The following is a 72,089-nucleotide window of genomic DNA, read 5'->3' on the forward strand; positions in this document are numbered from 1 at the left end:
AATTACTGTGATTTCATTTCTGTGTAATGTACCAAACAGTGGTTTAGAATTTTGTTGCTGAAAGTCAGTATTAAACTTTTTTTTTCCTCATCCACTTTGATGTTAATCAGTTCAGTGTCATGGAACACTGTCTAGATATATGATATGTGTTTACAGTCAGTTAAACTTTGGCCTGCAAAAACAGGGCATGAAGGCATAGCCACAACCAGACAGGTTTTGCTGCATTGTTCTACTACTTTGCTTTAAGGTTTCTTTTTTGTAAACCTATATATATATATATATATATACACACACTCTATGTGCCCTCATACCCACATGACATCTTCTCAGTGGCCAGAGCAGCAAACGGAGGAGCAACGATCACCTTAAAGAAAGAGGACAGCTGCATGGTTACCAAAGATGGTAGCAGGTTTGATATTCATGAAAGTGGAAACTTAATTATGCTGCTATAGGCTTAGGCTGCTGGGGGGGGGGTTCCCATAATGCACTGTTCCGCATTTACTCTCTTTATACTTTACTCTGTATTTAATCATTAATTATTATTAATGGGGCAGCATGGTGGTGCGGTGGTTAGCACTGCTGCCTCACAGTTAGAATGGCATCTGGAAGGCCTGGGTTCAATTGCACCTTCGCCCGGCCCCTTCCTCTCTCTCTCTCTCTCTCTCTCTCTGTGTTGAGTTTCCATTTTCAAAGACATGCACTTAATGGGGTTAGGTTAATTGGAAACTTTAAATTGCCCATAGGTGTGAATCAGTGTTGCCAGATTGTACAACAGAACAAGCAATTAGCTCTATGAAAACAAACCCAAAAGAAGCCCAACTGGCAACCCACAACATTGTGTAAAACTGAGGCTGCTTTTAAACAGTATAGCCCTGTAGTAGTCTAGCTCACTTCTTTGTTTTGTCTCATTGTGTTTTGGAGCAGTAAAACCCATGGTTCTTAGCCTCATAGAAGAGAAGGGTGCACAGTTTTTTGTGTGTGTGTGTGTGTGCTTCTCTGTATTTGCATGTTGAACTAAATCAGCATGGTGAGCACACTTTCACACTTGCACACATTTCACACTTGCAAAGTCTGGGGAATGCCTTTGGTACGTCTCCCATTAGGACCGCAGCTACGTTCAGAGGTGTGTGCGGACACAATTTTTTTTTTTTTTCTGGGGGGCAGGAGGAGTGGAGGTGAAGGAGCACAGGGGTGCCTAATCAGCCCCGGTCCTCTGTTACTGATCATTTCATATGCACAGCTGTTCAATACAGAAAATGCCGACTAGAGAAATAATTTCGTCGCATCGTTTTTGTGGCTCTCTCTTGTGCGGCGCCCCTATGCATTGCATATATTACATACCCACTTTTAGCGCCACTGTCTCCCATCTGAGCTTGGATCCATTCTGTAAGTGTGCTCTCTTTCTCCCAGTCTTTATTATATTTTTTTTCTATATTTTCCCCACTTACTGGAGCTCATTATGAGTGTTTGTTTGGGTATACGGTCAACTTGGGCAGGAGCGATAAACAGGACACGGGGGCTTGGAATGGACAAACTACCTACTACTCATCTTTTGCTTTATTATAGGGCGCCGAGAGATATTCAAGGAGTTTCACTCGGAAAGAAATTCAAGCCCAAATAAGGAACCCCACTTTCAAAAACAAGCACAAAAAAACGCAACCCGCAACTCACGAGATTTGCAAGTGACTTTAGAAAAAAACAAGCCCCCATTTACAGCCTATGTCATCAAAAGATGCGCACGCATTTTGGCAACAGAAGTGAACTGCAACCCCATTCAAATCAATGAGAACAAGGAGACTGCGCAGCATTTAAACGTGATTTAAAAGCGATATCAGCATCAAAATGTCTGCTGTTGCGTGTTTGGCTGTCAGAATTTCTACTCTACCAAAAGTGGACTGAAGTTGTACCGAATCCCACGGGATCATGGCCGTTTAAGAGAAACTGGAGGCATCTGTGGTTGCAAGCCATCAAATGTATTGATAAAAATTGGACTGAGGACACGATCAGGACGAGGAGAGGATCAGAAATGCTCACGTTTGAAGCGCCAATTTTATATCAGGTAAAGTTATTTATCTTCCGTTGTTTATACCAGGATGTCAGAGTATCTAACGTAAACAGTATTAGCTGGTAGGCTATTTGGCTTTTAAACTGTAGTGTGGCTGGCTATTTACAGGTGGGGCATCACCGGACTCAGGGAGTCCTGATTTTTAAATTAATATTTAATCGCACTATAGATTACAAAATGCAGTGCCAGTCAAAAGTCTGAGTAGACTCACATATGAATGGTTGTGCGAGTCTCACAGTGTGACTGGAACAGTATATATTTTTTTCATTGTAAATCAGTAATATCTGCAGCCGGAAAACTCTTAACAAGCTAGAAAAGCAATGTGACAAAGTACTCACACCATGCAGATACAATCCGCTGTGAGGACATAGTTCTCTGACTTGTTTACAATGACCCGAGCCTCATACACAGCGCTCCTGTTTCCTTGTCTTTGACTTGGAAGAACTTCTGCCTTCAAAACACAAAACTCAGAGTCTGTGTCATATTTGATGTTCGGTACATGGCCGCAAACATAATTGTAAGCATCCAGTGACATATGCGCTGCAGCTTCTCTCCGGTGTGTACGTTGGGTTTCTCCACCAAATACACGTATATATCCGCCCACTGGGCTACTTGCTAACATACCACAGGGATCGGAGTTGGTTGCTGGTGGTCAAAATTAATTTTTGCAGGTAGTTTTCACGATCTTTCGTTGATAATCCCTTCTCGTTCATTGAAACGCTATTGAACTCCGCCGTACTTCCATTTCCAAAATGCGCGCGCATTACTACCTACGTCATCATTGTTTACATGGTGGGTCTATAAGCGGACTTGGCAACACTGGTGTGAATGTGAGTGTGGATGTTGTCTGTCTCTCTGTGTTGGCCCGGCAACAGGCTCCCGCGACCCTGAACAGGATAAATGGGGTATATAGAGTCCACCTGTGTGTAATCTAATCTCAGTACAAATACAGCTGCTCCGTGATAGCCTCAGAGGTTGGTTAAGAGAATATTGGGGAGTAAACAGCATCATGAAGTCCAAAGAACACACCAGACAGGTCAGGAATAAGGTTGTGGAGAAGTTTAGAGCAGGCTTAGGCTATAAAAAGGTTTCCCAAGCTTTGAACATGTCACAGAGATTCAATCCATTATCCGGAAATGGAGAGAGTATGACACAACTGTAAACCTACCAAGACAAGGCCATCCACCTAAACTTACAGGCCAAACAAGGAGAGCACTGATCAGAGATGCAGCCAAGAGGCCCATGGTGACTCTGGACGAAATGCAGAGATCCACATCTCAGGTGGGGGAATGTGTCCACAGGACAACTATTAGTCGTGCACTGCACAAATGTGGTCTTTATAGAAGAGTGGCAAGAAGAAAGCCATTGTTAAAAGAAAACCATAAAAAGTCCTGTTTGCAGTTTGCCAGAAGCCATGTTGGGGACACAGCAAACATGTGGAACAAGGTGCTTTGGTCAGATGAGACCAAAATTGAACTTTTGGGCCAAAACGCAAATGCTATGTGTGGCGAAGAATTAACACTGCATATCACTGAACACACCATCCCCACTGTCAAATATGGTGGTGGCAGCATCATGCTCTGGGGCTGCTTCTCTTCAGCAGGGACAGGGAAGTTGGTCAGAGTTGATGGGAAGATGGATGGAGCCAAATACAGGGCAATCTTGGAAGAAAACCTGTTGGAGTCTGGAAAAGACTTGAGACTGGGGCGGAGGTTCACCTTCCAGCAGGACAACGACCCTAAACATAAAGCCAGGGCTACAATGAAATGGTTCAAAACAAAACATATTCATGTGTTAGAATGGCCCAGTCAAAGTCCAGACCTAAACCCAATCGAGAATTTGTGGCAAGATCTTAAAACAGCTGTTCACAAATGCTCTCCATCTAATCTGACTGAGCTTGAGCTGTTTTGCAAAGAAGAATGGGCAAAAATTTCAGTCACTAGATGTGCAAAGCTGGTGGAGAAATACCCTAAAAGACTTGCAGCTGTAACTGCAGCAAAAGGTGGTTCCACAAAGTATCGACTCAGGGGGGCTGAATACTTTTGCACACTGCACTTTGCAGTTTTTTATTTGTAAAAAATGTTTTGAATCATGTATAATTTTCGTTCCACTTCACAATTGTATACCACTTTGTGTTGGTCTTTCACATTAAATACCAGTGAAATATGTTTTGTGGCTGTAATGTGACAATATGGAAAAGTTCAAGGGGTATGAATACTTTTGCAAGCCACTGTAGGTTTTCTCGGTGGTATGGGGTGTGTGACGGTGCAAGATATTGGTTTAAAATTCACCTTTCTTGGGTGGTGTTGTTTTTTTTTGTTTTTTTTTTTAGAGAAACTGCACAAACTTTGGGGGAGTCCCCAGACAGCGGAGAAAGAAAAACATCATATCCAGACATCACGAGATGCGGTGTCCTTTTTTTTTTTTTTTTTTTTTTTTTTTAGCGTTTATTGTATAGTGAGTGTACACAAGTTGCCAGTCCTTCTTGCGGTGTCCCAGCACACTCTTGACATGCGCAAACAGGTCTATCCAAGATGGCGCCGCGAATGGGTGCCCTGGTACTTCGGTGCGCTTTGTTTTGTTTGTTTTTGTGCGTTATTTCTGTGTCTGGACACTCTTCTGGGTATTCTTACACCAGAGAAGAGCTTTTAAACATTAGGTCCACAACACCTTTGGATTTATTCTCTGTTTTTGTCGCATCTGCGGCGGATTTATTACACACTCTGGCCCAGAAAGTGAGACGCCGAAAGAGAGGGAAACGCGCTGGCGTGCTTGTGAGACTAAGGAGACGTGGATTACGCACAGCCTTACCTGGGATTTTCCTCTCCAACGTGCGTACACTTGGGAACAAAATGGACGAACTGACACTGATGAGGAGCATGAATAGAGACTTTTCCATATCCTGTGTGTTATACTTCACGGAGTCATGGCTGTGTGAGGAGATACCGGACTGTGCGCTCCAGTTGGAGGGATTTCATCTCCTCCGCGCAGACCGGCAAGCTGCACTTTCCGGCAAGGCTACAGGTGGAGGAGTCTGCTTCTACATCAACAGTGGCTGGTGTACGGATGTGACAGTGATTGCTAAGCACTGCTCTCCCTCGCTGGAATATCTTTTCATTCACTGTAAACCGTTCTACTCTCCGCGGGAGTTTGCTTCATTCATACTGGCTGCTGTTTACATCCCGCCAGATGCGGACATGCACGAGGCCCAGTGCGCACTCACTGAGCAGATTCTGTGCATGGAGCGGACATACCCGGACTCTCTTATCATCGTACTTGGGGACTTTAATAAAGCCAGCCTGAGTCAGGAACTTCAAAAATATAAACAATATATCACATGTCCGACGAGAGAGGAGAAGACACTAGACCACTGCTACAGCACGATAAGTGGGGCTTATCACGCAGTGCCCCGTGCTGCACTCGGCCTCTCTGACCACGACATGATCCACCTGATCCCCGCGTACAGACAGAGGCTGAAGCTCTCAAAACCTGTGGTGAGGACAACAAAGCAGTGGACCCGTGAGGCTGTGGAGGAGCTCCGCACATGCTTCGAAACTACAGACTGGGACTCAATGAGGGCTGCCTGTGACAGTCTGGATGACTACACGGACACTGTAACCTCGTATATCTACTTCTGCGAGGACAGCATTGTGCCATCACGCACCAGGGTGAGTTATAACAGTGACAAACCCTGGTTTACTCCCAAACTGAAGCGGCTGTGGATAGAGAAGAGGGAGGCTTTTAAAAGTGGGGACAAAGACTGCTACAAAAAGGCCAAGTACAGGTTTAGCAAGGAAGTGGCCACTGCTAGATCACATCACTCTGAGAATATACAGCAGCAGATCTCAGAGAACGACGCGGCCTCTGTATGGAAAAGTTTTAGGCAGATTACCAACTACAAGCCTAAAACCCCCCACTCCACAGACGACCTACAAACTGCAAATAGACTGAACGAGTTCTATTGTCGTTTTGATGGTCAGTTCAGCAGCCTTCACACCTCCACCAGTTCCAACTACAATACAGCCAGCACAAATATTCACCCCCCAACCTCCCCCACTCCCCACACCTCAGAGAAGCCCACATCATCAAGGACTTCTACCCCAAAGTCCCCCTCCTCCCCCACCCCACAGTCTTTTGTATTCAGGAAGACCAGGTGCTAAAGCAGTTCAGGAGTGTCAAAGCTCGCAAAGCTCCAGGGCCAGATGGTGTCTCACCTGCCACACTGAGACACTGTGCTAACGAGCTTGCCCCATTGTTCACGAACATCTTCAACTCCTCACTGGAGGCTTGCCACGTGCCTGTCTGCTTTAAAACCGCTACCATTGTTCCTGTCCCCAAGAAGCCAAGGATCACTGGACTTAATGACTACAGACCTGTGGCACTGGTGCTGCCCCACCTCAAGTCCCTCACAGCCCCCCTTCTGGACCCCCTGCAGTTTGCCTACAGAGCCAACAGGTCTGTGGATGACGCCATGAACCTGGCTCTGCACTTCATTCTACAGCATCTGGACTCCCAGGGAACCTACGCCAGGATCCTGTTTGTGGACTTCAGCTCTGCCTTCAAGACCATCATCCCTGATCTCCTCCAAGACAAGCTGTCCCAGATGAACGTGCCTGATCCCGTCTGCAGGTGGATCACTGACTTCCTGATGAACAGGAAGCAGCATGTGAGGCTGGGGAAGAATGTCTCGGACTCCCGGACCATCAGCACCGGCACTCCTCAGGGCTGTGTCCTCTCTCCTCTGCTCTTCTCCCTGTACACCAACTGCTGCACCTCTGACCACCAGTCTCTCAAGCTTATTAAGTTTGCAGATGACACGACTCTCATCGGACTCATCTCAGACGGGGACGAGTCGGCCTACAGGATGGAGGTCAAACGTCTGATGTCCTGGTGCAGCCACAATAACCTGGTGCTGAACGCCCAGAAGACAGTGGAGATTATGGTGGACTTTAGGAAGCACACAGCCCCTCTACCCTCCATCATCCTGACTGGCACCCCCATCACCACAGTGGACTCATTTCGCTTCCTGGGGACTACCATCACCCAGGACCTCAAGTGGGAGCCCACCATCACCTTTGGCGTCAAAAAGGCCCAGCAAAGGATGTACTTCCTGCGGCAGTTGAAGAAATTCAACTTGCCAGCAAGGACCATGGTGCAGTTCTATACTGCCATCATCGAGTCCATCCTTACCTCCTCCATCACTGTGTGGTATGTCTCTAACTAACAGATTATCCATAACAGACGCAAGTATTCTGTCTTGGCAGCCCCCTGATGGAGACTACATAAATGATAGAAATGGAGACTTTGAGGTCATCTGAATACCCAGCTGGTGAAATTCTGTTTTCCACATATTGTTTTGTATATGATGTAACCAAGACTGACAAGCTGCGACTATATGAAACTGTAAGCTGAACTTCATGCCATCCCACACGGGGATGAGATGCAGTCCTGACTCGGATTAATCTGTAAAACTGTTTGAAATGGCTTTATTAAATTTAATAATTGGACTCTTTATTCCGCTGTTTTGGTGTCATTCCTGTTCGATAAACAAACACGCAGAAACCTAAAAGGCTCAAGCATCAGCACATATTTTTTAAATTTCTCTAAATCCGAAACAGAAAGTTGCAGTCAACATAACTGATTAAAAACTGGAGTGGGCCCGTAGTTCCATTATAAACAACAGCAAATAAAATGAGCAGTAGTCACTACAGTTACTAAAATCAAGTTCTTTGAACCTGGCATCTCTGCTGTGATTGTGTTTAACTTCATCCACATATGTTATGCTTATGCATTGAAAGTGGAAATGTTTTCTACCGGGGACTTCACTGTCAAGGGGATGCGAGAATACCCACCCCAACTCGCCACCTCTCACCGAGGGCAACTCCAGACTGGAACAGAGTCCAGCCCTTCTCCGGGAGACTGGTTCCAGAGCCCAGGCCAGGTGTTGAGATGAGCCCGACTATATCGAGCTGGTATCTCTCAACCTCACACACTACCTCAGGCTCCTTCCCCACCGGAGAGATGACATTTCATGTCCCGGTAGTTAGTCATAATAGTCCTGCAGACACTGTCTGGACTCCTCTGTCCAGTTTTTAATGTCCTTTATACACATCAGGACTGATCTATATGAGGGTAGAAGCTATACACAGTTGTGGTCTCCATTTCCTAGAGGGGGTAGAGAAAAAGATTTTTATGCCTCCTTCATTCACCCATAACAGGTTGAGAATCTTATCCTGCCTGGTGGGACATCTTACATCTTGTGCAAAGTTGGGAAATGTCTTTTCAAAGGAAACATGGTTAAAATCAGTACAAAGTTTGGAGCATCAGGCGGGATAGACTGAAGCTTCTGCACAGAGATAGTCTTAACGGCAGAAGATGCACCGGCCTTTGGGTGAATATACACAACTGTGATAAAAAGCCATACATCGTGTACCCTGCCTTTTGGACTATAACTGCGTGTTTCCTTAAAAAACAATTTCTTAAATATTGTTATTGTCTGAATCTAATTCTTTGTATCATCTGTATCCTTAATTGATTTACTTAATCGGTCACCCTTTTGGTAAAGCCTTAAACAATTTTCACCTAGTTGGACGCAATTTGCAAGTATCATTTAACCTTCTTACAAAAATCTCAAGGCATTCTCACTAAACTGCCATTTGCACATTAGACACAACTACTGAACACATGCTGCTTTTGCTTCTAAGCAAAGTACCAAATTAAACACAGAACATTAGGACCCTGTTATGCAGATGATACTCAGCTTTATCTATCCATGAAGCCAGATGACACACATCAATTAGTTAAACTGCAGGAATGTCTTAAAGACATTAAGACCTGGATGACCTCTAATTTCCTGCTTCTAAATTCAGATAAAACTGGAGTTCTTGTGCTCAGCCCCAAAATCAGACTAGGGTTTCACTCCAGCAAATCTGGGGACAAGGTGTTAATACAATTTAATGGTAAAACAAAGGAAAAACTGTGATTTGATTCTATGGGTTTGAAATATGTTTTTATATATTTATTGAGATTTGGTATTTAATTTTTTTTAATTAATCTGATCCATTACAAATTTTATATTGAGGTGAAAACAATGAAGCCACAGACCCAGGCCCAGCTGTCCACACACACACACACACCAATGCTCAAACCCACGCATCTCTATTGTGTTGTTGTTATATTGAAATAGTATAAAGTATAAATAATAGTAGTAAATATAATAGTATAAAGAATAAACCGACATCAGCCATGGATCCTCTTCAGTCCCTCATTTTACTTCTCTCTGTTCACTCCTTCATTCCCCAACATACAGCATCTTTCACCATACACAGTTAGAGCTCCCTCTTGTGTGCTTTTCATGAAATAGTGCAATGTAAAATTTTCCCTTTTCCTGAAGCAAGTACTTATATTTCACATTTTCACTGCATAACTCACTGCAGAAAGCTAAGTATGTAAAAATTACCATTTCAGTGAACCAACAGTAATATGAAAAATTTACAAATCATATTAGCTACAGCAGCAACGGTCCATTAAATGAATGACAGCAGTATAATAAAAATAACTGCAGTTTAACTGTCAACCTTAATCATCATAGTATGAACCATTAAATTTGTAATTTCAATTTAAACCTGTAAGTTTTCTTGTATCATACCTTAGCAGAATAGTAGTACATCTTTACTGGTCTTAAAGAACACTTGTACCAGTCTGAACAGCAGAGATTTACATTTAGTTTTTACTTTATCTTGCAAAACCTGTTAACCATCTTGGTACAAGTACAACAGCAGACTCATTAGAGTTTCCAGGAAGTGCAAAGGCATCCAATACAGTGTCATTGTCTTTTTCTGAAACAGTTATGGCTTGTTTTGGAAAGTGTGCAAGTTTTGACGCATTCCACTTGTGTCTGTCATTTACTAAGTATGTGTTTTGTCCAACTTTCTTCATGACAGTCTGTGATTCCGTAAATCTTGAAGATCCTTTGAAAACATGCTCAGGTCTGCGAACAGTGTCACCCACTTTGACTGTATGTGGTTTAGCTCGCATTTTCTTGTCTGTATATTCCTTTATTTTAGTTTGCTTTTGTTTCACTCTTGTTTTGATTTGGGCATGTGTTTTGCTTTTCAGTGCTACTGGGAGTTTGTTTAACTTGGTCTGCATTTTTCGGTTTCTCAGTAGCTCAAATGGGGTTGCTCCAGTAGGTGCACGGGGAGTACCATGTGTTTTTTCCAACTTTCTTCATGACAGTCTGTGGTTCCGTAAATCTTGAAGATCCTTCGGGAACGTGCTCAGGTCTGTGAACCCAAACATTGTCATTCACTTTGACTGTTGATGGTTTAGCTCACATTTTCTTGTCTGTATATCCTTCATATTAGTTTGCTTTTGTTTCACCCTCGTTTTGATTTGGGCATGTGTTTTGCTTTTCAGTGTTTCTCGGGGTTATAATAGTTTTGGATTTTCCATTATAGCTTATTTTAGTTCATTTTAACTTTTTTTTTTTCTAATTCAGTTATTTTTCAGAGCGGTTTTGCTCATTTTTATTAGTTTTTATTTTTGGTTTAATGCTTAGTTTTTGTTTAGTTTTCATTAGTTTTAGTATTTTCATACTTTGTCAGGTGCAAGATTCAAGGTGCAAGAGTGACTATTGTGTTATAAAAACTCGACAAAAGACACAGTTTAAAGTAGTAATGGCACGATACCACTTTTTTATGTCCGATACCTATACCAACATTTTACATTTGGATATCTGCTGATACCGATACAAATCTGATCTTTTATAAGGCTAAGGACCAGGGAGGGGCAGAGCTTTTCAGGCAGTGGTGCCAATGTTCTGGAACTGTTTACTACTCCATCTCCGTTTAGCTGACTCTGTGATGGCTTTTAAAAAATAGGTAAACTTTTCTGTTTAACCAGGCTTTCTGTTGACTTTAGTTTTATTCACACACACACACACACACCGCAATGCGGTGTGTGTGTGTGTGTGTGTGTATGGTCGCCAGCTTCACCACTAAGCCACCCAGGCGCCCACAATCCACAAGACTTTTAAATAAAATGACAAACACAAATTATCTGTAATTTCAGTTAGTTTTAGTTAGTTTTGTAAACTCACAATGAAGTTTTAGTTAGTTATCATTTTTTCCTTTTAATTTAAGTTTTTAATTTATTTCATCAATGAAAAATGCTTTTCCAATTTCATTTTTCATTATTTTGTTCATTTTTGTTAACTATAATAACCCTGGTGCTACTGGGAGTATGTTTAAATTGGTGTAACTGGAACAGTCATGGCTACCTTATCACTGAACTGGCAGTTAACACAAGAAGCAATGACAGAGTGTACAAGTTTGTCCAGTTGTGGCCACCAGAACAGTTTACACAGTCTCTGCTTGGTACGGACTATGCCTTGGTGTGCCTCATGTCCTAAGTCAACAACTCTGACATGTAGTGAAACAGGAACAACTAGTCTATTTGTCCCTCTCATTATCAGTGAATCTTGCACTGACAGCTCGTGTCACACCTATGGTGGAAGGTTCTTGGGCAGGCCCTGTTTGCATTTTGGCCAACCTTTCTGAATCTGGTTGCGCAGCAGTGACAGTTCTGGGCAGATTTCACTGGCAGAAGTGAACTCTGAAAGAGAAATGGCACACAGTAACTCTTTAAAAACAGTTGCAATCATGTCAGGTTCCTCTGTGGTCTCATTTGCAGCAGTTAGTGGCAGCCTGGAAAGGTAGTCAGCAGTGATGTTTTGGCATAGGCGTAGGAACTGGGGGGCCTGGCCCCCCCTATATTGGAGACAGGCACATTTGTCCTACCCAAAATTTACACCACGGAGAAGAAAAATACTTGATTTTGAAATCTTTAACTCGCGTGCTTTTATTTTCAAGGCACAACATAGCGTCAAGTCACTGCGCTCCCCCCTGCCCCCTTCTGAACAGCTCTGAGTGTTTGGGAGGCAGGAAACAGTGGCAGGACCGAGAAACTCTTTAATAGGTTAAAATGGTCTGTCGGGAATGTTGCCATGAATATGGCTTGTTTATAATGTCTTGTCAGTTTACTTTCATATATACAAACCAAATCTTTTTCAGTCATCTTAATCCTGGGATGGTCACTTGTTGGATATTTAACTGCTAACTTTGCCTAGAAGTTAGCTAAACTAGCCAAGTTGTTTTGTTATCTCATTTCAGCACAATGAAAAGGCTGAACCAGGAGCAGGACTCACTTTAAAAAAAAAACAAACAAAAAAAACAGTTACATCAGTGTGAGTAACAGTCACACAACACAAGGGCAACACCTGATCATAATTTATCAACATATATGACAGTATATTAGATATGTGTAATAATATCTTATCAGGAGAATGGTAGTATATAGAGTAATGATTCAGTTGAAGCAATGAAAGGTGGAGAGGCTGAAGAAGCTCTGACAAGGTCTTAAATTAGTTTGGTGAAATATGTATTAGCCTGTTATTACTTTTTAAATATAAACCTAAACAATTTTATCATGAGAAGAACTGGTTCAGGGAAGAGATAGGAGATCCAGGTGGAGTTTCAGGGTGTGAAGTCAACTTTAAAAACCATATTAATTATAATAGATCCAGAAAGAACAGGTGAGGACTGATGTCAGGTTGTTTTCTTTTTTTCCAAGATAAATTTTCAATAATTTTTTTCATTATTTTAACAGCACTTATAAGAGTATGGGTTAGGTTATGTTTAGGTTGCCAGGTGCAGTACAACACCCCACTAGAGTTGGTGAAATGCTTCTCCACAGTGACCAATAAGTGGATTTTTTTTTCTCGTTTAGTATAAAATGAGGCACCTTAAGGCTCAGGAGCTGTGCCTCATCTTTGAAACCATTTTGTATGTTTAGGAGCAGCAATGCAGGGGCAGCACAAAGGAGACAGGAAAAGGAGAGGGTGGTGCAGGGTTTGACGTGAGGTCTTAAAATAAATGAGTGAAAACTTTTACTGTAAGGGTTAGGTGATGCTGTAAACAGAGATGACAGCATATGAGGTGTAATGTATACATCTTAGGCCTGGGCAATAAATCAATAACAATATGTATCGTGATAGACACATGATCAATATAGCATTTTTTATGCTTTGCTCAGTGTATTTTTGGATCTGTCAGATTTCCGATGTGTGTCCCCCCCAGTAGTAAACTCATTCCTACGTCCTTGTGTTTTGGTGTCCTTGGCAGTAAGTGTCGTCATATGTGAAGTAAAGCAGTCGAGCTGACCATCTGGTGATTCTCAGTCCAGCACTGCCAGACCCATTGGAGATGAGTAAGGTCATAATTGCCTGATGAGCTATACGACGGACAAAGCGACAACCCCAAAGATAGGTTCTCCACCTTTCCACAGCCCATACACAGGCAAGAGCTTCACGTTCGACTGCATGCAAAAACGACAACTCTCTCACTTTCATCTGAATGAAGTTGTGTCAACACTGCACCCAGTCCATCGGAAGCATCAGTAGTAACATAGGTTGACAACTCAGGGTCGTATAGAGCTAAGGCAGGACTTTTGACTATCAGGTCTTTACATGCAGTAAAGCTAGATACTGCTTCCACTGTCTACTTGAAGTTTAAATCCGTGGAGTCTCTGAGTACTGCACGTAGTGGTTCAATAACAGTCGCAAAATCTGTAATGAATTTACTGTACCAGGACACAAGACCAAGGAAAGATCTCAGAAAAGTTGTGTTGTGCGGAGCTGGAGCATGTATCACAGCAATAACTCTGTCCTGGTCCAGTTGAAGACCGTCTTTTGAAATGGTGTGACCCAGGTAGTTGAGTGAAGGTTGATTAAACTGGTATTTGTCCATGTTCAGTTTGAGCCCAGCCTCATCCAGGGCTTGGAGCACCCTCCGCGGGTTTTCATCATGTTCTCTATATGTAGAGCCTGTTGTAGTTTTAATTAATCTCTGATGCCTGTGTGTGTTCTTTTAAACGAAAAGGATTCAGATGACAACGGAATAAAAATCAATAACTTGAATTTAATCAGCCAAGAATCACACAAGTTACAGACCGGTCTGGGTGAGACTTTTAACCTATCTGAGCTAATACAAATCAGCTGGTTCAGCTGGCCTGTCCTTGCTACCGAACAAAAACAAAATTTACTTCTTCTCTGGTTATTAGCAACACTTTCTTCATTTCTCTCTTCTAAGACAGTTTAACACATTTAAATCAGCAAAGGCAGAAATACATCAAATGATTATATTTGTGATTTTCATAAAATTACTTCCTTCAAGCCGTAGCTGATGATGTCATCCAGGTATGCTTGTGTGCCTGGCAAACCTGCGAGGATGATTGACATCATTTTTTGAAAGGCAGACAGGGCAGAAGCTAAGCCAAATGGAACTCTGCAGAAACAAAAAAGTCCATCATAAGTGATAAATGCAGTAATATCATGGATTTCAGGATGCAGAGGCATTTGGTGGTAGGCAGAGGGTGAGGGTCCAGACAAAGAGCGGTTCAGAAGACCCCTATGTCTTGACAGGTAATGGGTTTGTTTGTGAAGGAAGACACCTGGAACACTTTAATTAAAAAAGTAAGACATTTAATATATTAAAGAATCAGAAGAAATCACGCATGCATGTGGGGACTCAGAGGAAGAGACAGGCCTGTGTGTGTGCTCTCTCTCTCCCTACTGAGACTGTGTTCCTGTGTAACCATAACATCTTTATACTGCCATTATCTAATCATAAACAAATTCTAGGGCCTTTGTCATTTGGTCTTGTCCAAGCTGGTTTTTCATGACCCAGATTTCTCTCATCAGCAGATATAGCTTCTTCCTGATGTTTTAATTTGTCATACAAAGCCATCTTGTCCAGATTAATAACAGAACATGGTGACACTGGTGATGTTTTAATTGTACATACTGTGGCTGAACCTCCAAGATAAGATGAACTGAGACAGAGAAGTTAATCAGCATTTTCTGTCTGTTGTTCTCTGTCTAATGCCCGGGTCAGTAAACTGCGGCTCCGGAGCCGCATGCGGCTCTTTTATCCTTATGCTGCGGCTTGGGGCAGTAAATTATAAGTAACCAATTGAAGTGCATTTTATTTTTGTTAGTTTGTTTTGTTGTAGTTCTAAATTGGAACTTTGTGATCTTGAAATATTAAAATAAAATTATTTTATTATTTTTTCATCTCTCAATATACACTGTGTAACAGTCGTAATTGTGATGTCTCTTTACAACAGTCTGGTCTTTTTATGTTGATGATGTCACCAGTGTGCGCCCACCGCTCCTCAGTAGAGAGCGCGGGAGATGTGTTTTGCAGACGGACATTTTGGCTTGAGGCGAACCCTTTCCTTTCCTTATTTTTTGTACCGTCATAGGTTGTATGAACACTGCTCGTTTTCATGTGTGTTGATGTAGCAGCCGTTCAACCGGGCTTCTTAAGTTTGTGAAGATTACGTTTATTAAAAGGGCAACACTGAAATTCCCAGTGCCAGTGTGGTTGTGCGTTTTTGGCTGCCTGATAAGAACGCCCGCCACCTCCTCTTCACCACCGAACACAACCCAGACGTTACAACTGCTCAAAAAAATAAAGGGAACATTCAAATAACACATCCTAGATCTGAATGAATGAAATATTCTCATTGAATACTTTGTTCTGTACAAAGTTGAATGTGCTGACAACAAAATCACACAAAAATCATCAATGGAAATCAAATTTATTAACCAATGGAGGCCTAGATTTGAGTCACACACAAAATTAAAGTGGAAAAACACACTACAGGCTGATCCAACTTTGATGTAATGTCCTTAAAACAAGTCAAAATGAGGCTCAGTATTGTGTGTGGCCTCCACGTGCCTGTATGACCTCCCTACAATGCCTGGGCATGCTCCTGATGAGGTGGCGGATGGTCTCCTGAGGGATCTCCTCCCAGACCTGGATTAAAGCATCCACCAACTCCTGGACAGTCTGTGGTGCAAGGTGACGTTGGTGGATGGAGCGAGACATGATGTCCCAGATGTGTTCAATCGGATTCAGGTCTGGGGAACGGGTGGGCCAGTCCATAGCTTCAATGCCTTCATCTTGCAGGAACTGCTGACACACTCCAGCCACACGAGGTCTAGCATTGTCCTGCATTAGGAGGAACCCAGGGCCAACCGCACCAGCATATGGTCTCACAAGGGGTCTGAGGATCTCATCTCGGTACCTAATGGCAGTCATGCTACCTCTGGCGAGCACATGGAGGGCTGTGCGGCCCTCCAAAGAAATGCCACCCCACACCATTACTAACCCACTGCCAAACCGGTCATGCTGAAGGATGTTACAGGTAGCAGATCACTCTCCCCGGCGTCTCCAGACTCTGTCACGTCTGTTACATGTGCTCAGTGTGAACCTGCTTTCATCTGTGAAGAGCAGAGGGCGCCAGTGGTGAATTTGCCAATTCTGGTGTTCTCTGGCAAATGCCAAGCGTCCTGCACGGTGTTGGGCTGTGAGCACAACCCCCATCTGTGGCCCTCATACCATCCTCATGGAGTCAGTTTCTAACCGTTTGTGCAGACACATGCACATATGTGGCCTGCTGGAGGTCATTTAGCAGGGCTCTGGCAGTGCTCTGTCAGTGCTCCTCCTGTTCCTCCTTGCACAAAGGCAGAGGTAGCGGTCCTACTGCTGGGTTGTTGTCCTACCACGGCCTCCTCCACGTCTTCTGGTGTACTGGCCTGTCTCCTGGTAGTGCCTCCAGCCTCTGGACACTACGCTGACAGACACAGCAAACCTTCTTTCCACAGCTCACATTGATGTGCCATCCTGGATGAGCTGCACTACCTGAGCCACTTGTGTGGGTTGTAGAGTCATCTCATGCTACCACGAGTGTGAAAGCACCACCAACATTCAAAAGTGACCAAAACATCAGCCAGAAAGCATAGGTACTGAGAAGTGGTCTGTGGTCCCCACCTGCAGAACCACTCCTTTATTGAGTGTGTCTTACTAATTGCCAATAATTTCCACCTGTTGTCTATTCCATTTGCACAACAGCATGTGAAATTGATTGTCAATCAGTGCTGCTTCCTAAGTGGACAGTTTGATTTCACAGAAGTTTGATTTACTTGGAGTTATATTGTGTTGTTTATGTGTTCCCTTTATTTTTTTGAGCAGTGTATTAAAATTATATTAAAATACGGGAAATTTACAGGAAAATAATAATACAGGAGGACGGCGGGTCAGAGGGGTAAAATACGGGAATTTCCCGGCCAAAATGGGAGACTTGACAGGTATACCTCTAAGTCTATGGCCATGGACCTTAGCAAGAAAAGGGCTGAGTGCCATCTCCAGCTCAGGGATCAGTAGTTATTGCTCTAGGTGGACAAGTTTAAGTATCTCGCGGTCTTGTTCACGAGTGACGGAAGAGCAGAATGGGAGATCGGCAGATGGCTCAGGGCCATGTCTGCAGTGATGCAGATACTTCACCGATCTGTCATGGTGAAAAGGGAGATGAGCGTAAAAGCGAAGCTGTCGATTTACCGGTCAGTCTACATCCCTACCCTAACATATTTCTGCTGCGAGTACAATGAGAAATGAGCTTCCTCCAAAGGGTGGCTGGCCTCTCCCCTAGAGATAAGGTGAGGAGTACGGCTTTTTGGGAGGGGCTCAGAGTAGAGCCGCTGCTCCTCCACATTGAGAGGAGCCAGTTGAGGTGGCTCGGGCATCTGATTAGGATAAGCGGAAGAAAATGGATGGATGGATATCAGCTCAATCTGGAGAAATCCGTGTGCGCAATAGCAAAGGGTGAAAATCAGTATTGCATGTCTGTGATCTGTTGGCCTTCAACCAGCTCTGCATTGAAAAAACACCTTTTTGGCAAAGCTACTTTTGCCAAAATCCTTTTGATTAAATCTGAAAAATATCCATCCATTCATCAATCTTTAGGGTCATGACCCAATTTAGGGTCATGGGGGTGCTAGAGCCCTCACCACCCACCCTAAGGTGAGAGGCAGTGTATATCCTGATGATGCGTTCATGCCAACAGATGACAATAAAGCTCAGTGTTCTAGCTAGCGGTTGAACACAAGGAGCTGCGCCGGGCTGAGACGCCCTGGTGCCAGGCTGAGACGCCCTGGCCTCGGGCTGAGGATTTCACCATTTCACTTTCAGAGCTCTGCTTTCACTGCATTTAGCAAACACGAGCCTGCCCCACGGACTCTGCCTAGGTTAGATCGCTGCTTGCGCAATTTACAATCTACCACAGAGCACGGACAATTCGCAATGTGCACGTTTGATCTCCCTAAGGTCGTGCGCGCTTGATTAAGCGGCTACAGAAATCTAAATGACAAGGGGCATGAACGCGAGGAGAAGTAAGAGGAAAAACGAAGATCAAATGAAAATTTCAGGCATGACTTCACACACCGGAGTCACGCCATCCGCGCTTGAAAAAAACTTGCGCATTTACATCAGTACATACGGTTCAACCCGTGGTGCCTTTAGGTGCACCTCGTAAATTTAGCTATCTATACTTTAACAGACTTAAATAATATAATTTAGTGCATTTTTGTAATAGTTTGCATATTCTATACAAACTAAAGTGATACACAACATAAACAACCCTATACAGGCATATTTGCATATCTCCAAGAATATCATAATCAGGTTGTTACAACCATATAGCACCATGTTCATACTCATACTTTATTTGTGAAAAGGCAAGTTCCAAATGGTTAATGCAACATTTGGCTACTATTAGATAGTTATCACATAAGTCAAATACATTATGATATCTAGATTCAATAACATAGGTACATGGTTGTAACTGTGTGAAAAAGATCTAATCAAACTGTTATCAACAATTAACCTAAAATTCCTGTTCACCCAATCCTCAAGTACATCCTTAGTCAATCTCAAGTGAAATGGCTGTAGACATTTAAAAATGTTGCAGCATAGAAATAGAAATATGGACACAATCACTGCTGCATCAGCAGATATTCAAAAATACATAAAAAGTTCAAGTTGTTTGACTGCAGTATTTTGAAGTTATTACTTTCCAAAGTCACCACATTATACCACCCACTTCTGTATAAGAAGCTATTTAAAAATCCATGAAAAATATAAATCAGCGTGTTTCTTTACAAACTCCCGAGTATTCTTGTTCAGGATGTCACTGGGTACTCTTTTTGATGAACTTACATCTTTTCTAACAGCTGTATCAAGGGGCTTAATAATAATAATAATAATAATAATAATAATAATAATAATAATAATAATAATAATACATCCATTCTATGATCCTTCTACTACTGCTAATCATAATAATAGTAATGATAACACAAACTTCTCCTTTCTCATCATCATAATCATCATAATGTGTTTTTCAGTAATGATATAAAATTTGGAGCTTCAATTCCAAGGAGTTCTGTGTTCCATTTATTAAAGATTAAAGAGGCTAAAATATCAAATATTGCATAGATCTTTTATTATCATTTTATTATTGTCATATTAGCTGCAGAAGTCAGTAGAAATGGCAAATTCTAAAACTTGGAACAATATGAGAACACATTGTTGACAAACCTGACACCCAAAAAGAGACTTATTGGTAGTATTAAGGGTGAGCTGGCAGGAAGGCTGATGACACTGATGGGACAAATAGAGAGAGAGAGACCTTTGACCTTTAACCTGCCCCTTGATACAGCTGTTAGAAAAGATATACGTTCATCAAAAAGAGTACCCAGTGACATCCTGAACAAGAATACTCGGGAGTTTGTGGTTGTTGAAGTTTTGTATTGGTGAACAGAGCCAGAATGCATGGAGGTGGTCATCAGTTGTGTTAAGTGTGCATTGTGTGCAAACATCTCAGTTCCTTAACAACCAAAATATATTCCACATTGTCAACTGATTCTAATGTCTGCCTTATCCAGGCAGGATATATATATATATATATAGGAACCCCAAGGTACCCACAACCCTGCAGAGCACAGGAGCAACCAGTGAGGAGCAGTAGGGAGGCAAGGCAACGCAAGGCCCAGACCCAGGTCCAGCCCTATACACAAACATGCATGGACGCGCACACACCCACATATGGCTAAAGTGCAAGTAAAATTATTGTTCTTGATTTTTTTTTTTTTAATAATTATTTTTGGCTGCAAAAATACATTTCACTGTTCATTTTACTGTGTCTAACTGTGCATGTGACATTATCTAATCTTGTTTTATATAATAACCTGACAGTCGTGCTTGCTTAACATGTTACTCATCTGGCTAAGTGATCATCTCAAGCCGTTAAAAAACGATCCACCGTCATCAAATCTCATCTCTTTCACATTTATACCTTTCGCTCTGTATGTGTGTGTGTGTGTGTCTCTCTCTCTCTCTCTGTCTGCTTGTGTGTGTCTCTCTCTCTCTCTCTCTCTGTTTTTTCTCCAAGAATAAAAAGCTCATACATCTCTTGTCTTTAGGTTATCACAGACATACTATTCTTCGTCTTAGTGTGGCTTAGTGGTTCCTTGTCGGGCATTTGTACTCACATAGTTGAGGTAGATTTGGGCGCACTTTGAAATGAGGTAAGGCATTAAAAAAATAAGCTTACTGATTAACTATATATATCCTTCATTTTTAAACAGTTTCATTTTTTTTTAATTGAAATGTTACCAACCAACAAGTTCATTCTCCTAGACAGATTTTGGAAATTGTTAGCAAAAATTATAAAAACGATGCCTTCTCGTGCCAGGTGATGTTTCTTTGTGATGAATGTACTTTTTGAATTTCATGGCATCCCATTTCTGACCTCAGATATAATTCTATACGTTTATCAGATGCTACAGTTTTATTTCATCATAAAAATTTCACATGAAATTAAAGTCTTGTGGGTGATGGCGAAATGTGCGGAACACTTCTCAAGGGGAAAACTCCACCAACCCCAAAGTTCGCATGAGCGGCTACCGAAACGGCTCCGATCCAATGCTACAACGTAACCTAAAGTGCAATACACACCGGGTGCAATTAGTGACATGGTGTCGTGAACACGGCTGGAAGGTGTATGCCCATTGAAGTAGGCTGTCTAGGTTTTGCGGGGCACTCACTGCACAGAGCGCTCAGGACACAGGGCATTACAGCGGGAGGAGCAGAGTCATCAAGAACACCACCGAAGCCGCTGAGAAAGCCTTTAAATGCTCTGGCTACGAAGAAATGGTCTATGGGACAAGCGGTTGCTGTCTGGTCCGTGTATTTGTTTGGTCATTCATTCTTTCCGTTTCGAAAACAGATTAAAAAAACGAAAAACGTTTTTTTTTTTGTGTTTTTTTTTTCATTTTCATTTTAAACTACAAATCCATACAGTGTAAAACTAATTAGATTTCTTTTATTCCATTTGAAACCAATACATAAATTCGCAAAGAATATGAAACGGGAAAACGGCCGTCATTTTTCTCAAACTGGAAATATGTGTTTTGTGGCATCAGAGAAACTATCCCATAGATAACTGAAGTTACTGCAAGATCGAGCAGTACGTTGCTGAACAGCAAACGCTTGTCTCTTAGACTTTTGGCACCTCTGACTTGCAGATGTGCATCAGAATCCAGAGGTTGGTGCTCCCTGATGTGTGCTATCTCCCTGATTACCTCGTGTTTATCGTCTGTGTCGACCTGTTCTTCACTTAGGACCTGTGCTTCCTGGTTCAGAGTAGCCCTTATTATTTCTAATTGCTGACTTATTTGCTCCAGTTGGGTTTTCTAGTTCCCTTGTACTTGATGTGCATCCAGAAATAAAGTTGTGTATTTTTGAGTTCACATTTTCCATACCGAGTCCTGTGTTTGGGTCCTTATCCTGCCTGCCACACTGCAAAATTATGACTCATATATCTCAGGGTTATTTACTAGTCTGTAATCAGGTGCGTAGTCATTCAAAACTAAACATCTTTTGGATGAAAACAGAATGTTCAATATGTCCAAGAGCAGATCAAACACCCTAAATCACATATTTTCTAAAAAGTCTATGCCCTTTAGATTGGATATGGCATGTATAGATACTTGTCCAAATCTCCTCACTGTCATGGACATGACATAGCTTTACCATGTGTATCATATTGAAATATATTGTTTTTCAGTGGGCTTATGCACATCAGTCTGAAACAGTAATTCATCCCCAAAAAATTAATATTCAACTTTAACCTTCCAGCATTAATAACAGTTAGGCTGGACAATGAAGTGACATAAGTCAGCTCCAAATCAAATTTTGCTTAGGGCCCCTTAAAGGCTGGGGCTGGCTCTGATGAGACACATTCACTTATAGAGCTTTGCAGAAGGCGATTTATGAAGTTCAGTCCATTTATTTGCGTTAGTTTACAGCACAGATCTGCCACACCCAATATGATGGACACGTTGACATATTGCAGCAACAGGCCACACCGTCTATGTATGTAAATCTATCTGTTCTGTGGTGTCCATGCAGCCCAGAACGATTGTGATTGGCCTGTTCAACATTGCCTCCTGGGAATTTTGAGCTACTTTTTTGCTGCAGTTTGTCAGTTTATCAGTGAGAGAATAAAAATCAAGAATAAAAAGCAAAGTATCCAAATGAGGACTCACAAATTCCTGAAACGAAATTGCTGAAACCATCAGAATCGATGGAATAAACAAAGTGAAAAAAAGGGGGGTTTTGTTGGCTGGCACTGCAGTTAAAACACTGGGACACATGGCCACGTAGCAAGGTCACAAACATATAGGATTGTTTTCATTAGCATCGGGCAGTTCTCTGGGACTTTCTTGCTTAAGCTGCCAGACAAGACAGGTTAAAGAACAAACAAACACACAAACAAGACCCCCCCCCCCCCCCCCAAAAAAAAAAAAAAAAAAAAGAAAACATTGGTGGTAAATAATGGTATATGGTAGGACTGCTGTTTAAACTGAGACCAAACTTTTGGTCCTTTTTAAAAAAAATTGATGTCAGGTTTTAATTGAAAATAATCTCCTAGGGTACACACACACACACACACACACACACACACACACACACACACACACACACACACACAAAACAGTTAAATTTACAGTAAAATACTGGCAGCTGTGATTGCTAGGACTTCACTGTAAAATATATGGTGAATATGTATCAGACATTATTTTAGGCTTATTTGTAGATAACACAGTTTACAAATGTTCTTTTCATGGTAAACAATTATAAATACAAAAGATTTTAAACCTAAATTAGATAAACCTAATTACATTCCTTGATACAACTGTATGATACATTACAGTACTTTATTGTAAAAATCAACAGGGCAGCTGTAGTTGCCAGAATTTCACTGCAAAAAATATGGAACACTGGCAAGAATTTACATTCAAAAACTGCTTATGGTTAATTACATATAAAGCCCATTTCAAACAAAGACACAAAAGGCCTTTTTTATTTAGACATTTGCTGTGAAAAAGATTTAAATGTATTGTCACCAGTTTTGCTTGCGGGCCCCCATTAGTCATCAAATGTTTGCTGTGGACTGGCATGATTGTCTCTGCAGCAAGAATAATAAAATAAAGCATAATAATAATAATAAAACTCTTACAGAACTGCAAAGTGCATTTTACAGCAAAGAAAAAACAAACAAAAAATAGTAAATGAGAAAAATACAAAACATTAAAAGAGTTACAAGTGAAAAAATAAGTGAGCAAAGAGAAGGTTAAATGAATGATAATTAGAAGTATGGCTCAACAGCTCAACAATCATAGATTATTACAAATAATTAAGAAGCAGTTCCCATATAAATCTTATGCAGGTTTGTTCTGTTTTCTGCATCCTGAAACAGATAAGTATGTAGTGTTTTCAATAAGGATGCTGGTGACACCGAACTGAAATGACAGAAAATACACTTAGTCTCAACACGGAGACAGGATTACACAAATAAAGTGCATCAAGCTCACTAAAATAACATTTCTGCAAAATAAGCAGTAATATCTAAAGCATAACTGTCAAGTTTTGTATTTAAAAATACGGGAAATTTTCCGCCGCTGAAAATAGAAGTAACATCATTGCCTAATTTGCATAATTGGTCATTTGCATGTAGTTGCAATCGAGGATGTAGGAGAGATATTATCTTTGGAGAGACAAGAAGTGTATAAAAAACACCCTAAATATGTTTAGAACTACAAATGCACTTTATGAAATAACTTAATAACTTTAATGCTTTGCATAGACCCACATTACATAGATCAATTTTGTCCTGTATTGTTTAACGTTAGAATATCAAATTTAACGAAAACACTGTGGGGTGCGACTGCTGCCTATATTCAACCCTCCTCTTTTATCTGGGCCACTGTTGCCAACTTGTGTAAGAAAACTCGCTGTCGGCTGTCTCAGACCCTTACAAAAATCCACTATGGTTAACTATGGTTTTACCATGGTAAAACCATCTTCTTCTTCTTCCTGGCATTATTTCCGCTAAGTCGCAGGGTCCGCGTGTTTGCACGCTCGTCTCCACTTGGCGCGATCTAGGGTGACTACGGGGGCGACGCCAACGTGCTTCATATGTTCTTTGATCTGGTCGAGCCACCACTTCTTTGGCCATCCTTGGGGCCTCTTCCCGCACGGGCTGAGGCGCATCGCGGTCTTGGCCACCGAGCTGTCATCGCTTCAGACGACGTGTCCGTACCATCGAAGGCGTGCTACTCGCATCTTGTCGGTGATCGGGGCCACACCCATCCATCTTCGGACATCCTCGTTCATCGCGTGGTCATGCAGTGTCAAGCCCAGGCTCCAGCGGAGAATCCTCATCTCCATTGTGCTGTTGCAGGCCAGCACTCGCAACCGTAGAGGGCGATGGGGCGTACGATGGTCTTGTAGATCTTGCTCTTGAGACGCTCGGGCATCTTGCGGTTGCAGAGTACGCCTGTCACTTGGTGCCACTTGGCCCAGGCCGCGCTGACTTGGGCGTGGACATCCGGGAGTGTGCTGCCATCACTGCTGAAGATGGATCCAAGGTACTTGAACTCCGTGGTCTTCTTCAGGGGCACGCCATTGACACTGATGGTCCCATCGGTCTGCTCGCCAAACTCCATGTACTCGGTCTTCACGATGTTCAGACGCATCCCATTCTCACTCAGCCGTGCGTCCCACTGCTGCGCTTGGGCCTCCAGTTGTCATCGGGCTTCGTCAGCTAAGTCCATGTCATCTGCATACAGTAGCGTCCATGGGTGGGGGTGTTGGAGATTGGCGGTCGCTGTGTCCATACACAGGATGAACAGGAGCAGGGACAGGGCCGACCCCTGGTGTACTCCCACCGTGATTGGGAATGGTGGTCAGGTTCCCGCTGGACATCGGAGGGTGCTGCTGACGTCTCGGTAGAGCAGCAGGATCCACTGGACATAGGCCTCGGGCACTCCGTGGGAGCGCAGGGCGTGCCAAATTAGGTCGTGGGGCACTCGGTCGAAGGCTTTCTCCAGGTCCAGAAACACCATGTGGATAGGCAGGTTCTTTTCCTGGTGGCACTCGACGAGTATCCTGGCCATGTGGATGGCGTCTGTTGTTCCATGGCCTTTGACGAAACTGCATTGATTGGGTGTGGTCTTGATGATCTTGCGAAGGTGGGCATTGATGACTCGTTCGAAGATCTTCATGGCGTGGCAAAGGAGGCGGATGGGTCGATAATTGGAGCATTCCAGGACGTCGCCCTTGCCCTTCCAGATGGGCACTGTGGTGCTGGTCAGCCAGGCTTTGGGGGCGACTCCGTCTTTGGCGATAAGGTTGAAAAGGCTGGTGAGGAATGCATCACCCTGGTGTCCCATCAGCTTTCATACCTCCGCGGGAATGTCGTCAGGTCCTGGCGCTTTACCATTTTTCATCTTCTTTGTGGCAGCTTCGACTTCGGCTGTGCTGATCGCCGGGATGGGACCAGGGACGGGATCGGCGGAAACGATTGAAGGGTGGGGAAATTCCTCATTGGAGATCTTGGCGAAGTAGGTGTTCCAATGCTGCAGGATTTCGCATGGCTCCCAGAGTGTTCGATGTTGCTCGTCCTTGACGTTTTTGACTTGGCCAATGTCCAGCGTGGCCTGATGGTGGGAGTTAGCCAGTCGGTAGATCTTGTTCACCCCTTCCAGAGTATTCAACTCATTGTAGAGGCGCTGGTAGTGGGTGGCTTTGGCCGCCGCGACTGCTCGCTTCGCCACCAACTTGAGGTCCCGATATCGCTGGCGATCGGCAGGGTCCTGGGTAGCGAACCATGCTTTCTTGGCCACTTGTTGCACTTCTTCGTTCCACCACCAAATTTGCTTGTTGATAAATTTCCTGCCCGGTTTCGTTCGTCCCATAAGTTCCTCCGCCGCACCGTAGATCCGCACTGCCATGTCTGACCACATGGCATCCACCGCCTGGTCGAAGTCCACTACAAAGTTGCCAACGGTGTTGGCGAGTTGTTGTTTGCATTCCGGTAAATGCCACCACTTGATTCTCGATCCCAAGGTCATGCAGGGCTTGTGGTGTTGCCCGAGGTCAAGGCGCACGTACAAGACGAGGAGGCAATGTTGTGGTCCGATTGATTCCAAAGGAATCACTTTCGCATTTATGGCGAGTTTGAGATCCTGACGCCGGACGAGTAGGTAATTGATCTGGGTTGACCTTCCTCCGCTGCTGTACGTGATCAGGTGCGACGCTCTTTTCCTGAAGAAAGTGTTGACAATAGCAAGATTGTGCACTTCGGCACACTCCAGGATGCGCTGACCATCGTCATTGCGGGCACCGTAGCCTTGGCCTCCATGGCACTGATGAAAGCCTTCCCTCGTGGAGCCGACGTGGCCTTTGAGGTCTCCACCTATCACCAGGTGTTCTTCAGGTCCGATCGATTGTATCAGAGCATCCAGCTCCTCCCAGAATTCGTCCTTCTCCTCGTCAGTGCAGTTGGTCTGCGGGGCGTAGCAGGAGATTGCTCACAAGACCACTTCGCCCGAGTCAATCTTGATTGACACGAGCCGGTCCAACACTCGGCACACTTCGACCACACTGTCCTTGAGCTTCTCACTGACGATGATTCCCATGCCGTTCCGAGCCGAGTTGGCACCATTGTAGAAGAGCTTGAAGCCTTCACTGGTGTCCCGGGCCTTCGCTCCTTTCCACTTTGTCTTTTGCATGCACGTGATGTCGATGCGGCGGTTCTTGAGCGATGCGGCCAGTTCGTGGCTTCTTCCGGTCATTGTACCGATGTTGATGGTACTAATTTGAAGTTGGGCTGACTTCTTTAGTCAGCGGAGCCCTTGCTGACTTGTCACGGCGTTCAGGCAAGGCGACGCGTGTCGCCTCCGGGGGAAGCCCTAGCTGTTCTCGCCGAAGCTTGAATGGACATATCCATGATGTGACTGCGAATACTTCAACCGATGCGTCGCTCCACCTGGTGTTGAAGACCTTCACCGTTGGTTGGACTCCAGCCGGCACCGCGAGGAGGTGGTGATAGGGTTTTACCAGCCACCATAGTAAAACCATGATTACTGCATAAAAACCATAGTTAACCATAGTGAATTTTCGTAAGGGAAGGTTGATAAAGGCTGAAGCAAGGGGTGGGAGCAGGGGAAGCAGGTAGGCAGGAGGCAGGTTCAGTGTTTAGGTGAAGGTTCGGGGGTTGGAGGGTGGAGTCAAAGTGAGGGAGGGCTGGCCGATGCCAAAAGGACGCAGTAAGAAGGCTTTATGTACACAAAACACAGCGAGAACATGGTGGCTATTCGCTCTTTGGAAAAAAAAAAGCCGCTAAGTTGGTAACACTGAGCCCTACCGAGGTCCAGTTGTTTTCCCAAATCCCAAAGCTGTTCAATAATTGCAACTTACAGCATTCCTGCCTGATAATTCAGTGTGGATGGCATCCAATCCCATTTCCATACTGCCTATTGCATGTGGATCTTTTGCTGACAAGCAAAAACTACAAGTGCAGGGCTGGAACCGGAAGTAGAATTTACAGATAACATTTTCTAACAAAAACTTACATAAAGCATAAATTGTTCATCTAAATGCCTTGTAATCATTCTCAATAACAGAAATATTTTTAGAATTATTTGTTTAAACCTATGAACTTATTTATTCAGAGAAATGCCTTAAGGGCAACACAGTCCCCACCTGGCCTTGTGAGGCCACTATACTAAACAATACAATACACATTTAGTCCTTTGGCATGAGGAGAATAACTTCTGTAACTGGGCGTGTAAATGTCTTTACAGAGCCTTGATCCCATGCCTTTACTTCAGTCTTTCTTACTCGATTGTCCTTGTTTGGAAATGTTGTAGTGACCCTTTCCATGGGCCAGCTGTTACATCCAACCTGCTTATCTTTGAGCAGAACTAGGTCACCAACTTGGAGATTTCTGCGTGATTCAGTCCATGTCTGCCTTTGCTGTAACATGGGCAAATACTCTCACCTCCAGAACTGGTTGGAAAGAGCTTGGACTTATCTCTATTGTTTGGTGTAAAGGTCTTTATTCAGGAACTCTCCAGATGGGGGGAGAAGGCAAGACTTCCTAGTAAGGAGCATTGAGGGGGATAGAATGCACACTGCTAAATCGGGTCACTTGGTGTTGGCTCTCACTGCGGTATTGTATCACTTCATGTTCCTGTTTCGGAACACAGTGGCGTTTTGCTATCTGTTAGCTGTTTAATCTGTATAGCTCGATTTATCTGGATAACGACATATTTAAATGTAATCTTCACCTGCTTTATCTAGAGCACACTCTTTGTTGAATCACCTGTATTCACATTATTCACTTTGTTTTTAGAAATTTGCTAGCTTAGCACACCTAGTAGCCTACCTCTTAGCGAACACTATCAGAATGACTTCTTCTCCTGTCTCTTCTGGTTATTGGCGACACTGTATTGAGAAACATGAATGTAGCAATGCCAGCGACCATAGTCAAATATCTTCCAGGGGCCAGAGCAGGCGACATTCATGGAAATTTGAAACTGCTGGCTAGGGCCAGTTACGCCAATCAGAGGTCACTAAAATTAATGTTGAATCATGTGTAACTTTGAAAAAACAATGTCAGACTCTATACCAAGGAGCTGGTGGTGGATTTCCGCAGGCGCAGACCCACCACACGGACACCGGTGAACATCCAGGGAGTGGACATTGAGATAGTGGACTCTTATAAGTACCTGGGTGTTCACCTAAACAATAAACTGGACTGGACTCATAACACTGATGCGCTCTACAGGAAGGGTCAGAGCAGACTCTACCTGCTGAGAAGGCTGAGGTCTTTTGGAGTGCAGGGGACACTCCTGAAGACCTTCTATGACTCTGTGGTGGCATCAGCCATCTTCTATGCAGCAGTATGTTGGAGCAGCAGCTTGTCTACAACTGAGAGGAAGAGGATAGACAAGCTCATCAGGAAAGCCAGCTCTGTCCTAGGATGTCCTCTCGACTCAGTGCAGGTGGTGGGAGACAGAAGGACTCTGACCAAAATAACATCACTGATGGACAAGGTCTCCCATCCCATGCATGAAACTGTTGCTGAGCTGGAGAGCTCCTTCAGTGACAGACTGCTGCATCCTAAATGCACAAAGGAGCGTTACCGCAGATCCTTCCTCCCAGCAGCTGTAAGACTTTATAACCATCACTGCTCCCAACAAAAACCACAATAGCCTACACAATGTAGGATAATATATAATAATAATAATAATAATATACTGTAAATAGTCCGTCACATCATGCACATTGTATATAGTGTTATTATTATTAGTAGTATTAAGGTTAATATTGTTTGTTGATTTTATATATATTCTTTTCTTAATAGTGTGAATTATTATATCTTTATTTATATTTATAATAACTGCGGCTGCTGTTACACCCAAATTTCCCCTCTGTGGGACAATAAAGGCTGTTTCTTCTTCTTCTTCTTCTTCTATAGTTTTCTCTGGGCCCCTCCCCAATAAGACCAGGAGCGACATGTTTAGCCGCTTGTTCTCCTTGAATCGCTGGCTATCTGAGTGGTGTCCAAAAAAACCACATGGGCTTCATAGATAATTGGGAAAGTTTCTGGAGAAAACCTGGTTGTTAGAAGAGATGACATCCATCCCACTTTGGATGGAGCAGCTCTCATTTCTAGAAATCTGGCCAAATTTATTAACCCTCCTAAAACCTGAGTACTCAGGGTTGAGACCAGGAAGCAGACTTGCAGTATTATGTGCCTCTCTGCAGCCTCTCTCCTCTTGCCATCCCCCCAAAACCTCATCCACATGAAGACAGTGCCTGCTCCCAGACCACCAAATAAAACAAAGCTAAAATCAGCAAAAAACTTTTTGAGCATAAAAATTTAAAAACAATAAATAATATAGCATTTATTGCACCAAAGCATTCATTGCACCTAAGAATAAAATGATAAATTTGGATTATTAAACATTAGGTCTCTCTCTTCCAAGTCCCTATTAGTAAATGATTTAATAATTGATCAACGTATTGATTTATTCTGCCTTACAGAAACCTGGTTACAGCAGGATGAATATGTTAGTTTAAATGAATCAACACCCCCGAGTCACAGTAACTGTCAGAATGCTCGGAGCACAGGTCAAGGAGGAGGATTAGCTGCAATCTTCAATTCCAGCTTATTAATTAATCAAAGACCCAGACAAAGTTTTCATTCTTTTGAAAGCCTGACTCTTAGTTTTGTCATCCTAATTGGGAAAATCAAAAACCTGTTTTATTTGTTATTATCTATCGTCCACCTGGTCCTTACTCAGAGTTTCTGTCTGATTTCTCAGACTTTTTATCTGATTTAGTGCTCAGTTCAGATAAAATAATTATAGTGTGTGATTTTAACATCCATGTAGATGCTGAGAATGACAGCCTCAACACTGCATTTAATCTATTGTTAGATTCAATTGGCTTCTCTCAAAATGTAAAGGAGCCCACCCACCACTTTAATCATACTCTGGATCTTGTCCTAACATATGGCATAGAAACTGAAGACTTAACAGTATTCCCTGAAAGCCCCCTCCTGTCTGATCATTTCTTAGTAACATTTACATTTACTTTAATGGATTACACAGCAGTGGGGAATACGTTTTATTACAGTAGAAGTCTTTCTGAAAGTGCTGTAACTAAGTTTAAGGATCTAATTCCTTCATTGTTATGCTCTTCAGTGCCATGTGCCAACACAGTACAGAGCAGCTACCTAAACTCTGCTCCCAGTGAGGTCGATTATCTCGTCAATAGTTTTACATCCTCACTGCGTATAACTTTGGATACTGTGGCTCCTCTGAAAAGGAAAGTTTCAAATCAGAAGTGCCTGACTCCGTGGTATAATTCACAAACGCACAGCTTAAAGCAGATAACCTGAAAGCTGGAGAGGGAATGGCGTCTCACTAAATTAGAAGATGCTCATTTAGCCTGGAAAAAGAGTTTGTTGCTCTATAAAAAAGCCCTCCGTAAAGCTAGGACATCTTACTATTCATCATTAATTGAAGAAAATAAGAACAACCCCAGGTTTCTTTTCAGCACCGTAGCCAGGCTGACAAAGAGTCAGAGCTCTGTAGAGCCGAGTATTCCTTTCACTTTAACTAGTAGTGACTTCATGGATTTCTTTACAAATAAAATTTTAGACATTAGAGAAAAAATTATTCATAACCATCTCAAAGATTATTCTTCATGTTCAGCTGCTTTCAGCACTGCTGGTATTTGTTTAGACTATTTTGCTCCAGTTGATCTTTCTGAGTTAACTTCAATAGTTACTTCCTCCAAACCAGCAACATGTTTATTAGATCCCATTCCTACTAGACTGTTCAAAGAAGTCTTTCCAATTATTGATGCTTCAATCTTAAAAATGATCAATCAGTCTTTATTAGTTGGCTATGTACCACAGACCTTCAAGGTGGCTGTAATTAAACCTCTACTTAAAAAGCCATCACTTGACCCAGCTGTCTTAGCTAATTATAGGCCAATCTCCAACCTTCCTTTTCTCTCAAAGATTCTTGAAAGAGTAGTTGTAAAACAGCTAACTGATCATCTGCAGAGGAACGGTTTATTTGAAGAGTTTCAGTCAGGTTTCAGAATTCATCACAGTACAGAAACAGCATTAGTGAAGGTTACAAATGATCTTCTTAGAGCCTCTGACAGTGGACTCATCTCTGTACTTGTCCTGTTGGACCTCAGTGCAGCTTTTGATACTGTTGACCATAACATTTTATTACAGAGATTAGAGCTTGCTATAGGTATTAAAGGTACTGCACTGCAGTGGTTTGAATCATATTTATCTCATAGACTCCAATTTGTTCATGTAAATGGGGAGTCTTCTTCACACACTAAGGTTAATTATGGAGTTCCACAGGGTTCTGTGCTAGGACCAATTTTATTTACATTATACATGCTTCCCTTAGGCAGTATTATTAGAAAGCACTGCATCAATTTTCATTGTTATGCAGATGATACTCAGCTTTACCTATCAATGAAGCCAGATGAAACACATAAATTAGTTAAACTGCAGGAATGTCTTAAAGATATTAAGGCCTGGATGACCTCTAATTTCCTGCTTCTAAATTCAGATAAAACTGAAATTCTTGTTCTCGGCCCCACAAATCTTAGAAACATGGTGTCTAACCAGATACTTACTCTGGATGGCATTACTTTGGCCTCCAGTAACACTGTGAGAAATCTTGGAGTCATTTTTGACCAGGATATGTCCTTCAATGCACATATTAAACAAATATGTAGGACTGCTTTTTTGCATTTGCGCAATATTTCTAAAATTAGAAACATCCTTTCTCAGAGTGATGCTGAAAAGCTAATTCATGCATTTATTACTTCTAGGCTGGACTATTGTAATTCATTATTATCAGGCTGTCCTAAAAGCTCCCTGAAAAGCCTTCAGCTGATCCAAAATGCTGCAGCTAGAGTACTGACAGGGACTAGAAAGAGAGAGCATATTTCTCCCATATTGGCTTCTCTTCATTGGCTCCCTGTTAAATCTAAAATAGAATTTAAAATTCTTCTCCTCACATACAAGGTCTTGAATAATCAGGCACCATCTTATCTCAAAGACCTCATAGTACCATATCACCCCAATAGAGCACTTCGCTCTCAGACTGCTGGCTTACTTGTGGTTCCTAAGATACTTAAGAGTAGAATGGGAGGCAGAGCCTTCAGCTTTCAGGCGCCTCTTCTGTGGAACCAGCTTCCAGCTTGGATTCGGGAGACAGACACCCTCTCTATTTTTAAGATTAGGCTTAAAACTTTCCTTTATGATAAAGCTTATAGTTAGGGCTGGATCAGGTGACCCTGAACCATCCCTTAGTTATGCTGCTATAGGCCTAGTCTGCTGGGGGGTTCACATAATGCACTGTTTCTTCTCATTCACCTTATTTACTTTGTTTATACTCCACTCTGCATTTAATCATTAATTGATATTAATCTCTGGCTCTCTTCCACAGCATGTCTTTCTCTCCCCTCAGCCCAACCGGTCGCGGCAGATGACTGCCCCTCCCTGAGCCTGGTTCTGCTGGAGGTTTCTTCCTGTTAAAAGGGAGTTTTTCCTTTCCACTGTCGCCAAGTGCTGCTCATAGGGGGTCGTTTTGACTGTTGGGTTTTCTCTGTATGATTGTAGGGTCTTTACCCACAATACAAAGCGCCTTGAGGCGACAGTTTGTTGTGATTTGGCGCTATATAAATAAAATTGAATTGAATTGAATTGAATTGTGTTTTAGTTGAAAAACTGGGGGCTGCATGAGTTTAATGCTGTAATGCTTTTTATTCACAAGCATCCTCCAAATTACGTTTCTACTGCAGCTCTATTTTTAGTTGCTAATCAGGGTTTAAAGCATAAAAACCTTTTGACGAGCCCCTCGGTACTGAAGGGCGGTGGTGCTTGGCACCAAACGATCGCTAGTGCTAATAGCAAACTGTGGTTATAGCAGCCGTCCTGGTGGCTGCAGCTGAAGTAAAGACTGACATTCTCTACACAGCACGCACGCGTGCACACACACAGCACAGAGCAGTAGGGGCGTGGAAAAACTTGTCAGCGATGATCCACTCGTGTAAAGGGTCGTTTTTTCCAAATGATGGAAATTCGCCACAGCGACAGAGTACTTTAATGTCGCTAATGTGGATGAAATGCTCCACATGGAGACACCTGAGCTGCAGAGTTAAAAACATCGAAGCAACAAATTTGTGTCGAGGACTTTTAATAGAAGAACTATTTTAGTTATTCGTTGCAGCCCTAAAATTTGTATTCAGTTTGTGTATCAAAATACATGAAGGTTGTTATCTACCTTTCATGTTGGGACTTTTTTGTTAAATTAGAAGCCTGAAATTTTCATTTGATCTTCATTTTTCCTCTTACTTCTCCTCCGTTCATGCCAGCTGTCATTTCCATTTCTGTAGCCGCAAAATCAAGAGCAGCACGACCATAGTGAGAACAAATGTGCACATTGTTAATGAAACTGCCCCTGCTCTGTGGTAGATTGTAAATTGCAGTGAAATGATAAAGGTGCAAGCGGCGATAATAGCAGCCTCAGCAAGGCGCAGCGCCCGGCGATCAACCACTAGCTAGAAGACTGTGACAGAAGCGAGAGTAGCTCACCACATAAGATATTTTTTTTGCCCACTAACATACACAAAACTGCAATAAAAGTGTTAAATCCTAAAAAAGTACTTACCCGGTGAAAATCCTCCTTGGTCCTGCTCTCTAGCCCGCGAACATTTGCCTCCAGCCGGTAAATATCCCACAATGCAACTGTACATTTAAAATTTAAAGCACAGCTATGCACGGGATCCAGCGGTCCAATTAAATTCGATATTCTTTTCAGAGGCATTTCAGTTTACAGCAAAGAGCTGTATTTTCAAAATACAGCCGCCTTACTGTATTATCATGCTGTAGTTTTTACAGCCATTCGTTACAGTGTACCCTCACTCCCAACCAGTTTTGGGAGATAGTTACCTCCCTGATCCTGAGAGAGTTTTTCCTTCTCACTGTCACCAAGTTCTTGCTCTAAGGGGGTTATCTGATTATTGTGGTTTTCTTTGTATTATTACAGGGTCTTTATCTTACAGTAGATGAGATTAAACTTCATTAATCCCTTTAGGAAGGGAAAGCATCAGGGAAAGTTCTAGTAGCACCTTACAGACCTACTGGAAAGGCAGCAGTCTCCCACAACGCCACCACCAATATAAAGCAGCTTGAGGTGACTGTTGTTTTGATTTGGTACTATGTAAATGAAAATTAAATTTTCTCATTTTCTCCACCATTCATTGTATCCACAGATTGGATCTTTTCTTCATTTAAGCTACCAAGATGTATTTGAGACTGCGAAAATCAAGGGTTTGCATTTTCCCACTGCTAACAATCACAGCAATCTCCATCCTTTTATGGAATTTTTCTGGATATTTCATTTGTCATCGGGAATCGAGCCTTTGTGGCTGTCACAAGTGTTTAACAGATGAAGGTGATCCTTGGTTTAAATGGATCAGAGGAGAAGCTCCTAAACCATTTTTGTCAAGGAGATATCAACTCTCAGAGGATGATTTCAACTGGTGGAAGGTAAATAAAAAAACTCAACATGTCACAATAAACTGTTTTTAGCTAATACGGTCACATTAAAGTTATTTTAACTGCTCAAGCTTTGTTTATTTTATGACTGCTGTGAATAGAGGGAGAGCAGGAGAAAAAGGGAGAGCAGAATAATACAGGCATTGATTTACCTTAAATATATTATTAAAATAACAAAAAAAAAATCACATCTAAATCAAAAGGCTTGAAAACTATTTAAAAAAAGAAAGGGGAGGGGAGAGGAGAGAGAGGTTTTTAATACAAATATCAGTAGATTGTGCTATTCAAAAAGAATAAAATTCTAAAGTTTCCAAATGGCACTCTAATTATAACTCAGAAGATAATTTTATTTAATATGCACATATGACCTGGGTCACTGCTTTTCAAATCAGCAAATTTTAGATGATTTAGAAATTTTTGACATAACTTTACAATAAACTATATAAACTGACATATATTATGACTGCTTAGAATTTCAGCTTCATATATATATATATATATATATATATATATATATATATATATATATATATATATATATATATATATATATATATATATATATATATATATATATCACTTTTACACTTTTTTCAGATATTGCTTTTTTAAGCCTGTCCTTTCCCTTTTTGGCACATAGAAATCTGAATCAGTGTATAATTTTGAATAGCTCAAAAACTAATAAAGATAAAAGTCTGAAATTTCAAGGGTTGAATCGGGATGAATCAAGATCTGTAATTTGGGATAGATACATAAAAAATGTCTGATAATTTGGTCATAAATTTATTGCAAAATTAAGCTACCCTGCAATTTTGAGTAAACACTGATAAAAAAAATAATAATAATAATGGTATATACTGTATATAGGTATATTTCACAATAATGCAAAATAACACTTAACATAATTTTTAACACTGTTTTTTAACATCATTCTTAATGACAGGAATAAAGAAAATGCTGCTTTCATTTACCTTTTATTCTGGATTGAGCATGATAACATAGCTTGGAGCACAAAAATACCAAAATAGTACTTTCATAACAGAAAAAAACACAGTGGCATGGTGCTTAGCACTACAATCTCATAGCACGAAGACCCTGGTTTCAACTCAACCAACTGGCTGCAACATTTCTATTTGGAATTTACATGTTCTTCCCATGTTTATGTGGGTCCTCTCCAGATGCTCTCATTTCTTCACAAAGACATGCTGTTAGTGGGGTTAGGTTGCCCTGCCTCTCATCCTTTGACACCTGAGGCAAGCCCCTTGCCTTCCTGTGATATCATGCCCTGAAAAAGATAAATGGATAGAAGGATTTTTTTTTTTTTTCATTTTTGAGACCCTCTTCACCTATGATTTTACGGTCCAGTGCCTTGGATTCCCTGATGCAGAGCACTAGGTCAGGGTTTTGTAAGATGTAACAGTTAGTGGTTTAGGGTTAGCATCTTGTATCAGACTACCCATCATGTCATGTGGACAAAGCAACCTGGCTTTGGTAGACTATTCACTGGAAATTATCCCCTTTTTATTGCTCTTAGAGAGTTGCTTTATTCACTTTTTTTTTTTGCAAACAATTTTACAGTGATACTTACTGAGTTTTTAATTCCTCTTAGCATCCTTTAAACCTTACCTGAATAATCACTCCTCATGGTCAGTAGGTCTAAGGAAAAAAAAATATTCAGATATTTTTATTTACAGCAGGACACATGTGTGAGGCATTGAGTCATAAGCTTTCTTGCAATCAATCCAGGTAGTGCACAGGTTGGTCAGTCTGGTCTTACAGTCTATCTTCCAGTAGACGTTGTTTTGCTCTGCTGTCTCTGCCAGTTCCTTTCGGGGCCCCGCTCATCTACTGAGGGATGTACCTGTTTATGTTTGCCCACTGATTCCTGATAGGAGCTTCCAGGCTATGCTGAGGCAGGCCATTGGCCGTTAGTTGGATGGGACCCTTCTGAGTATCCTTGGTGGATTGTCAGGCCTCCAGTCTGTGTGCAGCCTAACAATTAGTAGCTGGTTAACTTATTAACCTGCCCGCGGGCCATTTTTAGTGCTTTCCGACTTTGAAGCCTCATAGCGTCACAGTAACGCTGCAGTCTGCCCTTACGATGCTTTTATATGACAGACTAGACCCTCAGAATTGGATTGACACCTCATTTGGCCAATCATGTTATGAAACGGGTTTTCCAGAGCCAATAATAACCAGACAGTGTCATGTGACTTTTCTGGACATGCCCCCAAATGTTCCCCAATCGTTCTGATTGGTCGAGTCTGACCCAAAATCCAAAACCACAGATGTATAGTCAATAAAATTCCTGACATGTGGGTATATGCCGTGGGTATATGGCGCTATGGGGTGGGTTTTCACCACATGCGTATTCAGTGCATCCTCCGTGCGTGAAACTGAGCAGGAAGTAAGAGTGTGTGCGCTGTCGTGCGTAAACAGTGTTTACAATAGTTTTTCTCGCCAACAGATTGTCAGAATGCATCAAAAACAGGCTATATTTTTTCAACGAAGTGACTAAATGACTCACGAGAGTGGATTATTATTTATTAGAGGATTTCGTCGCTGATTCGACTGGTTTTATCGCTGCAAAAGTCCCGCTCAGTCCGGACACTCGGACTGAGCGGGACCCTCCAGCGTAAGCTCTGGCTGAGCGGGGCCCAACGGACACTTGGGCTGAGCGGGACCTTCCAGCGCGGGCTCTGGTGCTACTTTCCCACCGCTGAGGAGCCGGTTTGCGTGCCAGTGCTCGTGCTGTTCCCAATGAACCGGCAAAACGCTTAAGAACGGGCCCGCATTTCCACTACGTTTCTGTGAACTGATCCTTTACGTGTGGGCAGGTCCTTTTCTGGACACGGAAGCCGAAGTGCACAAACGTGGGAGAACACGCTCCCCTTTCTTGTGCTGCAGATACGTTTTATGGTCCAAACCAAACTACTGCAGCATCTGTGTGCAGCACAGAGGTAAACACAGACAGCGATTAGAGCAAGACAACAAGTACGCACTTTGTGTCCTTTTATCTGTGATATGAACTGATACAAAGCAGCAAGTTCAGCCTTAGAGCCCAACCTAATTCATAGCCGTGAAAATCACTTCACTTTTCTCATGTAATACACATGTAATATGGTAGAAAATATGATGTTGAGATGGCAGAGTCACGCCCTTCTGCCGCTTTCGTCACGCGTTCTTGGTTCGAGACCAGCTAGTTTGCGGGGCCGGAGTTGATCCTATTTTTTGGCCGATCACTGAGTGCTTCCGCAGTGGAAAACCCACCTAACGGTTCAAATAAAGGCACCGGCTCCGGAACCCTGTTGGTGGGAAAGAGGCTTGGCTGAGTGGGACCCTCTAGACACTCGGACTGAGCGGGACCTTCCAGCGTGGGCTCTGGCTGAGCGGGACCCTCCAGACGCTCTGGCTGAGCGGGACCCTCCAGACACTTGGACTGAGCAGGGCCTTCCACTGCGGGCTCTGGCTGAGCAGGACCCTCTGGACGCTGGGATGAGCTGGACCCTTCAGACGCTTGGACTGAGCGGGACTTACCAGCATGGGCTCTGGCTGAGCGGGACCCTCCAGACGCTCGGACTGAGCGGGACCCTCCGAACGATCGGACACTAGATGCGCATGCTGGGGCTGCTTTGTAGGGCGTACAGCCGTCTCCTCCAATGACTGGGGCTGGCTTGTGTAATTTTTGGATGAGTCTGGTGGTGGTGGTAAAGCCAGATGAAGTGCAGGCTGTGGTGCAGGCTGTGATGCAGGCTGTGGTACAGGCCGAGCCGGAGCTGAGGGCTGCGGTGCACGCCGAGGCGGAGCAGAGGGCTGCGGTGCAGGCCGAGGCGGCGCTAAGGGGCTGCGGTGCAGGCCGAGGCGGCACTAAGGGGCTGCGGTGCAGGTGGAGCTGAGGCAACGTGCCTCACAGGAGCACAACTTACAGTCTTTAAACCCACAGTCTCTTCATATGCCGATTTATTAGAAACAGTTTTTGGAGTATCTGTAGCCTCTGTAACCACAGTCTTGTTCGCAGTTCTTAGCTGCTGACTAGGAAAAAGGACTTTTTCACTCACTGCAGGCACATTTTCCAACAGCCTGGTGTCAGTATATCGGGGCAAACAAGCAGGTGCGGGATAAGAGTCAGAGAGACCAGGTAGTGTTAAGGAGTGAAATGTGCTTTGAACCAGAGATGTGATCTGAAGCTGCAATTACTTTCTTCTTCTTTGCCAGAATTTGCAGGGGGCAAGATATCAAAACTTCACTTTCTACAACCAAACAATAGACAAGGTGTTTCAGATAATCACACCCATTGCAGATGTTACAGAACCCAGCCCTGATCACTGCAAGCGTTGCGCTGTAGTGGGGAATTCTGGAAATTTGAAAGGATCACGTTATGGAGCTCTGATTGATTTCCATGATATCGTAATAAGGTAATAATCATCAAACAACATTGCAGACATCTTTTTTTTAAAAATGTAACTCCTTCTTGACACTAACAAAGATCTGAAAAGCATACATTTAATAACACACAAAAAAATATAGTGTTGTAGAGTGTGCATGTAATGTGATTTAAATTATTATTGATACTAAAAACTAAACTAAGCTAAATGTGTCTGTCTGTGTACTATTTAGAATCAACTACGGCCCTACCAAAGGCTATGAAACAGATGTTGGAACCAAAACAACTCATCGTGTCATGTATCCAGAAAGTTCTACTAAATTGGACAACACAACTCATCTTTTGTTTTTTCCATTCAAAACACATGACTTTCAATGGCTCTACAAGTGCTTAAATCCAGGGTGGGGTAAACAGTTGGATTTTTTTAATAATGTTTCTCTGCCACTATGAAACTTCAGAGTTTAATAGCAGAGTGGTGTCCAGTTTTATCTGTTTGAACAGCAAAATAAACAAAGACCAAAATTGTTGTTAAAACCCAAAGAGCTCAGATTGATGGCATTAGAACTGCACCATTTCCTTTTATTTAGCTAATTATAGCTAGTGTGTTTCAGTGAATGGACAATAACCTATTAGTATATGACTGCTTCTGAATACAGCAGAATTATAAATTAGCTAGAAGCAGGTATACGCTTGATCTTGCTTTTTGAGCCTGACAATGAAATAACACAATTAACCAAAACAGTAAATTTCCTGGCAGGCTGTGAGCTTCAGATCACCTTTACCTGTGTCAGCCACTACAGCAGGGCTCTTCTACTCCAGGCCTCGAGAGCCCCTGTCCTACAGGTTTTAGATGTGTCTCTGCTTCAACACACCTGAGTCAAATATAGAAGTCATTAGCAGGACTCTGGAGAACTTGACTGCATACTGAGGAGGTAATTCAGCCGTTTGATTCAGGTGTGCTGGATCAGGGACACATCTAAAACCTGCAGAACAGGGGCTCTCGAGGCCTGGAGTTGAAGAGCCCTGCACTACAGTTTCCTATAGGAGTTCCTCTCTAATTGGAACTATGACTAATAGGAATAATCTAAGTGAGAAGCTGAAGCAGAAGCGCAGTCCTTATTAACTGCCTGTTCACCAGCTTTAGCAATTTTCAGTCGTAGCCCCTTAACTGTCCAGGGCCCAGTGACGGGCCGTTTGTAGTCCCTTTTATATGGCAGGCTAGACCCTCCCATTTTTATTGACACGTCATTCGGCCAATCATGTAACTGGCTGCACCAAATCACCTGACAAAGCTACGTGACGCCCTCTGAGTATTATTGGCTCTGGGAAACCCATTTCTTACCATGATTGGCCGAATGAGGTGTCAATCAAAATGGGCGGGTCTAGCCTGCCATATAAATGCACTTCATTCCCACAGACCAGATGCGGCCGGTTAATAGGCTATGAAATGGGTTGTTCATAGCCAATAATAACCAGAGGGTGTTATGTAGTTGTTTCAGGTGATTTTTTTGCTGCCAGTTAAGGGGTTAACTTTTCAGCAATGAAACAGATACCTCACAGATTTAGCAATAGTTCCCTCAGAAAATTATAATTAGTGGTGAGTAGGAGTGACAGGAATGATGCCCTATATATGGTATATTTTTGGTGTGTCATGTTTAAAATGCCACACTAATATAGAAAAAAACAAATATTAAAACACAATTTTTAAACATTTAATTACAAAATTTTAGGTTTGTGAATCAGGTCATCCTTTCTGTAAAAGTTGTTTGAAAAAACAGAAAAGCAAGATGTTCCAGTTTTCCACATAGCTACATAGCTATAACTATAGAGAATTATGTGGACTAGCCCACATGAATTTACAATAAAAACTGAACATTTTATTGTGAATCTTAAATATTGGGTAATTATTAACAGATATTTGCTAATCATCAAGTTCTCTACCAAATTTAACAATATCTGTTAATTTCAACAGGGAAGGGTATTTTCGACATGCTAATAAAATAGTCAACAAGGATTTGGTGAGTATTTTAAGTTGACCTAAACAAAACTGACATATAATGATATCTAAACAATCTTATAATACATATGAGCTAACATTACTTAAGGCAAGTTAAGAAGTTTGTTGATGCCTTTTTACACCTTGAGCTGGCAAATCACACTATTAAGCTGTTTTAACCTGCCCTCATTTGCTGCAGATTTGCAAGCCATTTTGTAAGCCACCGCCTTGTCTGCTTTTCCTTTGTTGCATTATTTGTTGCCAGCTCTTTTTCCAGTAACTCATGCATGACATTTAAGTATGTGGAAACACATGCAGATTCCAAACAGAGCAATACCACTAAAATTTAATATTGACTTCTTTTAGTACAGATTACAAATAAAAGGCTTTTTTCTGATTCATACCAGATAATGATCCTCCATCCGGCTTTCATGAAATATGTTCATCAAGTCTGGCTGGGAAAGAACGGACGTTATCCATCCACTGGATTTCTGACTGTGGTTCTCAGTTTACTGATGTGTGATGAGGTATGTTTATATTACACAATGTATGTGTACATTATGCATGTGATTGGCAATTATTTTAGTTAATCTCCTGAAAAACAGTTGAAAGTGGCTTTACTAGTGGTGTGTTTGATAAAATTTTAAATTGAACTAATACCAAGTAAATACAGCACCAAAATTGCTGATAATTACCAATTCTTTTAACTTCTAAAGGCAGCTTTTTATCTGTAAAGTAGAGGAGACCAGTGTGACATGACTTATGACCTGAATGTATCATAAAAAATATTAAAAATAGCATTTTTTTAATCTGAGTATAGCATTAAGTCAATTAAACTGGGATATTGATCTGGACAGTTAAGTAGAAGTGGTGCTATTAACCACTTTCAGCTGCTTCGGTGTTCATAAAATTAACAGCAGGTGCACTAGAGGGGCACCAATGAGACAACTTTTAAAACATGAATGGTTTTTCAGGTGGAGGCCACTGACATTTTCCCCTTCTCATTTTTTCTGATTGTTTTTTCACTAATTTTGCATTTTGCTAGAGTCAGTGTCACTACTAGTGTTGTAGTCAAGACCACCTAACTCAAAACGGAGACAAGACTAAGACCAGAGTGTATTGAGACCGAGACAAGACCAAGACCAGTGCCTGACGCTACATGACCCAATAAAATGTGAAACATGATCAAAATTACTTCTCAAATTGATCTGAAAGATCCACATTCCCACAAAGTCATCCTGATATTAAACACTGACAGCTCAAATAAACATAACCATCTTTATTTAATACTCCTGGGTGACTTCCATCATTTATCACAGAATGTAAAACAATTATTCATAATTCATCACAATAGTCTTAACTTTTCTCTGCCTTTCATAAACAATGCATAAAGTTATGTTGTCTTTAAACCAACAACAATCTTTGTAAAAATGGGTGCTATTTCAAAACCACATAGCCAAATGTATAAAACTGAAAAAATGGCAAACACTCATCGACAGTAAGAACTAAAGCCTTTAATCTTATACAGATTAACGCTGCAGTATGTAACTTTTATAAAAAATCTGTTTTTTACATATTTGTTAAAACTGTCACCATGTCACGACAGTATGAGACCGATAATCTGCGAAAAAAATGGAGCTCCTCCACCTCCTCCCTGAACTGCTCCCAGTCTAAAACAACCAATCAGAGCCAGGAGGAGGGTCTTTTTTCCTTTGGATCATTAATTAGTTAATAGAATTGAATTGGGCAAAGTTTATATGTAAGTAGAAAATACTTTATCAAAATAAAAGTTATCGTTCTGAAACAATAGAACATTAACAAAACAATTTTCCCCATACATTGATGTCTGGAATTTTTTTTTCATAAATGAAGTGTACAAAATCATTACTCAAGAACAAATGCAAACTTTTTTTTCCAGGTAGATTGTTCAGAAAGTATAATAAAAAAAAATTTATAAAAAATTTCCCTTCATTCACTAATTTTCTACAAATTTAAATTTAAATTTGTTTTAAATGTTTCATAGCAAAATCCTTTTTTTTTTTCCCCAATTAAAATTTGTTACGCGTCAAATGACAGTATAACAAAACACTGTGGTGAGGGGAGGAGCAAAGTGTGCCTGCTCTGTGCTGGGACAGGAGCGACACTTAGACAGTCAGCCTCCATCTTTGATGAAACCGCAGCACTGCAAACAGGAGAAAAACTGAAGCCAAAGTATCGCTCTCATAACATTGATATTGATCAATACCAATACCAACGTTGGCATCCATATTATCGATATTAGGATCGATCTGCCCACCACTAGCTCAATGTACTAATGGCGGAGAAACAACTTACTTACTTCTCTGCCGTTACCATTGGGGGTGGCCATGGTAACTTAAGGGTTCTAGCAAGAAATATTTCTCACCCCAGGGCTAACACTAATGCTAATTAGTAAGCTAATGCTAATTAGTAAGCTAATGCTAACCGCTAAATGCCGCTCCCATTTGTTAATTGAGTAATGGGGCCTAAGATGTAACTGGAAAGCAGTAATCAGTTTTTTTGGATGTGTAGTTACATTTCTCGAGATGCATGTCAGGTTTGGTTCAGAGAGGATTTTCAGTTATACAAAACCAATGCAGAACTCTAAATCAGGCCTTTTTACATTGATAGAATGACAATTTTTGCATATAATCCAGAAACGTTACATTTATATATCAACCATTTAATGTGTCCCAGAGTGCCGTTTCCTTCCACTAATGTGTTTCCAGAAGTCACATAAAAAAATACACAACAAAGCATTTCCTACATTTGAATATCAGCCACCATGTTGTGAGCATAAACTATCACGTTTTTAATGCAACAATAGGAAGTGATGTCATCTTGCTGGGAACTGTAGTTATTTTATTCTTGAAGGCCTCTCACAGCTCTACTGGTGCTGAAAACTAATGTTTGACTATGGCTTTCTGAATACAAGTAGGGCTACAACTATCAATTATTTTAGTAATCAAGTATTCAATTGATTACTCTGTCAATTAATCAAGTAATTGGATAAGAAATAATTTTTCATTTTAACAATTCATCAGCATATTGTTAATGTTAATGTTCTCTGAACGATTGCTAGTGCTAATCGCAGCCCCCCTTTCCCCAGTACACTGTGGTTATAGGTCTGTTCTGGTGGCTACAGCTGATGTAAAGAAAAAATAACAACTGACATCCTCTGCACAACACGCGTGCACATTCAAACATGCGCACTCACAGCACAGAGAAGTGGGGGCGTGGAAAAACATCTCAGCGATCCACTAAAGCAGGGGTCTCCAAAATTGCGGCCCGCGGGCCGCATCCAGCCCCACCCACTTCCGGTTTGTGAATTGATGTCAAAAATAACATACAGTTTGGCCCTTTAAGTCAAAAAAGTAACTTAAAGGGCCAAACTGTATGTTATTTTCCCCAAGTTTGGAGACCCCTGCACTAAAGGGTCGTTTTTGTTTTTTGTTTTTTTTTTTCCAAATGACGGAAATCCGTTACAGCGATGGAGAACTAATGTGGAGGAAATGCTTCGCTTACACGGAGACACCTGAGCTGCAGAGTTGAAACGAAACATCAAAGCAACAAATTTGTGTCGAGGATTTTTAATAATCGAATTGCATTACTCCAAGAATCGTCGCAGCCCTAAAACTTGCATTAAATTTTTAGTTTGTGTATCAAAATACATGAAGGTTGGTATTTACCTTTCATGCTGGGATTTTTTTTGTTGAATCGGAAGCCTGAAATTTTCCTTTGATCTTCATTTTCCCTCTTACTTCTCTTCGTGTTCATGCAGTTGTTATTTCGATTTATGCAGCACATGCATGACCATAGTGAGACCAAACGTGCACATTGTGAATGAAACTGTCCGTGCTCTGTGGTAGATTACAAACTGCGGTGAAATGATACAGGCGTAAGCAGCGATAATAGCAGCGACCTAGCCGGGGCGGAGTCTGCGAGGTGCGCTCCTTTGAGAGGCAGAGGAGCGCAAACTTTGTTGGATTTGAATCAGTACGATTTGCATCCAATAAAAGCAAAGATGTTAACAAATTAATTGGACAGTATTCTGGCAATTTAGTGATATTTCCAGAGCTGTGGTCTTGACTGGTCTTGAAATAAAATCCCTAGTCCGCAATGTCCGAGTCCATGACAAGACCGAGACCAAATGCAATCGAGTCCATGACAAGACCGAGACCATCAAAAAGCGATCTCGAGACCAAGACCGATCTCGAGTACTACAACACTAGTCACTACTGGTAGGATGAGGCTATACCTGAACCCTACAGAGGTTTGTGCCACTGCCAGAAGGTTTTCTATGTCTCTTGACTGTATAGTGTTCATCGGTTTAAATGCCTCACATTAATTCTTCCAAACATATCTCTTGTCATTGTGGCCAAATAACCCAATCTTCACCTCGTCACCTTCACCTTTAGGGGTCATTCACAAATGTCGACATTTTCCAGAGTGTACAAAGCGTACTCTTTTCACCCCCCCCCCAAAAAAACAAAAAAAACAAAAAAGTGTACAAAGAAAATGTTGATCTTTTTTCATGACATTTAATTTCACCTGGTTCTTTGGTATTGTAATGTACTAGGAATAGGGTCGGGACTTTAACGCGTTAATTTCGATTAATTAATTACGGGGAAATTAACGAATTAACGCATTTTAATCACACTTTGCACCAGAACGTTTCTCAGTGCACGAGTTCCCGGCATACAGATTATATCGACGCACGATGTCAAAAATTCAGCGGCCGCATCGTTCGAAAGACCCGGCCCACGTCCTTTGCAGTCCACGAAGACCGCATAGGCCGGAAGTAAGCGGCTAGCCTTCATATCAGTGTCGCCTGCCCTCGCCTCTGCGTAGCTCATGTCACCTAGCAACCGTGAGTGCGAAGCACAGCTGTGTAAAAGCAGCTGGTTAAACGGAGAACAAACTTTTTCTCCTTTTTGTGGTTTAATTTTAAGTCTTTAATTCAAAATAAGCTGTTAAAACAAGCATAACACATTTCAACATCATGGAATACAGCTGAGCGAATGATTAATTTCCAACTATATTAAGTGAGACATTAATGTAGAATAAATCTATCCAGTTATGATGCTTAACTTTAATTTCAGGAGTTTGCTTATCACAGGAGCACTTCCACCCTTCGTTGGTCTGTGTAGTAGACTGGTGGGAAAATAATAATAATAATAATAATACCTTTAATTTATAATGCACTTACATTTTAAAAAACCTCAAAGTGCTACAACATAAAAAACATAAACAGTAAGAGTATAAAACACACTAAATAACAGACCATGGTGTAAATTAAGATACACCAGGGTGTAGATAAAATAGCTAAAAATTATAGACAAAGATTAAAAGCTCTTATAAAAAGAACAGTCTTTAAGCCCTTTCTAAAACTGTCCAAAGTTTGAGGCGCTCTCAGTTCAGATGGAAGTGAGTTCCATAGATGAGGGGCAACCGCACAGAAAGCCCGGTCACCGATTGTCCGTAAATTTGTCCTTGGTATGATGAGGGAGTTTGTGTGAGCTGATCTGGAGGAGCGTGTCATACATTTTAAAGAAAGAAGTTCTTTAAGGTAGGAAGGGGCATTGCCATAGACGCATTGATAGGTAAGAAGAGCGACCTTATAGTCAATCCTGTAAGAAACAGGAAGCCAGTGGAGGGACTGAAGAGTTGGTGTAATATGATCGTATTTGCGAACTCCCTTCAGTATCCGGGCCGCAGCGTTTTGAATGTACTCGAGTTTCTGAAGACTCTTGTTGGGGATGCCGACAAAGAGTGCATTACAGTAATCCAGTCTGGAAGAGACAAATGCATGGACCAGTTTCTCTGCATCTTGAAGAATTAAGACAGGGCGGAGTTTTGCAATATTGCGAAGGTGGTAAAATGAGATTTTACTAAGGTGGTTTATATGAAGTTCCATGTTGAGTTGGGGATCCATCCTAACACCAAGATTGGTAACTGATGAGGAGAGAGGAATACTGTGTCCGAGAAAAGATAAACTAACGATGGGTGATGATTTGATCTGGTGGGGAGTACCAATCATGATTGCTTCTGTTTTAGAGCTGTTAAGCTGGAGAAAATTATCTTCCATCCATCCCTTGACCTCCTCCAGACATTTAACAAGCCTTGGCAACGATGGAGACAGAGATGACGAAGGTGCAGGTGGAAGAGGCTCGTCAGCAGTGGCTTTAACATATAACTGTGTGTCGTCAGCATAGCAGTGAAACGAAACACCATGTTTGTTTATGATCTGACCCAGAGGAAGCAGATAAAGATTAAACAAAGCTGGTCCAAGCACAGATCGCTGGGGCACCCCACAGGTGACAATGTGGGGTTCCGATTTGGCAACGCCCAATGCAACACATTCAGATAGATTTGTGAGGTAAGAATTGAACCAATCAAGGGCTGGGCCTGAAAACCCAGCTGTGTGTTGAAGCCTGTGTAATAGGATGTCATGATCAACCATGTCAAATGCCGCCGATAGGTCCAGGAGGATGAGAATGGAGGGGGAACCATTATCGGCTGCCATCAACAGGTCACTCTTGATTCTCACGAGTGCTGTTTCTGTGCTGTGGGCAGTGCGAAATCCAGATTGAATTTTTTTGTAGAGATTATTGCAGCTAAGATGATTTTGGAGATGCATTGCAACAACTTTTTCCAGAACTTTAGAAATAAATGAGAGGTTTGAGATTGGCCTGTAGTTTACTAGGTTATCCGGATCAAGGGTAGGTTTTTTTAGTATGGGTCTGATGATGGCTTTTTTCAAGGAAGAGGGAACATGGTCACTTCGCATGGAGAGGTTGACAATAGAACAGGTTAAGGGGGTAAGAAGAGATAGATATGTTTTCACCAAGGTGGTAGGAAGAGGATCTAGGGAACATGTAGTGGTCCTCATCTTCCTGATGCTGTCCTGGATCTCTTCTGATGTAACAGTTGGGAAGCAGGTGAAGGGGTGAGATGTAGCACTCAGGCTATAATCTGAAATGACAGTTTTAGAACCTGATAGAGCTGTACGTATTGAGGAGATCTTGGATGTAAAGAAGGCCATAAACCTGTTGCATTGCTCCACTGCGGCATCAGAGGTAATGGTAGGAGAAGATTTCATAGTAAGAAGACAGTTTACTGTTTTGAAGAGCTGTTTGGAACAACCAGGGTTTCTACCAATGATGTCAGAGAAGAACTGCGAACGGGCAAATTTCAAGGAATGAGCATAGGCCCTTTGATGTGCTCTGTACATTTGTTTATGCACAGTGAGCCCCGTAGATATATATCGGCGCTCCAGGGCCCGTCCTGCAGTCTTCATTTTCCGAAGTTCATTTGAATACCAAGGAGCTGACCGAGAGAATGTAACAGTTCTTGTTTTAATTGTCGCATGGGAGTCCAAGAGGTTACTAAGATGAGTGACGTAGTAACCGAGTGCCTCATCAGCTGATGTAAAGTCTCTACAGAGGCACTGAAGCTCAGCTACAAAGCCAGATGTGTCAGTGTTTTTAATATTTCTAAAACGTATCTGGTGTTTAGGCTTGGTAGTGAGTGCAGTGGAGCGTAGTTTCAAAGATATTGCCTTGTGATCAGATACACCCAGGTCATAGGCCTGCAGATGAATAGGAAGCATGGCGCTTGTGATAACAAGGTCCAGGGTGTGACCCCCTTTATGAGTAGGGATATGGACATGCTGCCTTAAGTTAAAGCAATTTAGTAGTTGGAGAAATTCGGCAGCAAGATGATCAGTAGGGACATCGACATGAATGTTGAAGTCTCCCAGTATGATAATATTTGCTGAAGACACGAAAATGGTGGATAAAAGATGAGCCTTTTATAAATCCTGTGCACCAGTATATTTACCAATATAAGCAAAGCAAAAACATTTATTAAAAAAAAAGCAATCATTTTTTGACACAACACCGGAAACCTGATAACTCCACTGTCACTGTGTTTTGTGTACATACAGTGCTCGTACTGCGTCCCTTCGTGGCATCGCCTGGACCTCTGTTTGGCACCAAGGGAGACAGCACACACACACCCCAGGACCTCGATTCGTCCTTTAGCAACTTTTGAGACAGCCGACAGCAAGTTTTACTGTACATAATTTGGTAAAAAGTACCGGACGCCAGATTATGCACAAATAAATGGGCCAGCATAGATGAAAATAGGCCAAATCCATCATAGTTTTCTGTGGTTTACTGCATACAGTTTCCATTTTTGGAACAATGCTTCCACTTCTTGTTGAATTTGGCTGTTTTCCACACCTGCTGCCCTGCACCCACAGCTTGTTCCGTTTCTGTCTAATATCGTCAGTAGAGTCATTTTGTGAATCGATGATGGCCTTTTTTAGAGAATTCAATGAGGCCTTTGAACTGATCTGCCAGACCTGAGGCCATATCACCACAAACAACGGAATGGTGCAGTGGTGTGGATGCCTTGGCCATCAGCGCTCAAATTACACAGGCCGACCCACATTTTCTAACTATTTGAAAAGCGTACCCGGGGTATTACCCCCTTCCCCCCTGTCAGATGCTTTGTATGCTCTGGAAAATGTTGAAATTTGAATGACCCCTTAGCTTGGCCATGAAGGCAAACTTCAGTCAAACTTGAATGTGTCAATTTTAGAGTAGGGACCTCTTTCTTAGTCAGCACACTCTCAGTCTATGGCAATGTAAATCTTGGTTCACTGTGGACAGTGATGCTGTCTTGTTCATGGCAGGCGTGAGCCTTGGTTCTCCTTGAAGACTCTAATTTCCATTGATCTGAAGTTGACAGTTTGAGTCTTCTTCCAGATACTGGTGAAGTGGAGACACATGAGAATAACTTGTACTTATTACTTAATTTCTTGAACTGATGAATCTGACGTTTAAAAATGCCCCATGAAGCTTCTAGAATGGCCTTCCTAAATTCCTGACCTCAAATCTATTGAAAATTTGTGGATTAAAAGTAGGGTCTGTGCTAGGAAACTAATTAATTTAAATTAATTCTACCAATAATGTGAAGAAGAGTGGCCAAATATCCAAGAATTATGACAGAAGCTTGTTGATGGGCACCAAAAGTGTCTGATTGAGGTGCAACTTCCCAAGAGACATTTAACCAAAGTGAGTGTATGTATCCTTGTTATCGTGTATGTACACTGCTCAAAGAAATAAAGAGAACACTCAAATAACACATCCTAGATCTGAATGAATGAAATATTCTCACTGAATACTTTGTTCTCTACAAAGTTGAATGTGCTGACAACAAAAATCATCAATGGAAATCAAATGTATTAACCAATGCAGGCCTGGATATGGAGTCACACACAAAATTAAAGTGGAAAAACACACTACAGGCTGATCCAACTTTGATGTAATGTCCTTAAAACAAGTCAAAATGAGGCTCAGTATTGTGTGTGGCCTCCACGTGTCTGTATGACCTCCCTACAATGCCTGGGCATGCTCCTGATGAGGTGGCGGATGGTCTCCTGAGAGATCTCCTCCCAGACCTGGATTAAAGCATCCACCAACTCCTGGACAGTCTGTGGTGCAAGGTGACGTTGGTGGATGGAGCGAGACATGATGTCCCAGATGTGCTCAATCGGATTCAGGTCTGGGGAACGGGCGGGCCAGTCCATAGCTTCAATGCCTTCATCTTGCAGGAACTGCTGACACACTCTAGCCACATGAGGTCTAGCATTGTCCTGCATTAGGAGGAACCCAGGGCCAACCTCACCAGCATATGGTCTCATAAGGCGTCTGAGGATCTCATCTCAGTACCTAATGGCAGTCATGCTACCTCTGGCGAGCACATGGAGGGCTGTGCAGCCCTCCAAAGAAATGCCACCCCATACCATTACTGACCCACTGCCAAACCGGTCATGCTGAAGGATGTTGCAGGCAGCAGATCGCACTCTACCGCGTCTCCAGACTCTGTCACGTCTGTTACATGTGCTCAGTGTGAACCTGCTTTCATCTGTGAATAGCACAGGGCACCAGTGGCGAATTTGCCAGTCCTGGTGTTCTCTGGCAAATGCCAAGCATCTTGCACGGTGTTGGGCTGTGAGCACAACCCCCATCTGTGGACGTCGGGCCCTCATACCATCCTCATGGAGTCGGTTTCTAACCGTTTGTGCAGACACATGCACATTTGTGGCCTGCTGGAGGTCATTTTGCAGGGCTCTGGCAGTGCTCCTCCTGTTCCTCCTTGCACAAAGGTGGAGGTAGCGGTCCTGCTGCTGGGTTGTTGCCCTCCTACGACCTCCTCCACATCTCCTGGTGTACTGGCCTGCCTCCTGGTAGCGCCTCCAGCCTCTGGACACTATGCTGAAAGACACAGCAAACCTTCTTGCCACAGCTGACATTGATGTGCCATCCTGGATGAGCTGCACTACCTGAGCCACTTGTGTGGGTTGTAGAGTCTGTCTCATGCTACCACGAGTGTGAAAGCACCACCAACCTGGGAGTAACCATCTCACAGGACCTGTCCTGGACTCATCACATTAACATCACTGTAAAGAAAGCCAGACAGCATCTCTACCTCCTCAGGTGGCTGAGAGACTTCAAGCTCCCACTCAAGGTGCTCAGGAACTTTTACACCTGCACCATCGAGAGCATCATGCGTGGGAGCGTCACCACCTGGATGGGAAACTGCAACAAAGCGGGACTTTATGGCCTTAAAAAGGGTGGGTCGTTCAGCTGAATGGACCATCAGAACCACCCTCCCCAACCTGCAGGACATTTACACCAAGCAGTGCAGGCTGAGGGCTATGAAGATCCTAAAACAGCCCAGCCACCCCGGACACTCTCTTCTCCCTGCTCCCATCAGTAGTGTTGTAGTACTCGAGATCGGTCTTGGTCTCGAGACCGCTTTTTGATGGTCTCGGTCTTGTCATGGACTCGACCGCATTTGGTCTCGGTCTTGTCATGGACTCGGACCTTTTCGGACTCGGGATTTTATTTCAAGACCAGTCAAGACCACAGCTGTGGAAATATCACTAAATTGCCAGAATACTGTCCAATTTATTTGTTAACATCTTTGCTTTTATTGGATGCAAAACGTACTGATTCAAATCCAACAAAGATTGCGCTCCTCTGCCTCTCAAAGGAGCGCACCTCACAGACTCCGCCCCGGCTAGGTCGCTGCTATTATCGCTGCTTACGCCTGTATCATTTCACCGCAGTTTGCAATCTACCACAGAGCACGGACAGTTTCATTCACAGTGTGTACGTTTGATCTCACTATGGTCACGCGTGTGCTGCATAAATCGAAATAACCGCATGAACACGAAGAGAAGTAAGAGGGAAAATGAAGATCAAAGGAAAATTTCAGGCTTCCGATTCAACGAAAAAATCCCAGCATGAAAGGTAAATACCAACCTTCATGAATTTTGATACACAAACTAAAAATTTAATGCAAGTTTTAGGGCTGCAACGATTCTTGGAATAACGCAATTCGATTATTAAAAATCCTCGACACGAATTTGTTGCTTTGATGTTTCGTTTCAGCTCTGCAGCTCAGGTGTCTCCGTGTAAGCGGAGCATTTCCAAAAAAAACAAAAACGACCCTTTAACACGAGTGGATCGCTGAGATGTTTTTTTTACGCCCCCACTTCTCTGTGCTGTGAGTGCGCATGTTTGAATGTGCGCACGTGTTGTGCAGAGGATGTCAGCTGTTATTTTTTTCTTTACGTCAGCTGTAGCCACCAGAACAGATCTATAACCACAGTGTACTGGGGAAAGGGGGGCTGCCATTAGCACTAGCAATCGTTCGGTGCCCCCTCCACCCCCTTCAGTACAGAGGGGCTCCGTCAAAATGTTTTTATCAACCACCTGATCAGCAACATGAAGAACAGAGAACTTTGTAGCTGCTCCATCCACCCTGTTTGTTTCACACAGAGAAACATCTGCAGTACGGAAGTTAAAATATGCTGATGAATTGTTAAAATGAAAAATTATTTCTTATCCAATTACTTGATTAATTGACGGAGTAATCAATTGAATACTTGATTACTAAAATAATTCATAATTGCAGCCCTACTTGTATTCAGAAAGCCATAGTCAAACATTAGTTTTCAGCACCAGTAGAGCTTTGAGAAGCCTTTAAGAATAAAATATTACAGTTCCCAGCAAGATGATGTCACTTCCTATTGTTGCATTAAAAACGTGATAGTTTATGCTCACAATATGGTGGCTGATATTCAAATGTAGGAAATGCTATTAGCAGCTGAGGAATCTGGATTATGTTTTTATTGTGTATTTTTTTATGTGATTTCTGCAAACACAGTGGAAGGAAACGGCACTCTGGGACACATTAAATGCTTGATGTATAAATGTAACTTTTCTGGATTATATGCAAAAATTATCATTCTATCGATCTAATAAGGCCTGATTTAGAGTTCTGCATTGATCCTTTGTGTATAACTGAAAATCCTCTCTGAAGCAAACCTGACATGCACCTCGAGAAATGTAACTACACGTCCAAAAAAACTGATTACTGCTTTCTGGTTATGTCTTAGGCCCCATCACTCAATTAACAAGTGGGAGCGGCATTTGGTGGTTAGTATTAGCTTACTAATTAGCATTAGCATTAGTGCTGGGGTGAGGAATATTTCTTGCTAGAACCCGGAAGTTAACCATTGCCACCACCAATGGTAACAGCAGAGAAGTAAGTAAGTTGTTTCTCCGCCATTAGTACATTGAGCTAGTGGTGGGCAGATTGATCCTAATAGCGATAATATGGATGCCAAAGTTGTATTGGTATTGATCAATATCAGTGTGATGAGATCGATACTTTGGCTTCAGTTTCTCTCCTGTATGCAGTGCTGCGGTTTCATTAAAGATACGAGCTGACTGTCTAAGTGTCGCTCCTGTCACAGCACAGAGCACTTTGCTCCTCCCCACAGTGTTTTGTTATACTGTCATGTGATGCATAACATATTTTATTTGGGAAAAAAAAGGATTTTGCTATGAAACATTTAAATCAAATTTAAATTTAAATTTGTAGAAAATTAGTGAATGAAGGAACATTTTTTATTAATTTTTTTTATTATACTTTCTGAAAAATCTACCTGGAAAAAAGTTTGCATTTGTTCTTGAGTGATGATATGTAAACACTTAATTTATGAAAAAAAAATCCAGACATCAATTTATGGGGAAAATTGTTTTGTTCTATTGTTTCAGAACAATAACTTTTATTTTGATAAAGTATTTTCTACTTACATATAAACTTTGCCCAATTCTATCCTGGGTTTTAACTAATTAATGATCCAAAGGAAAAAAATCTCAAACCAGTTAAACTTCATGGAAATTCTTCATAATTATTAAAAAGTATTGGTATCAGTATCGGTGATAATGGCCCTGTGTTTACTTTACATAGGATCGATACCAAATTATGAAGTGTCGCACACAACTACATTGAGCAGCATACACCAGGAGTGATTGACAGTGCTAAGACCCTCCTCCTGGCTCTGACTGGTTGTTTTTGACTGGGAGCTTTTCAGGGAGGAGGTGTATGAGCTCCATTTTTTTCGCAGATTATCGGTCTCATACTGTCTGACATGGTGACAGTTTTAACAAATATGTAAAAACCAGATTTTTTATAAAAGTTACATCCTGCAGCTTTAATCTGTATAAGATTAAAGGCTTTAGTTCTTACTGTTGATGAGTGTTTGCCATTTTTTCAGTTTTACACATTTAGCTATGTGGTTTTGAAAAAGCACCCATTTTTACAAAGGTTGTTGGTTTAAAAACAACACAACTTTATGCATAGTTTATGAAAGGCAGAGAAAAGTTAAGACTATTGTGATGAACTATGAATAATTGTTTTACATTCTGTGATAAATGATGGAAGTCACCCAGGAGTATTAAATAAAGATGGTTATATTTATTTGAGCTGTGAGTGTTTAATATCAGGATGATTTTATGGGAATGCGGATCTTTCAGATCAATTTGAGAAGTGATTTTGATCATGTTTCACATTTTATTGTGTCATGTAGTGTCAGGCACTGGTCTTGGTCTTGTCTCGGGCTCCCCCCCCCCTCGGTCTTGGTCTCGACTGGTCTCAGACCCTAAAAGTCTTGGTCTTGTCTCGGTCTCGATACCCTCTGGTCTTGGTCTTGTCTCGGTCTCGGGTTAGGTGGTCTTGACTACAACACTACCCATCAGGCCGGCTTTACCGCTGCCTGAGGACTGAGACTGAAAGGTTGAAGAAGAGTTTTTACCCACAAGCCATCCGTCTGCTCAACTCTGAGCCCTAACTGGACTATTATTGCACAATGTAAATATTATAATATTCTATAATTCCATGTAAAGTGTGTATAGTGTATAGTATATAGTGTATAGTGTATATTGTGAATTACTTATTTTTATTTTTATTCTTCTTATTTATATATGTGTGTGTATATATATGGTTGCAAGTACAAAATACATTTCACTGTGCATTGTACTGTGTATAACTGCGCATGTGACAAATAAACACTATCTTATCTTAACATTCAAAAGTGACCAAAACATCAGCCAGAAAGCATTGGTACTGAGAAGTGGTCTGTGGTCCCCACCTGCAGAACCACTCCTTTATTGAGTGTGTCTTGCTAATTGCCAATAATTTCCACCTGTTGTCTATTCCATTTGCACAACAGCATGTGAAATTGATTGTCAATCAGTGTTGCTTCCTAAGTGGACAGTTTGATTTCACAGAAGTTTGATTTACTTGGAGTTATATTGTGCTGTTTAAGTGTTCCCTTTATTTTTTTGAGCAGTGTATATTTGTGAGCCTGTGTGGATGAGAGAAGATGTATGGTGTATATTTATTCCACCCTGGAAAAAGAACAATTCAAGGAAATAATTAAAAGCCCTCAATTGCCGTGAAATCACGGGGGGCATGATTGCAGTTTCTTGCCTCCATTGGTGATTACGTTCCATGACAGAGGCACATACTGTACACACATTACTTGCAAGCAGCAGCAGGATTGTGTGTGTGTATGTGTGTATGCGTATGTATGTGCATGTGTAGATATGTGGATATCATTCTTTGATTATTCTTTTTTCACCTTTGTTTTGTTTTTGTTTTTCTTTCTCACTCCTTTTCATACCCTTTTTGCCTGTCACGCCTGGTATAAATAAATAAAATAAAAAAAAAAAAATACAAACTAAATACATGCTAACAAGAGTAGCCTATTGTAAAACTTAAAGAGCTATTCTTGGAAAAGCAAATATGTTTGGTACACCAGCGTATTCGGATCATATTCTGAGTGCGAAAACTGCCAGACATGACAGGCTAAAAAAAAATAAATAAATAAAAGGTATATGGATTGCTAAAAAGTAATTAATTGCAAGATTACTTTAACATTAACCCTTTAACATTCCTGGGGTTCATTTCCACATGTATTTGGGCCTGTATAAGGGCCCTAGGACTGTTAAAGGGCTTAATATAACTTCAGTGTATAATTTTTGTTTCCCCAGGTCAGTGTATTTGGGTTTGGAGCAGACAGCGAAGGAAACTGGAGCCACTACTTTGGCATCCTCAAAAACAAACAAATAAAAACAGGAGCTCATCCAGGAAAATATGAATATGAACTGATTGATAAATTACACAAGAGGAAGAAAATCTTGTTTTTTAAAGGATGGTAATTTTCTTTTTCTATTTACAATTGCATCTTTATCTGAGGGAACTCATCAGTAGTAAACCTAATCCTGTGTCACAAGAATATATAAATGGAAAAAAAAAATTCTGATATGCATCAAAAAATCTGTACATATTTTCAAAAAAGGACTTTCTGCTTCACTCCAAAATAAAGGCTTAGGGTTCAGAGCAAGGGTTGGGATTGTCACTAATAATGACTTAGACCTCAGAGAGGTAACAGAAGCTTCTGTTAACAGGTGTTTATCCACAAATAAAATATGTATCATTATAATACTCTCATCTACCTGTTTCCTCCAAATCAACAAGAAACCCAAAATGCAAAGGTGTTTTGTGTTTAGCACTTTTTACTCCATGAATTAATTGATTAAATATTGAGCACCTGGATGAGTGGGTACAATGCCATTCATAATAAAGAAATGGAGTGTTTGGATAAACAAGTGTAAACAACAAAATGTTAAAGGGTTATTTATTAATGAATTATACCTTTGTGTACTACAAAATCACACACCAGTAGATAAATTCAGTATGTAAATTATAGCATTGGTTGACAGACATACAGAGGTCCATTAAAGGAGACATATCACATTTTTTTGTGTACTTTGAGTGTGTAGGAGTTCAGGAAATTTAAATACATTCTGTCCCAGTGCTGCATATATATGTTTATATTCTTGTCAGTCTGTTCAGTTTTCTCTATTCCCTGTTACGTCTTCTTTCCTCTTACTTCACAGTATTTGCTGTGGAACTGCTAAACAAGGACATGGACTTCCGGCTTACAGATTTCATGAATCCACCATTTTTTTCTTGCAGTGATTTTGTTGTCCAAGTTCAGTTATGCCGAAGTTGCAAGCAGACAAGAAAAAAAAGTTCAGTTGTTGGGTATATTAACTAGGGATGGCAAGATACCACTTTTTTTAGGTCTGATACCGATATTTTACATTTGGATATCTGACGATACCGATACAAATCCGATCTTTTTAAAAAAACAAACAAACAAACAATTGATTTCAAATGCCTGGATATATTTTACAAAAGTAAACAGTCTCTCACACAACAAAATCAAATCTTTTAGTTGTCCCACGTACAAGACTAAGAACCAGGAAGGGGCAGAGCTTATCAGGCAGTGGTGACAAAGCTCTGGAACTGTTTACCATTCCATCTCCGTTTAGCTGACACTGTGGCGTCTTAAAACATTGTTGAAAATGTTTCTGTTTAACCAGGCTTTCTGTTGACTTTATTTTTATTATTTTTCTTTTAATATGGTAATTTTAATAGGTTTTTAACATGGTGTTTTATCTTGGTTTTTTTGATCTTGTGTTTTAATTACTGTACAGCGCTTTGTGACTTTTTGTCTGTGAAAAACACTAAATAAATAAACTTTACTTACTTACAACAAACAGTTTTTTACCTGAATCCTGTTGCTCCTATGTGAGAAGGTGATGCATTGGCTTATGGATTGTTGCAAATTTCATTAGGGCTACAATTATCGATTATTTTAGTAATCGAGTATTCTATCAATTATGCCATCAATTATCCAAGTAACTGGATAAGAAATACTTTTTTTCGTATTAACAGTTCATCTGCATATTTTAACTTCTGTACTGCATTTTTTTCCTGTGTGAAACAAACAGGGTGGATGGAGCAGCTACAAAGTTCTATTTTCTTCACTTACTGATCAGGTGGTTGATGAAGGACCTCCAGCTGTTTCCCAGTAAAGGTTTAATGGTGGTTATAGGGGAAAAAGCTTGTTTTTGACACTAGAAAAACATTTCCTTCCACTCCACCTGAGCTCACCATCACCAGTTTAGCCTCTTTGCGCTTGTGCAGACAGACTGCACGTAAAACACCTGACTGCTGCTGTTGCATCAGTGTTTATGTTGAAAAACTGCGGGCTGTGTGAGTAGTAATGCTTTGTATTCACAAGCATTGTCCTAAAACCGTTACTACTGCAGGTCAAGATTTAGTCACTAATCAGGGATTAAAGTATAAAAACTATTTTGACGGAGAAGGGATCCTTCCGGTGCAGAATGATTGCTAGTGCTAATGGCGGCACTCACTAGCAAACTGCAATTAAACTGGGAGATGAAGTAGAAAAAAAAAATAACAGCTGAATTTCTCTGCACAGTGAGCACAACACACAAACATGGTAGAGAGTGGTGGAGCCATGGAAAAACATGTCAGCGCTGATCTACGATGTTAAAGAGAAGGAACAACGGAGAAATTTTTAGAATCTGAGGCTTTTTAAAACTCCTGATCCACTCCAATCCAGTAGGTGGCAGTAATGCAGCTCTAAGCTGGTTCAGTCTACCGCAAACCCACAAGAAGAAGACAATGACAGAGAACTGTAATGCAGCTAATGTGGGTCGGATCGGATCAGATTGCTTTTTTTTATTCCTTTCCGATATCCGATCCAATAATTTAGGTCAGGAATAGTGAATATCGGATTTGCGCATCCCTACTTTAATGCCCCTCATCTGTTTACTGTCAGTTAAGTGACTTCAGAGAGTGTTTGCCAATTTTCTGACTTACATAATTGATTTGTTGTTTTGGGGTTTGGGGAGATGGCCATCCCTGTACGTTATAAACAAAACATTCACTTTCTCATTCATGTACAAAGCAGTTTTTCAGTGTGGGTGGGAGAGTTACATGAATGTTAAATCAGAGGCTAGAATTAGCAGCTGGTTAGGTTTGCATAAACACTTGTAACAGCAGGAAACAGCTATTTTGGTACCAACCTTTATTTCAAATCTCACTTAACAAGACATAGGGCCCAATTTACTCAACAGAATTCCCAAATAATGCTAGGTGTGGTCAGTTTTGCGGGTGAGTTAGAACAGTTGCAGAGTTTTCTAAACACAGGTACAGTAATCCCTCACTACTTTGCGGTTCGCTTTTCGCAGACTCACTGTTTCGCGGGTTTTCAATCAATATTAGTGTAAAATATTTACTGCGTTATTTTTGCTGTTTCGTGGGTTTTTGCAGTACTCGTTCTTCACATGCGTAGTACGTGTTGTACAGTAATGAATATATTTGGTGTATAAGTGTGTGGGGAGGGTTTATAAAAACTTAAAATAGTGTATAACCACAGATGACGCCATATCCTTCCTCCTCCACAAGACCCTTTCACACATAGACACTGGTAAGGGGAACTATGTGAGAGTGCTGTTTGTACAGCTCAGCATTCAACACCATAGTTCCCTCCAGGCTGGTCTCTAAGCTGCTGGACCTGGGCCTGGGCCCATCCCTGTGCAGGTGGGTTCACAGCTTCCTGACCAGCAGACCACAGGTGGTACGAGTGGGTCACCTCACCTCATCCTCCCTCACCCTCAACACTGGATCCCCCCAAGGCTGTGTGCTCAGCCCTCTGCTGTACACACTGTACACCCATGACTGCGAGGCCACGTCAGAGTCCAACGTCATCATCAAGTTTGCTGACGACACTGCTGTTGTGGGACTAATCTCTCACAATGAGGAGACAGCCTACAGGAGAGAGGTCTCCCGCCTGGAGAACTGGTGCCAGGAGAACCACCTCCTGCTCAACGTCAGCAAAACGAAGGAACTGATTGTGGACTTCAGCAGGAAGCAGCAGAGGGACTACCATCCACTTGTCATCAGTGGTGCTGAGGTGGAAAGAGTGGACACTTTCAAATACCTGGGAGTGACCATCTCACAGGACCTGTCCTGGACTCATCACATAAACATCACTGTGAAGAAGGCCAGACAGCGTCTCTACCTCCTCAGGCGGCTGAGAGACTTCAAGCTCCCACTCAAGGTGCTCAGGAACTTTTACACCTGCACCATCGAGAGCATCATGCGTGGGAGCATCACCACCTGGATGGGAAACTGCACCAAGCAGGACTTCATGGCCCTAAAAAGGGTGGTTCGTTCAGCTGAACGGACCATCAGAACCACCCTCCCCAACCTGCAGGACATTTACACCAAGCAGTGCAGGCTGAGGGCCATGAAGATCCTAAAACAGCCCAGCCACCCCGGACACTCTCTCTTCTCCCTGCTCCCATCAGGCCGGCGTTACCGCTGCCTGAGGATTAAGACTGAAAGGTTGAAGAAGAGTTTTTACCCACAAGCCATCCGTCTGCTCAACTCTGAGCCCTAACTGGACCATTATTGCACAATGTAAATATTATAATTTAAAAAGTGTGTATAGTGTATAGTATATAGAGTATAGTGTATAGTGTGAATTACTTTTTTTATTTTTATTCTTCTTATTTATATGTGTGTGTATATATGGTTGCAGGTACAAAATACATTTCACTGTGCATTGTACTGTGTATAACTGTGCATGTGACAAATAAACACTATCTTATCTTATCTTCTCTAACTACTAAAATAATGTATCAGTATTAAAATAAATATAGCGTCCCTACTTCGCAGATTTTCACTTATCGCGGGTGGTCCTGGAACATAACACCCGCGATAAGTGAGGGATTACTGTATAATATTACAATACCTCAAGAGCTGCACAATTTAGGACAAGGTCGCAAACTAAGAGATGATATTCAGTAATTTCCAACAGGACAGGTGCAGTTTGTTAATTGTAATCAGAAAAACATATAGGTCATACATGTGTACATTAAATGTAGGCCTGTGGTGGCAGTCTGGCAGACAGAGACATTATAACGGAAACAGGTAACAGTAATTAACAGGCTCCAATGTAGGATGGTAAATTGCGCAACAATATTTTGACATCACATTCTGCAGCACTCTAATATTAAGAAAACTTACGTCACTTCAAGGGATACAAACAAACCGGAAATGCCCGATTGCTAAAATTTTATTTTGATAATCTGCAACAGAACCACCACAATTTTTCTATGCTGGTTAGTTAAAAAAATGGATTTGCAGATTTCATGGGGGAGTTTTGTGTGTATGTGTGTGTGTGTCGTATTTGTCTGTGGTATGAGTGGTAGGTGCTGGCCTTGAGCATGGTGGTACCCTCGGTGTGTGACCATTTCAGGCCCTGGATCTGCCTTCCCTGCTGTGTGGTTGGGTGCTGGATCTCTCCTTCAGGGGTAGTCTTTTACCTCCTGGTCATCCTGGCCCTTCCCCTCCTCCCACTCAATCAAACATCATATTACACACACATAGGGTCTTGGGGGAGGGGGGCTCGTGCCACAGTGAATAGGTTCACTTCAATGACTCTGCTCGCTGTGCTGTATGATGTCCCTCTCCTCCTTTTTAATTACATCATATGGCTCACAACATGTGATGGTACACATAGGGCCTTGGGGGGCAGGTGTGTCATACAGTGTTTGGTGGGTGGAGCTGGTGAAGTGGCCCCACTTTTCTGTTCACTGCTGCCTGCTCCTCAATTTTATTGACATCTTAGACCAGGGGTATTCAACTACATTTTTCTATGGGCCAAATTGTCATGAGGCTATTTGCCAGTGGGCCACACATTTCTTGGGACACTTACTCTTGTGCATACTTATCGGTCCAGTTGTTGTTAAATTTTCTATTTTCGCTGTCCACCTTACGTCTCTTCTCTTTTGAATGCGACATGTTTTCATCAGAAACTGCTGTCTGGCCTCCCGCCAACTCCTCGGCAAGGAAAGTAGCTATTGGATGTCCTAAAAGACACTAGAAGTCGCTATATGACATCATCACCTAATTTGCATAATTGGTTATTTGTACGTAGTTGCAATCGAGGCTGTAGGAGAGAGGAATAACATCTTTGGAGAGACAAAAAGTGAAGAAAAAATATGTTTAGAACTACTGGGGCTGGGGAATATGGACCAAAATAATATCTCGATATTTTTTACCTGAATGGTGATATACGAAATATATTTTGATATTTTTTTTCTTCCCAAAGGTATAAACAAAAAGGCAACTCTGAGTCAAAGCTACATGTCCCGAATGTCACACAGACACTTTTATTAACATTCAGCTGTAGATGTACATGAGAAATTGCTCAAAAATAAACCACTGGCATATTTAAATAATAATGCTCCCCAAATAAATTAATGCTTTTTCCTCCATAACAAGAGACTCGCAGCTGTGCTATTAAAATATAAACATAACAGATACAGAGCAAAAATAGCAAAGGCTGACTTATTCTTTTAAAGGCCAGTCTGCAGTGAAGTAGACTTCACCAAAGTGATTCCTCCTGTGTAAGATAACAAAATATGTAAACAGACTGAATGAACAAACTTCCATTCTTCAGTCAGCAGGATTTGTAAATCCATAGACATATATGCTGATGTATCACAGCAACGATCCCACCCGCTCAATGTGGCGTTGTATCGGCCGGCTGCATCATGAGGACACGATCAGACTCACTTCCGCTATTAACCCCTTAACTGGCAGCAAAAAAATCACCTGAAACAACTACATAACACCCTCTGGTTATTATTGGCTCTGAACAACCCATTTCATAGCCTATTAACCGGCCGCGTCTGGTCCGCAGGCCGAATGAAGTGCATTTATATGGCAGGCTAGACCCGCCCATTGTGATTGACACCTCATTCGGCCAATCATGTTAAGAAATGGGTGTCCCAGAGCCAATAATACTCAGAGGGCGTCACGTAGCTTTGTCAGGTGATTTGGTGCAGCCAGTTACATGATTGGCCGAATGACGTGTAAGTAAAAATGGGGGAGTCTAGCCTGCCATATAAAAGGGACTACAAACGACCCGTCACCGGGCCCTGGCCAGTTAAGGGGCTACGGTCATGTGACTTACGGTACATACCAACAGTTCGGTACTCTTGGGGGTCCAGGTGATGCCAAAGCATCTGAACAGACGCAGTATGAAGGCTGTATGTACACAAAACACAGAGGATTTCAGGTTAACAAAAAGATCTCCAAAAGTTGCCAACATCACCGAGGAAACACGCTAAATTTGTCGCTAGTTGCTTTTAGGAAAAAACTCGCTAGGTGGGTCTGAAAAGCTGCTAGCTCTAGTGACAAAGTCACCAAGTTGGTAACACTGATAAAATGCCATTCTTCTTCTTCTGTTTCTTCTTGAGTTTAATGGCAGTTGGTAATTTTTGGTGCATTACCGCCACCACCCGTAAGGAGTGTGAACTACATGCCGTGCTTACAGTTCAGTCACAGCTTCTTTTAAATTTTTTATTTAATTGAAATAAATGGCCAGTGGGCCGGTCCAAAATGACTGATGGGCCGGTTCTGGCCCTTGGGCCGCCAGTTGAATACCCCTATCTTAGACATTGAAGGCCTTGGGGTGGTGGTGTCGATGGGCACTGTTACTCAGTGCTCATGTTACATCTGTCCCTCCAATTTCAATAGCACTGTAGCTTTTGCACAGTCATACACATTCATCTGACACGTATACTCACAAACACACCCAACACATCACCCCAAACAGCAGGTCTTCCCATACCCCGGTTTCAAGCACCCTATGGACTGGCCAGTAGTTTAGGGATGGGTTGGCTGCTTCCCTGGGTTGCTGCTGGCTGTGTGCTGGTACTCGCTCGGCCACACTTAGTTTTCATGTAAGGTCCGTGTGAGTGTGAGTGTGTGTGTGTGTGTGTGGGGGGGGGGGGGGGGTCTGCTGGGTGTCGGGCGGTTCTCAGGCGCCTGGGGCCTCAGGGCCGCGTTCTCGGCTTGTGCTGAGGGTGCCGGCCTATGGTGGGGTGGGGTGGGCTGCTCTTTGCCTCTGACTCTCTGGGCTCTTGCGCTTTGACCGTGGAGGCTCCATCTGGGGTCTCCATCCTTACTCCTCTGGGGTGTGTTGGAGTTATGGTATAAATTCCATTCTGTTTATTATAACTTATCATATCTTCTGTTTGTATATTTTCTATAAGTTGTTCTATGTACATATGATACTGTTGTTTTTATGTTTGAAATGGGAACACGTGGTGGCATTTCTTACAAAGGAAGTTGTAGTTACCTGCAGGCTGTTTCAAGACTGCAGAGAATACATATAGGATACGTGTTTCGTATACGCCATGTTACATGCGCACATGTCACAGTATGCTTATGACCATATATGGTAAGGAAAAAGCCAAGAATGTTGTTTATTACATGCTGTAAACTGCGTTTGGTGTAACCCACGTGATCTTATTGTGAAAATCCGAATAAAAGCGCTGCGCAGGAAGCGGTCCCTTAGGACAGATAACTTCCGCTCAGCCGCGAGCTGAGTTCAAGGAACGGATCTCTCCTCCTTGCGCAAGTTCAAAAGAGTTGTGTGTTTAATCTCTGAGTTATTAAAATGATCTGAACCTATAATTTTTTGGTCCTTCGAGCCGGATCGGGACAGTTTGCTGACTGACGCTGGAGGAGAGGAACACCGCAGACTGTCGGCAGCCAGGATCATTAGTTGACCTGAGAGAAGTCCTGAAGCGTGAGTTCGTGATCAGGCCGGTGATTAGGTTCGCTCCTCCAGCGCCATTCATCACTCTCCCGGAGTCCGAGGGGATGTAACACCAACAGTAACAAAGGTATGTGAAAGCCGCGCGTTATAAATTAGGTAAAGAATTTTGTTTTACTAGCAGTTACCGCTGTGGTCTTAGGTTCGGGGACGCACAGGTCTGCTCGGGCTGGAAAATGTAAAAAACTCCAGCGGTTACCGCTATACTTTCGAACCTAGGCCCAGAAATTAATTTCTGGACCAGTGAGGTATAGGTCTGCTCGGGCTGGAGAAAATTGGTTATCCTCAGTGGTTACCGCTGCACTCGGGAGGTGTAGGTCTGCTCAGGCTGGGAAGACGGTACTGTAGTTTTACTTTTGTTAAAAAGATAAAGTAAATTGGTAACTCTCGCCAGAAAGAGAGGTTTCCCAAATTCGGACTTTAGAAATTTAAAATAGGCCTTGAAAATATGCGTACATGTGTGTGAATGTGAGTGAATGAAAGCGTGTAAGCTGCCTTTTGACGTGGAAGCAGCAGCGTGAAGGGATACCCGACGGGTGCCAACGAACTTTACGGTCATTGCAGTACACAGTGACGGGCGGATTTGTTATTAGGTCCCAGAAGGACACGTGGTCCGATCGGGACAAAGCACGGGAAGTAAAATGGGGATTATGAACAGTAAACTGAGTAAGCCTGCCCTAGAGGGGGATTTAAAATATATGGAGAGATGCTCTCCGGGCAGCACAACGTTTTGCGATAAATGAAAGAAAAAGTATGGTTTTAGTGGAAAGTTGGAGTTAAGGGAATGTGAAGATTTGGTAGGAAATTTAAAAATCAGTGTGGCAACAAAAGAAGGGAAGTGTAAAGTTGAAAAAGAAAGACAGTTAATGGTAGCAAAAACATGGTTGGAACAAGCACAGAAAAGGGCCGCGGGAAGAGAACAAAAGAAGGGAAAACAAACCTCCTGCAATGTGCATGCTGCATAGTTAAGGCCAGAGGATGAGACGGTTAGGCCTTGTAGGGTGCAACCCCCACCTCAACCACCTCCCCCAGCTCAGCCACCTCTTTCAGCCCAAGCATCTCCCCCGCGGTTATAGGGGGCAGATGGTAATTTACAGGTTGAGGAGGAGGGGGATTTAGTGCAGCAATTAAATTTAACGGCAGGAAGGATGGTCCTTAGAAGTCATGATAAGAACAAACAAACAGGGAATGTGGTTGCCCTGGTACAAGGAGGTTATCCAGATTTAGAGCCCCTCCTGTGTAAATATGGTGTGAAACATTGCTCGGGGGCTGAGAGTTGTGATTGTTCTGTGAGACATTCAGACTCTTTACGGCCGGCAGTAAACACATTTCCTATGGTGGAGGTAGCTAATCCACATAGGGGTGTTGGTAATGATAATGCACAAACCATCTTAGTTTTTAGACCGTGGACAAATGTAGAAATGTTAGAGGCAGTTAAAGGTCTGACATCTCATAAAACTAATGTAAACTTGTGGGCAACAGAGGTTGTAGGGTTACAAGCCTCGTTTAATTTGAATGGTGATGAAATGGTTTCTGTATTCAGAAACCATTTTAAGCATGATTGGGGAAGAGTGAGAGGAGATTTCACTGGGAAAGATGCGGGAGGAGTAACACTGCCTCATGATTCAGTTGCTCTACGGCAGGGAATTCAGGGAGTAGTGTTGCGGACTAGAAACACACTGATTCCACCCCCAAATTATGATAAAATCCATCACTGCAAACAGAAAGACGGAGAGGGTGTTTTTGAATTCAGGGAAAGATTAGAGGAAGTGTTTAAAGCACACAGTGGCATACCAGAGGACCAAGATCCAAATGGTCCTTATCAAAGACAACTTAAACAAGCATTGATGTCTGGTTTCCACCCAAAATATTCTGATTTCATACGCAAACATAATGTAAATCATGCCACAGGAAACCTCATGGAAACTATGAATTGGGCTCGTCATGCAGAAGAGGTGATAAAATCAAAAAAGAATAAGAAACCAGTGCAAGTTTTTTATAATCATGACAGCCAAACGGATGGCTCTGCAACTCAAGTGTTTTTGGTGGGAGATCAAAGGCCTCAAAGAGTAGAATTTAAATTAGGAGGTAGAGGCAGAGGCCGGGGAAGAGGCCGTGGTCAGTATAACAGACCTGTCCCCAGGGGAGACGGCTGTTGGCTGTGTGGAAAAGAGGGACACATATCCAGAGACTGCCGAAACAGGAGGTTTAGGGATCCTCCATACAATCCAGGTTACAACAGCTCTACATGACTAGGTGGAGTTTCAGATGACATTGAGGTTACCAGTGTTGATCTGAAGCTAATATTAGCTGTAATCTCCACACCAGGTCAGAAACCTTTAATAACTCTCTTGGTAAATGGCAAAACAACTGAATTTCTGTGTGACTCAGGTGCAGATAGAACAGTGGTGAAGGAACACATCCCAAAATTAAAAGAATCTAAGAAGAGAGTTTTTGTAAAATCAGCTAATGGGCAATTAAGTGCCTTACCCCTTTCAGCTCCAGTGATAATTAGTGATCCAGAGACAGGAATTTACAGTCAGGGCCCTGTGGTGTTGAGTTCAGAGTGTCCAGTGAATTTGCTAGGGCGAGACATGCTTCAAGCTCTGGGAATTGCTATAGTTCCCACTCCAATGGGAATGCAGGCTACAGTGGTAAATCAGGTTCATGAAGTAGAAGAACTACCTCAGACTTATTACTACTGGAGCCTGGATTTTCCAAAATGAGATCTTGCTCAAACAGGTAGACAGTTATTAAATCTAATAGCTTCTTACCTAAAATCAGGGAGTGATTTGCAGCCTCCTGAAACTATGCACTGCACTCTCAGGTACAAGCAGACTCCAGGCCCAGACCAAACCTATGCAGAAAAGGTTAGGAATCTGCAGACTCAAAACTGAACTTGCATACTCTCTATGTGTTAAAACGAGAGTATAGTGGTGTCGTTGTAACTTTGACTCCTGAAGCCCAAGGTCTGTATTCCTTTAATCCATTTTTATCAGTACCTCATGTGTCGCTGTCAAAACCTCCTACAGCTAAATGGGAAGATGTGGGCCAGCTTCTGTGTGACGCTGAAAAACTTACAGACTGGAGGGACATGGGTCAAGGTCGGTGGGAATCCTTTGATGGCCAGGTACAGAAAATCGAACTGCAGTGGACAGTCATGACTAAAGTCCATGAACACACAAATAGCTCTACATCAGCCTGATCTATGGTAAACATAGAAAATTTCCCAGAATTACAAATACTTCCTGATAGTTTGTGGTCAAAGGGAGCAGCAGATGTAGGATTATTAAGTACCGCCGACCCAGTAATTATTAAACCAAAATCTGATTACAGACCTTATGTACGTCAATATCCACTTAAACCAGACGCACAGGCAGGGATAGAACCAGTAATCATGGAGATGCTGAAGGCAGGCATACTGATTGAAAAACCTGATGCTCGTTGTAATACCCCTATATTCCCAGTAAGGAAACAAGGTACAGATAAATAGCGTCTAGTGCAGGATTTAAGAGCTGTGAATCAAGCTGTACAAACTAGAGCACCCTGTGTTCCAGACCCACATACACTGCTAAATCAGTTGACCCCTGACAAAAAATGGTTTACGGTTGTGGATCTCAGTAATGCTTTTTTCTCGATTCCTTTACATGAGGATTCACAGGACTGGTTTGCCTTTACCTACAAGGGAAAAAAATTCTGTTACACGCGTATGGCTCAAGGGTTCACGGATAGCCCCACAATTTTTTCACAAGCTATTGCAAATTGCATGTCGCAGCTGTCAATAGCAAAAAATTCCCAAGTATTGACTTATGTGGATGACATTCTCATAGCATCAGACACAGAGGAGCATTGTAGAACGCAGTCATTAGAAGTGCTACAACACCTGGCAAAAACAGGAAATAAAGTCAGTTTGGAGAAACTGCAGTGGGTGCAAAGGGAAGTAAAGTATTTGGGACACATTCTTTCACAGCAAGGGCGAAAGCTTCTGGAGTCTCGGAAAACAGCCATCATGCGAGCACCCAAACCACAGACAAAGAAACAGATGTTGGCATTTTTAGGCTTATGCAATTATTGTAGAGCCTGGGTTCCAAACTATGCACAAATGACACAACCATTGTTATCAGTTATACATGATGTGCCCATGGCAATGTCTGAAAATGTAAAATGGACTCTAGAAGCTGAACAGGCATTTACTGAAGTTAAGCAAGCTTTAACTACAGAAATAATTCTGCCCTTACCAGATTATTCTAAACAGTTTGTTCAAACTGTAGATTGTAAAAATGGTTTTATGACTTCAGCCTTGTTGCAACCCTTTGGTGACAAACTGCGACCTATTGCTTATTATTCTAAACGTTTAGATGCAGTGTCAAGAGCACTCCCACCTTGTGTGCAAGCGGTATGTGCAGCAGCAATGTCAGTGGAATCTTCGAGTGAGTTAGTTTTGTTTCATCCACTGACATTGAAAGTACCACACGCGGTCTCAGTTCTGTTATTACAAAGTAAGATGACTTTCCTTTCACCAGCGAGACATTTAAGCTGTATTGCTCTGCTACTATCTCAGCCGCATATTACAATTGAGCGCTGTACTTCCTTGAATCCTGCTACATTGCTTCCTACTCCAGAAGATGGAGAACCACATGATTGTAAAGCTATAACAGAGCAAAATAGTAAACCAAGGGAGGATTTGTTAGATACGCCATTAACAGAAGGCGACGTGGTGTATATAGATGGGTCAAGCAGGAAAAATGACAGAGGTATTACAGAAACGGGGTATGCAGTAGTAACTGATAAACAAATCATTAAGGCAGAACAACTACCATCTCATTTTTCCACCTAAGCAGCAGAACTTATAGCTCTCATAGAAGCCTGCTTTTTTTTATAAGGATAAGACTGTGACAATTTATACAGATAGCCAATATGCATTTTCAACAGTGCATCTTTTTGCAGCCCAGTGGGCAAGAAGGGGAATGCAGACGTCTACAGGTCAGCCAGTGAAACATGCTACATTATTAAAACAGTTGCTCTTAGCCATTATGAAACCCAAAAACATAGCTATTTGTAAATATGCAGCCCACACTGCAGGCAAAGATTCTGTCACCTTAGGAAATGCCTTTGCAGATAAGATAGCTAAGGAAGCGGCACAGGGCCTTTATGGCCACAGCGACATATACTTACATATACAAGAGCCAATAAGCCAGGAGGTTTTACAGGACATGCAAACACAAGCCCCGAAAGCAGAAATAGAGCAGTGGCTTAGGGATGGTGCGACACTGAAGGATAACGTTTATAATATTACTGATAAACCGGTACTCCCTAAAGCCCTGTTCAAAACTGCAGCATTATTGAGTCATGGGCCTTGCCATGTCTCAACAGGAGGGATGGTACAGACAATAAGTAAATACTTTTATGCAAAAGGCTTTAATAACTATTCAAAACATTTTTGTAGAGCATGTTTAACTTGCTCTAAAAATAATCCACAGGGTAATCTGAGACCAAGAAGGGGTAGATTTCCAACACCTTGTTATCCTTTTCAGTTCCTTCACATGGATTTCATAGAACTGAATCAATGTAGGACTTACAAGTACTGTTTAGTACTTGTAGATCCTTTTACAAAATGGGTTGAAATTATTCCATCGGCAAAAGCGGATGCACTGACGGTTGCAAAAGCCTTATGTAAGACCATAATTCCTAATTATGGCATTCCAGAGAAGCTGTGGAGTGATAATGGACCACACTTTGTAAATGAGATAGTGTCTAAGGTGTCTCAAAATTTAGGCATTGAACTGAAGAACCATTGTGCATATCACCCGCAGAGTGCAGGGTTATTGTAAAGAACAAATGGGACGATAAAAAATAGGTTGAGGAAAAGCATGGCAGAAACGGGGAGACCTTGGGTGGACTGTATAGACCTAGTGAAAATGTACATGCGCATAACACCATCAGAATTAGGACTTACTCCGTATGAAATATTATATGGCAGACCATTCAGGCTGCCTGTATATACGGAGGAAGAAAAGGCAGAAGAGAGCTGTGATTTGAGTGACTGGATGAGGAAATTTTTACAAAGTAAACAAGTAATTGACGCTAGTAAACTGCCAGAAGCATCTTCTTTCTCTCCACAGGTGCCACTGATACAGCCAGGAGACTGGGTGCTGGTCAAGGTCATCAAACGGTAGTGCTGGTCAAACCCGAGGTGGGACGGTCCATATCAAGTTCTACTGACCACACCAACAGCAGTGAAAATCGCTGAAAGATC

General features: G+C 42.1%; 1 protein-coding gene across 6 annotated transcripts; it reads left to right on the plus strand.

Annotated features, from left to right (window-relative positions):
• Nucleotides 1–9,929: 9,929 nt before the first annotated feature.
• LOC115788231 (CMP-N-acetylneuraminate-beta-galactosamide-alpha-2,3-sialyltransferase 1-like) lies at nucleotides 9,930–58,843 on the plus strand. Of its 6 annotated transcripts, none has more exons than XM_030741182.1 (10): nucleotides 9,930–10,053; nucleotides 10,232–10,348; nucleotides 13,249–13,422; nucleotides 35,203–35,479; nucleotides 39,704–39,903; nucleotides 40,106–40,273; nucleotides 41,845–41,890; nucleotides 42,276–42,395; nucleotides 57,309–57,472; nucleotides 58,218–58,843. In XM_030741182.1, the coding sequence occupies exons 4-10, from the start codon at nucleotides 35,234–35,236 to the stop codon at nucleotides 58,297–58,299; spliced, it is 1,026 nt and encodes a 341-aa protein (XP_030597042.1). In that variant the 5' UTR covers nucleotides 9,930–10,053; nucleotides 10,232–10,348; nucleotides 13,249–13,422; nucleotides 35,203–35,233; the 3' UTR covers nucleotides 58,300–58,843. The 6 variants fall into 6 exon arrangements, 5 of the variants coding, with proteins under 5 accessions (XP_030597042.1, XP_030597040.1, XP_030597045.1 ...); XR_004020573.1 differs by having other exon boundaries at nucleotides 9,963–10,082; nucleotides 57,309–57,978; nucleotides 58,359–58,843; XM_030741180.1 differs by having other exon boundaries at nucleotides 9,963–10,082.
• Nucleotides 58,844–72,089: the final 13,246 nt, after the last annotated feature.

Source organism: Archocentrus centrarchus, chromosome 11, assembly GCF_007364275.1.
Source record: "Archocentrus centrarchus isolate MPI-CPG fArcCen1 chromosome 11, fArcCen1, whole genome shotgun sequence".
NCBI classification, from domain to species: domain Eukaryota; kingdom Metazoa; phylum Chordata; class Actinopteri; order Cichliformes; family Cichlidae; genus Archocentrus; species Archocentrus centrarchus.

Coding starts and splice junctions, on each gene's coding strand:
- LOC115788231 (XM_030741182.1), top strand. CDS start 35,234: ATGTATTTGAGACTGCGAAAATCAAGGGTTTGCATTTTCCCACTGCTA. Junction 35,480..39,703: donor ATGATTTCAACTGGTGGAAG/GTAAATAAAAAA, acceptor CTTCTTTGCCAG/AATTTGCAGGGGGCAAGATA. Junction 40,274..41,844: donor TACAAGTGCTTAAATCCAGG/GTGGGGTAAACA, acceptor TAATTTCAACAG/GGAAGGGTATTTTCGACATG.